General features: G+C 43.4%; 2 protein-coding genes across 3 annotated transcripts; both read left to right on the forward strand.

The window, feature by feature from the left end:
* Window positions 1-858: 858 nt before the first annotated feature.
* Window positions 859-26436, forward strand: LOC138675079 (E3 ubiquitin/ISG15 ligase TRIM25-like). Of its 2 annotated transcripts, XM_069763058.1 has the most exons (2): window positions 859-2100; window positions 26242-26436. In XM_069763058.1, exons 1-2 carry the CDS (start codon window positions 892-894, stop codon window positions 26293-26295), a joined length of 1263 nt encoding a protein of 420 aa, XP_069619159.1. In that variant the 5' UTR covers window positions 859-891; the 3' UTR covers window positions 26296-26436. The 2 variants fall into 2 exon arrangements, with proteins under 2 accessions (XP_069619159.1, XP_069619158.1); XM_069763057.1 differs by lacking the exon at window positions 26242-26436 and having other exon boundaries at window positions 859-3828.
* On the forward strand, window positions 21057-24807 carry LOC138675076 (E3 ubiquitin/ISG15 ligase TRIM25-like). The gene has a single exon (XM_069763050.1). It carries the CDS (start codon window positions 21919-21921, stop codon window positions 23662-23664), a length of 1746 nt encoding a protein of 581 aa, XP_069619151.1. The 5' UTR covers window positions 21057-21918; the 3' UTR covers window positions 23665-24807.
* Window positions 26437-58297: the final 31861 nt, after the last annotated feature.

A 58297-nucleotide genomic window follows, 5' to 3' on the forward strand; every position in this document is an offset into this window, starting at 1 on the left:
CCAGTGAATAATGATAGGACATGAGTAGTAAGTCTTTACCTGGCTTACTACAGTTGGCAAGCCACAGTCCAGGGCACCGGCAACAGGTACATAGGAGTCCAAGCAGCCCGGAAACAAGCGGAAACCTCTTAGCAAGTCAGGTTAGGAGCCTTCCACTCTGTGCTTGCTAAAGTCCCTTGCTGCCTGAAGTATTCCAAACAAGGTCCTAATTCTTTTAGTTCTTTCTCCAGTCCTGGGAGAGGTACCTGTATGGCAGGGAGCTTGAGCCGTACCTTCTGGGGTTTTAACATGGTGACTCCAGGCTCCAGGATGCTGTGCCATAGGTGTAATTTGGGCAATGTCTGTATGATCTTATGCCCTTTGGTTCTGCTAAGTGTCTTGTAGTTTCACTCTAACCTTGGGCTCCCAATACCCGGTCACTGTACACTGACTCCTCAGAGGCTTATTCTCAGCCTCCTTGAGCCCTGAAATCTCTCCTTTGCTTCTTTCCTGTCTGCTACAGACTCCCCATGATCCTCCTCCAAACCAAGATCTTTATACAGGGAAGCTGTCCTAAAATAGGGTTTTGAACTCCCCCTCCTGGCCTGGATTTGGAAGGTGTGTGTGTGATAACCTGCCAAAGGGAATCTCACTTGTCTCCAGGCATAGCACTACCCTCCCCGAGAGGAAGGCAGCACTAATGTAGTACCCGAACTTTTGGGGTGCCACAAGTGCAGCTCAGGTTATTTTCTCAGAGAAAAAGGAAAAAAAAAAATCACAATTCAGCCCAGGCTACAAAAATGATCCTCGTTATCACTGAACTTAGAATAAAACCAGAAGAACACGTTTAGCCGCGCCTTTTCTGGTAAGTATGAATCACACATGTCTTCTTTCTTCATTCTGCTCTGAGCGATGGCGTCTGATGGTCTAAGAAAGGAACTGATCTGCGCTATCTGTAAGGACATTTATACAGATCCCTTAACCCTGAGATGTGGACACAACTTCTGCCGGGTCTGTATTGATGGAGTGCGGGATACAGAGGGCGGGTATGGAGAATATTCCTGTCCTGAATGTAGAGTAAGATTTCACAAGCGGCCTCCACTACAGAAGAACATAACTCTGTGTAATATAGTGAAGAATTTCCTTGCTACCCAGACACATCAGGAGGAGATCACCGGGATCTGCTGCACTTACTGTGTGGACTCTCCGGTACCTGCTGCTAAATCCTGTCTCATGTGTGAAGCTTCTCTATGTGATAAACACCTGAAAGTTCACATAGAAACAGCAACAGATCACGTCCTAACAGAACCCAGCACTTCCCTGAAAAACAGAAAATGCTCCATCCATAGGAAGATCCTGGAATATTACTGTACTGTGGACGGTGCTTGTATCTGTGTGTCCTGCAGTTTGGTTGGAGAACATCGGGGACACCGAGTGGAGATGCTGGATGGGGTCTCTGGGAATAAAAAGGGTATACTGAGACATATTTTACAGAAACTGATCACAAAGAGAATGAAGACTGAAGAAAGAGTCTGCAGTCTGGAGGAACGCAAGAGAAAAGCTCAAGAAAAAGCAGCTGGAGAAGCCGAGAGAGTCACTGTCCTGTGTATATATATCAGGACATGGGTGGACGACCTGGAGAAGAAGATCCTGAGTGATATCAAAAGACAGAAAGAGAAGACGTCACTGTCACTGTCTAATGTGATCCAGAATCTGGAAATAAAGATGGACGAGCTGTCCAGGAAGATGAGACACATTGAGGAGCTGTGTAACATGATGGATCCACTGACTGTCTTACAGGAACCAGACAGCGGTGACTTATGTGATCCTGAGGAGGAAGATGATGAGGACAGATGGGGACATGATGGAAGTGATGAGGACAGAGGAGGAGATGATGGAAGTGTTTGGGGTGCGGAGCTGATCTCACACATATCACACACATTATCTGCTATGATAAGAGATATAAATGTGATCTTCCATGTTCAGGATCCTGCAGACATATTACTGGATGTAAACACGGCTGCTAATAATCTCCTTATATCAGACGACCTGAAAACTGCGACCAGGACACTAATAACGGAGAATCGTCCAGAAACAGCAGAAAGATTCCAGTATTATCAGGTGATGAGCGGGAGGAGATTTACCTCAGGACGACATTACTGGGATGTGGAGAGCAGTGGATCAGGGGGTTGGAGAGTGGGGATGTGTTACCCCAGTATAGACAGGAGGGAGCATCAGTCATCTATTGGAAATAATAACAAGTCCTGGGGTTTATATGGAAGGTTGTGGTGTAATAATCAGTATTCAGTGAGACATGACAGTAATGAGATCCGGTTACCTCACGGGATCTCCAGTGGTAGGTTCAGGGTATGTCTGGATTATGAGGCCGGGCAGTTGTCCTTTTATGAGCTGTGTGACCCCATCAGACACTTACACACCTTCACTGCTGCCTTCTCCGAGCCTCTACATGCTGTGTTATATGTATGTGGTGGTGCTATAAAGATATCAGGGAGGAGCTAAGAGGAATCGTCACCACAGAAGAAATCTACCGAGTGACTAAGATTAGAATATGACTGGTGGAGTAATCAGCCAATAGGGAGCACCAGTGAGAGGGGCGACATCTATGCTTTCATTTCTCCAGAGAACCGACAAGATAATTAGTTTTTATTGTTATTCATTTTTATTTATATATTTTTTTTTGCATTTTTTTACTTTTCTACTCATAATTTCTTTACTTTTCTCTATATATTATGTTTGATCATTTAATGTCCCCATAGAAAGCTATACAACCACAAAATGGTGTTATTGTGCCCTAGTTTTCCACTGGGAGCCCTTTTCTTGCGGTGGATGTTGTTGTCGCCATCTCTAGGGCAACGTGTCTATACGACGCCATACCAGCCCCGCCCTCCTTGTGACGCATCTTCTTGAGGGTAGGTGCGCATGGGGGACGCATCGGGACGCCGTCTGATGCCGCGGTCGGAGATTGAGGTGATGGCGGCGACCTACGTCAGCGCAGTACAGAGCTGCCAGATGTAATTGCAGGTGATGCTGGCGCCCCACATCAGAGGAGCACACAGCTACTAATGCTACTGGAAAGGGATTCCATATACTGTCTGTCCATATATAAAATACAGGCATGGCTCCTCCACGCATACCCTTCATGAGGAAGCCAAAAGGGGAAACGCGCGTCGGGGTGACTGGTGGTAAATATATTATCTTACTTTGATTTACTATCATTTCCTTTCCTTAGTAGCCACATTCATTATTTAAACATAAAAATCATTTCTTGCAACCCATGCATTTATAGATGTGCATTCTCAATAGCACTTATTTATTCTATGCTATAAATAATATATTCTGTTACACCAGCATTTTATTGCATTTTTCATGACGGGCTATTTTCTCCTTTTTTGCATTTTTGGTACATTTGTTTACATTTGCATATCTAAAGCCACTAACACATTACTTATAACAACTAGCACCTTATAGGCTTTTGCACAGCAGATCGAGCTGTTGTATTGTAGATGGAAACTATTTTTTCATTGCTTAGTTTTCCAATGATTTATAGAAATTATGTTTCTTTAGACTTTTACAAGATTCATTATTTACATGTAAGTGACTTTTCCAAGCAGTGGAGTATAGCTACCATCTTTATTTTGTATATATTTATATGTAAAATCTGCTATACATTTCTCCATTGGAGCTAGAGGCTTATTAGCCTATTTTTAATCTGCCACTAATTTTTTATATGTAACTAAGACACCACCTGTTTATTATCTGAATTGTATTTCCTTCTGTCATATGTTTTTAGCATTTTTGTGAGTAATTAATAAACATTTATTATTTATACTTTATTTTGGATGGATTCGGTACACTCTAGAGTTACAGAGGAGAATGGAGTGTTGTCATACTTGGTAAATTATAAAATTTATTATTTTTATTATTATTATTTATTATTATAGCGCCATTTATTCCATGGCGCTCTACATGTGAGGAGGGGTATACATAATAAAAACAAGTACAATAATCTTGAACAATACAAGTCACAACTGGTACAGGAGGAGAGAAGACCCTGCCCGCGAGGGCTCACAATCTACAAGGGATGGGTGAGGATACAGTAGGTGAGGGTAGAGCGGGTTGTGCAGCAATTTGGTCGATCGGTGGTTACTGCAGGTTGTAGGCTTGTCAGAAGAGGTGGGTCTTCAGGTTCTTTTTGAAGGTTTCAATGGTAGGTGAAAGTCTGATATGCTGTAGTAGAGAGTTCCAGAGTAGGAGGGATACGCGAGAGAAATCTTGTATGTGATTGTGGGAAGAGGAGATAAGAGGGGAGTAGAGAAGGAGATCTTGTGAGGATCGGAGGTTGCATGCAGGAAAGTACCGGGAGACGAGGTCACAGATGTATGGAGGAGACAGGTTGTGGATGGCTTTGTACGTCATGGTTAGGGTTTTGTAATGGAGTCTCTGGGTAATGGGGAGCCAGTGAAGGGATTGACAGAGGGGAGAGGCCGGGGAATAGCGGGGGAACAGGTGGATTAGTCGGGCAGCAGAGTTTAGAATAGATTGGAGGGGTGCGAGAGTGTTAGAGGGGAGGCCACAGAGCAGGAGTTAACAGTAGTCGAGGCGGGAGATGATGAAGGCATGGACTAGGGTTTTTGCAGATTCTTGGTTAGGAATGTACGGATCCGTGAAATAGTTTTGAGTTGAAGGCGGCAGGAAGTGGAAATGGCTTGGATATGCGGTTTGAAGGAGAGATCAGTGTCAAGGATTACCCCGAGACAAGCAAGCTTGTGGGTCTGGGGAGTGGGCAGCCGTTTACTTTACTTTTACAGGCACTTTGCAATTTTAACAGTATAATAAGATGAAACAACGTCTATTGACATCTCTGACATGGAAGAGATAATTTGTGGTTGTGTTAGTAGCTAAAAGATACTATACAGACTAGACTAATGTTGGCCGAACCTGTTGGGGAACCGGCCAGGGTTGGCTAACATTCTAATGTGTATGAGAACACCGGCCAACTGATGGCCTGAAGTGTCTATGCTGATCACTGTATGTATAAATGACAATAACTTTATTTTACGGCTTCTTGTGACAACAGAAATTAGAACATCATATTGGGGTTTATTTAGTTTGTTTCTAAGTTTGAGCATTTCTTTACCAATTTTTCTTGTGTTGCTCCATTCTAACATAAGGGTTTTTTTGTTTGGCTTTATTACCTTCAGCTGAATTCAGTCATCTGTATATCATGGTCCAAGTACAGACTGCGATGCCAAACTGGCCGTGAGTCTCCTGCTGAGAACTTGACAGCTTCATGTATGTCCATGAAGATGTTGTGTTTGGGTCAGTAATCTCGCAGCCAGTCCATGTGTCATGATCCATTCTGGAGTTTAGTCCTGTCTGCTCTTTCTCTGGGCAGATCATGTCAAGGGTTAACTTTGCTCTGCCTCATTCTGGGATCAGGTTTGCTATTTAGTTCCCAGGTATCCTAAGGGTGGTGTCAGCTATACTTCTGCCTTCGGCGTGTGAACCTGACTCTGGAAGCCCTTGATTTGTCCTGCTGTCAACCCTGACTTGTCCTGTGTCTGTTATCTCCCTCTGTCTGCCGTTTCCCAGTGTCTGTCTGTTGATCTGCTTGATTCTCCGATTCTGACCTCCTGGCTTGACTTTTGACTCCATTTCGGTTTGTTCCTATTGTACCGTATTTTGCTCATCCTGGTTTACTGATCTCTTGTTACGTCCTGACTATCCATTCTGCCTTAGGCCTCTTTCACACTTCCGTCGGTACGGGTCCGTCGCTACGTGTCAGGCCGATGTACCGACAGACGTGAAATTTGGGGATGACGTGGGCAGCGGATGAAGTTTTTCAATGCATATGCTGCCCATTCTGAAGTCTGGGGAGGAGGGGTGGAGTTTCGTCCGCGCATGCGCGGTTGAAAATGGCGGACGCGACGCACAAAAAAATGTTACATTGAACATTTTTTGTGAAGACGGCCCGCCAAAATACGACGGATGCGATTTGTGGCAATCCGTTGCGATCTATCGATAATACAAGTCTATGGGAAAAAATGCATCCTGCATGCACATTTGCAGGATCCGTTTTTTCCCCAAAACAACAGATTGCCAAAGATGGGAGTGTGAAAGAGGCCTTAATCCTTTTGTACTGTCGTGCTATCTCGTGCTCTGACTCGGCTTTTCTGACCACTCTCTTGCCACTAGGTGGCATCGGTTCTGCTGCTCAATGTGTGCAGTCTCGCTTCCCTATCAAGCTCCCTCTGGTGGAGGTTGTGCTGTACTGCACTGCAGCTGCATGACACAATGCTTTCCAGGGTTGTGGGATGTTGTTTTCATTAGCACCTACTTCTTATGTGACCATAATGTGCCAAGCGGTTACAGGATTTGTTCTCATCTTCTTTTCTTCAGGAGCACACACTCCTGGCTTCCTGCTTTACAGGGGGTGGTATCCTGAAGATTGACAGTTCAGGCCAGCAGCTGAGAATTCCACATTTTGATGTGAGGTGTTTAGTGCTATGGGTAGAAGAATGCACTTAACAGAACTCCGCCTCCTTGAGTTATTAACATTATTGGCGCCTCATTCCCTCTATCAATAGCTGACGTTCAACTGAGTTCAGGAACCATCCAGGGAATCATCGCCTGTGCAGATCAGACCTTTCTTGACTAAAAGGTCAAAAATCACCAACAAAAAAGGGTGAGGCCACAGGAAGTGTAAAATTCCATGCATTTAGTAACCATTTGGTATATTTTTTGTATCATGTACTTAATCATGAGAAAATGCAATGAAGAAAAAAGTCTAAGATTCCTGGGGAGATGCAAAAATGTATTTTACATTACAAGGAGCACAAATGTGAAAAGCTTGGAGCTCAATGTTGTTACTGTAATGGTGGATCCTTTACTAATGTATAATGATGTATAGGAAATATTTATCCCTTGGGACCGGGACTATAATATATAAATCTACAGTAGTATAGTGGCAAGAGCCCTATATATGTGCCTGCCCCTCCATTGTAGAGTCACCATTATATGATCTGTCCTGGTTGTGATACGATGGGGACCATGATGACTGGGTCACTGGTTACGGCCACCGTGGTGACATCCCAGAGCCTCATGTGTGACCGATCTTCACCGATAATCACCTCTGTGATTCCAGTACGAGGCTCGGAAATGTCACCAGCGTCCGCCATGCTGTGAGCAGTTATATTGTGATTGTGTGATTAACCCTTACAGATCAATGATTGATTTATCGTTAATTTGATTAATATGCAATAAAACCCATCAATGAGAAAACGCGGTGTCTGAGGTTCTGATGAACAGTTTAGGGTATGTTCACACGTTCCTGATTTCCATCCTTTTTTTTTCAGGACTGTTTTTTAAAAAACTGCAGCTCTTGGCAGAAAACGCAGGTCCTTTTTTTGGTCCTTTTTTTGTCCTTTTTTGATGCGTTTTTTGATGCGTTTTTTGATCCTTTTTTTATGCAGTTTTCTATGCAGAGACTGTGTGTTTCCTAGGAAGCTTTTTAGGGCTAAAATGGCTGAAAATACCCTAACCCTACCCCTAACCCTAACCCTACCCCTAACCCTACCCCTAACCCTAACCCTACCCCTACCCCTACCCGTAACCCTACCCCTAACCCTAACCCTATTCTAACCTTAGTGAAAAAAAAAAATTCTTAATTTTTTTATTGTCCCTACCAATGGGGGTGACAAAGGGGGGGGTGTCATTTACTATTTTTTTATTTTGATCACTGAGATAGGTTATATCTCAGTGATCAAAATGCACTTTGGAGCGAATCTGCCGGCCGGCAGATTCGGCGGGCGCACTGCGCATGCGCCCGCCATTTTGCAAGATGGCGGCGCCCAGGGAGAAGACGGCCGGACGGACACCGGGAGGCCGGGTAAGTATATGGGGGGGGGGAGATTAGGACACGGGGGGGGGCATCGGAGCACGGGGGGGCATCGGAGCACGGGGGGGGACATCGGAGCACGGGGGAGGGGCATCGGAGCATGGGGGGGTGGGATCGGGGCAGCCACACTCCACCCACGCACTTCCGCCCGCTTCCCCGCACTTCCTGCTGCAGCGGTTCTGCACCACGAACCGCAATAAAACCCGCAGATCTATTTTTGATCTGCGGGTTTTACTGCGGGTTTGACCTCACAATGGAGGTCTATGGGTGCAGAACCGCTGCGGCTCCGAAAAAAGAAGTGACATGGTACTTCTTTTTTCCCGCAGCTATTCAGCGCGGCTTTTTTTTTGAAATTCAGGATCATGTGCACAGTGGTTCCTGTTTTCCATAGGGTACATTGTACTGTACCCTGCATGGAAAACAGCTGCGGAACCGCAGCGGCAAAAACGCTGCGGTTCCGCAGTAAAAAACGCACTGTGTGAACATGGCCTTAGGGTCTGTGTGACGTTTAGTCTTTGTGGAACGTGAAGTTCTGCAACTTTTTGGGACTTTCTGTACTAGTTCTTCACCATTTACCATATATTTCTTTGTTGCCAATAGTTGAATATATTTCCATTTTCTAAAGTTCCTACAGAACAGTCTACAGGACGACAATCCGTGAAGCCCATGGTGACGAGTTGTTATTCTGTGTCCACAAAAGATGCTGATGGATCCCAAAAAATATTTCACAACACTACATGATTTCTGCATCCATACTGCAATGTCCCAAAGTGCGGTGCCCTCCAAAGTATCACAAATAACACTTGTGGTGTTGCCCAATAATATTTTCAACTCTTAACCCCTTTGTGACAATGGACGTACTATTCCATCCATGTGGGGTGGGCCCTACTTCCCAAGGATGGAATAGTATGTCCAGCGCTTATCGCAGCTGACATCCGGCACTATGTGCCAGCAGTGGTCACGGACCGCCCCCGACACATTAACCCCCGACACACCGCGATCAAACATGATCGCGATGTGCCGGCGGTGCAGGGAAGCATCGCGCAGGGAGGGGGCTCCCTGCGGGCTTCCCTGAGACCCCCGCAGCAACGCGATGTGATCGCGTTGCTCCAAGGGTCTCCTACCTCCTTCCTCGATGCAAGCCCCGGATCCAATATGGCCGCGGCATCCGGGTCCTGCAGGGAGGGAGGTGGCTTACCAAGTGCCTGCTCAGAGCAGGCACTTGGTAACGCTGCACTGCTCTAAGACAGATCGGTGATCTGTCAGAGTGCTGTGCAAACTGTCAGATCACCGATCGGTGATGTCTTCCCCTGGGACAAAGTAAAAAAGTTAAAAAGTAAATTTCCAATTGTGTAATAAAAAATAAAAAAAATCCTAAATAATGAAAAAAATATATATATATATTATTCCCATAAATACATTTCTTTATCTAAATAAAAAAAACAAAAACAATAAAAGCACACATATTTAGTATCGCCGCATCCGTAAAGACCCGACCTATAAAACTGGCCCACTAGTTAACCCCTTCAGTAAACACCGTAAGAAAAAAAAAAACGAGGCAAAAAACGCTTTATTATCATACCGCCGAACAAAAAGTGGAATAACACGTGATCAAAAAGCAGGATATAAATAACCATGGTACCGCTGAAAACGTCATCTAGTCCTGCAAAAAACGAGCTGCCACACAGCATCATCAACGAAAAAATAAAAAAGTTATAGTCCTCAGAATAAAGCGATGCAAAAATAATTATTTTTCTATAAAATAGTTTTTATCGTATAAAAGCACCAAAACATAAAAAAATGATATAAATGAGGTATCGCTGTAATCATACTGACCTGAAGAATAAAACTGCTTTATCAATTTTACCAAACGCGGAACGGTATAAACGCCTCCCCCAAAAGAAATTCATGAATAGCTGGTTTTTGGTCATTCTGCCTCACAAAAATCAGAATAAAAAGCGATAAAAAAATGTCACGTGCCCGAAAATGTTACCATTAAAAACGTCAACTTGTCCCGCAAAAAACAAGACCTCACATGACTCTGTGGACTCAAATATGGAAAAATTATAGCTCTTAAAATGTGGTAACGCAAAAAATATTTTTTGCAATAAAAAGCGTCTTTCAGTGTGTGACGGCTGCCAATCATAAAAATCCGCTAAAAAACCCGCTATAAAAGTAAATCAAACCCCCCTTCATCACCCCATTAGTTAGGGAAAAATTAAAAAATTAAAAAAATGTATTTATTTTTATTTTCCCATTAGGGTTAGGGCTAGGGTTAGGGTTAGGGCTAGGGTTAGGGCTAGGGTTAGGGCTAGGGTTAGGGTTAGGACTAGGGCTAGGGTTAGGGTTGGGGCTAGGGTTATGGTTAGGGCTAGGGTTAGGGCTAGGGTTAAGGCTACAGTTAGGGTTAAGGCTACAGTTAGGGTTGGGGCTAAAGTTAGGGTTAGGGTTGAGATTACATTTACGGTTGGGAATAGGGTTGGGATTAGGGTTAGGGGTGTGTCTGGGTTAGAGGTGTGGTTAGGGTTACCATTGGAATTAGGGTTAGGGGTGTGTTTTGATTAGGGTTTCAGTTATAATTGGGGGGTTTCCACTGTTTAGGCACATCAGGGGCTCTCCAAACGTGACATGGCGTCCGATCTCAATTCCAGCCAATTCTGCGTTGAAAAAGTAAAACAGTGCTCCTTCCCTTCCGAGCTCTCAGGAGTTTACCCCAACATATAGGGTATCAGCGTACTCAGGACAAATTGGACAACAACTTTTGGGGTCCAATGTCTCCTGCTACCCTTGGGAAAATACAAAACTGTGGGCTAAAAAATAATTTTTGTGGGAAAAAAAAGATTTTTTATTTTCACGGCTCTGCGTTATAAACTGTAGTGAAACACTTGGGGGCTCAAAGTTCTCACAACACATCTAGATAAGTTCCTTGGGGGGTCTAGTTTCCAATATGGGGTCACTTGTGGGGGGTTTCTACTGTTTAGGTACATTAGGGGCTCTGCAAACGCAATGTGACACCTGCAGACCATTCCATCTAAGTCTGCATTCCAAATGGCGCTCCTTCCCTTCCGAGCCCTCCCATGTGCCCAAACGGTGGTTCCCCCCCACATATGGGGTATCAGCGCACTCAGGACAAATTGGACAACAACTTTTGGGGTCCAATTTCTCCTGTTACCCTTGAGAAAATACAAAACTAGGGGTTAAAAAATAATTTTTGTGGGAAAAAAAAAGATTTTTTATTTTCACGGCTCTGCGTTATAAACTGTAGTGAAACACTTGGGGGCTCAAAGTTCTCACAACACATCTAGATAAGTTCCTTGGGGGGTCTAGTTTCCAATATGGGGTCACTTGTGGGGGGTTTCTACTGTTTAGGTACATCAGGGGCTCTGCAAACGCAATGTGACGCCTGCAGACCATTCCATCTAAGTCTGTATTCCAAATGGCGCTCCTTCCCTTCTGAACCCTCCCATGCGCCCAAACGGTGGTCCCCCCCCACATATAGGGTATCAGCGCACTCAGGACAAATTGCACAACAACTTATGGGGTCCAATTTCTCCTGTTACCCTCGGGAAAATACAAAACTGGGGGCTAAAAAAAAATTTTTGTGGGAAAAAATTTTTGTTTTATTTTTACGGCTCTGCATTATAAACTTTTGTAAAGCTCTTGGTGGGTCAAAGTGCTCACCACACATCTAGATAAGTTCCTTAGGGGGTCTACTTTCCAAAATGGTGTCACTTGTGAGGGATTTCAATGTTTAGGCACATCAGTGGCTCTCCAAACGCAACATGGCGTCCCATCTCAATTCCTGTCAATTTTGCATTGAAAAGTCAAACGGCGCTCCTTCCCTTCCGAGCTCTCCCATGCGCCCAAACAGTGGTTTACCCCCACATATGGGGTATCAGCGTACTCAGGACAAATTGTACAACAACTTTTTGGTTCCAATTTCTTCTCTTACCATTGGGAAAATAAAAAATTGGGGGCGAAAAGATAATTTTTGTGAAAAAAAATGATTTTTTATTTTTACGGTTCTGCATTATAAACTTCTGTGAAGCACTTGGTGGGTCAAAGTGCTCACCCCACCTCTAGATAAGTTCCTTAGGGGGTCTACTTTTCAAAATGGTGTCACTTGTGGGGGGTTTCAATGTTTAGGCACATCAGTGGCTCTCCAAACGCAACATGGCGTCCCATCTCAATTCCTGTCAATTTTGCATTGAAAGGTCAAACGGCGCTCCTTCCCTTCCGAGCTCTCCCATGCGCCCAAACAGTGGTTTACCCCCACATATGGGGTATCAGAGTACTCAGGACAAATTTTGCAACAACTTTTTGATTCCAATTTCTTCTCTTACCATTGGGAAAATAAAAAATTGGGGGCGAAAAGATAATTTTTGTGAAAAAAAAATGATTTTTTATTTTTACGGTTCTGCATTATAAACTTCTGTGAAGCACTTGGTGGGTCAAAGTGCTCACCACACCTCTAGATAAGTTCCTTAGGGGGTCTACTTTCCAAAATGGTGTCACTTGTGGGGGATTTCAATGTTTAGGCACATCAGTGGCTCTCCAAACGCAACATGGCGTCCCATCTCAATTCCAGTTAATTTTGCATTGAAAAGTCAAATGGCGCTCCTTCGCTTCCGAGCTCTGTCATGAGCCCAAACAGTGGTTTACCTCCACTTATGGGATATCTGCGTACTCAGGACAAATTGTACAACAACGTTTGGGGTCCATTTTCTCCTGTAACGCTTTGTAAAATAAAACAAATTGGAGCTGAAGTAAATGTTTAGTGAAAAAAAGTTAAATGTTAATTTTTATTTAAACATTCCAAAAATTCCTGTGAAACACCTGAAGGGTTAATAAACTTCTTGAATGTGGTTTTGAGCACCTTGAGGAGTTCAGTTTTTAGAATGGTGTCACACTTGGGTATTTTCTATCATATAGACCCCTCAAAATGACTTCAAATGAGATGTGGTCCCTAAAATAAAATGGTGTTGTAAAAATGAGAAATTGCTGGTCAACTTTTAATCCTTATAACTCCCTAACAAAAAAAAAATTTTGGTTCCAAAATTATGCTGATGTAAAGTAGACATGTGGGAAATGTTACTTATTAAAGTATTTTGTGTGACACATCTCTGTGATTTAATTGCATAAAAATTCAAAGTTGGAAAATTGCGAAATTTTCAAAATTTTCGCCAACTTTCCGTTTTTTTCACAAATAAACGCAGGTAATATCAAAGAAATTTTATCACTATCATGAAGTACAATATGTCACGAGAAAACAGTGTCAGAATCACCGGGATCCGTTGAAGCGTTCCAGAGTTATAACCTCATAAAGGGACAGTGGTCAGAATTGTAAAAATTGGCCCGGTCCATAACGTGCAAACCACCCTTGGGGGTAAAGGGGTTAAGTAATTTTTTAAAGTAGCTTCTTCCTAATCAGAGCACAAATTGGCGTGGTCTTGCTCTGCGGTGTAAATTATACCTTGCGTGATATTAAAACGTATAAAACCCAATATAACGGTAAAATATCACACTAATATGGTCAATAACTTTTTTATTTTTCTTATTGCATTTTGTTGCTTTTTATGTAACTATGTAAAGATTATGGACTCCTTTTAGATATAAAAAAATAATATTTTTGCACGTGTACATTTCAGTCTTTAATCTTATTTCCTTCAGTCGTTTTCAGGACCCCTGCTGTCCAGTTTGCAGCCTGATAGATGCTTTTGATTTGATTTTTCTCTGGTGGGATTGTCTCTCTCAGTAATACAGGCTGGATGTGAGGTTTGAGTGTATTCAGTGTTTCCCGCACTTACCTTGTATCAGCACATCTCCAGTAGTGTAATTTCTTCTTTTCTATAGCCATTTTCTTTAACTTCCAAAATACTCTCCATCTCCAGTCTCTCCACTGTTAATCTGTGTACAGTTCCCTCCCTCCTGCTATCTCTAACACTGAGAGAAGAGAGGGAGGTGTGGGACAGGACAAGGAGCTCTGATGGATTTCTATTGGTTTTGCAAAATAAGTCAGCTGGATAAAGGACGTACAGACATCTGCAGCAGCACAACAGTATACTTTTTAATGAACATTATTTTAAAAGTTCAATTTAGGGAGGAAATAAACAATAAAACATATCTGAGAAGGTATTTATAGCCTTCAATTATTACCTTAACCCTAGTAAAATCCCCCTCTATAAACCTAACAATGACTCTAGCACTAAACGTAATAAAGGATAGGGTTAGAAAATACAGAAAAATGTACGATAATGTATTTTTTTTCAAAGATCCTTTTTTTACATTTTGAACTTTTCTCCAAACTCGGAAGAAAACATGGGGGTCTTTGAGAAATCACTATTTAGCAGTTTTTTAAAGGTTTGGAAAGTTCCATAACTAAACAGACAGGCAAATACCGGCCGAATGAACAAAATGCTCTATTAACAATCATCATTCTCAGCAGCACATCGTCCTGTATAAAAAGGATATGTTGTGCGGATACCATGATGATCTACGGGTACAGAACAATCATATTAACGATTGTTCTGTGAATATAGAATTGTGGCCCTTCTGTCTAAACAGGCCATTGATGGACCACTGATTGGATTCCGTGTAGTAATCAGTGGTCTTTCTATTGTCTTGTTCAGCCATCATAAATATATCCTCATTCTGCAGCGCAGCTGTGAAAAAATGGCCCTAGAGAAGGCCCAACAATGAGCACCTTGAAAAGAGATTCCAATGAATAGTAACGAAAATGATTAGAGTTGGGAGAATTGACTCGCAAAACTCCGATAAAGATCACCTAGAAGGGAATGGAGGGCAATGAAATGCAGAAATAATGAAAGTAATAAGATCAGTATCCTCGGACTGCTGGGCGAGAACCCTGTAAATCTCGTTACCTCATGACATTCTCAACTCCTACTTTCATTAGTCCGGCTGATACATCGTTATCCATATGGTGTGACGCATAAATGACATCGCGCCAGCCAAAAGCAGAGCCTGGAATCCTGGGAGATATGGAGATTTGCAGGGCTCCCATCTAGCAGTCATAAGTTACTGACCTTATTACTTTAATTATTTCTACTTATCATTGCCTTTGTCCATATAGGCCAGTGTTTCTCAACTCCAGTCCTCCAGACTCACCAACAGCTCAAGTTTTCAGGATTTCCTTAGAATTGCACAGGGGATAATTTCTTCACCTGCTCATGCATTAGTTCCATCACCTGTGCAATTCTAAGGAAATCCTGAACACATGACCTGTCATGCTGGCCTCCCTTGAGGGCCAGGGGCCCAGTACGGCCTTTCTTGACTTTATTTTCTGTTCAATTGACATTTGGAGAGAAAGTCTGTTTGTGAGGGAAGTGAGAATTGTACAGTAGATTATTATAGCAACATTGTGGTATACGGAATATTTTTTATGTTTATTTGGATGGTAAGGAGGAGAAAAAGCTGGAATTCTGCCTTTGTGATTTTTAGGTGATTTTTTTATCTATCTGGTGTAATTGAAGCATTATTTTTATTCTACTGTTTTATTGCATTGGTCGCAAATACTGTATATAAAGCTTTTTAAGAATTACATTCTAGTTTTGCTTAGCACTTGCTTTTGATTGGATATTTGCCTGTCCATGCTACCAAAAGACTAAAGAAAATGTCCACTTCTGAAATGTTTAAAATATTTTGAAATTCAATTTTATAAGACAAATCGTACATTGAGTAAGATTTACTCAGAGAACCGGAATTTTTAAACAAATTGTTGTTGATTATTTTGATTTATTTGCAATAAAAACCACTGATGAGAAAAGATGGAGTCTGAGCATTCTGATGATTGGTCCTGTGAATGATGAGTGGAGATGTCACATTGGGAATCAGGTCTTATGTTTCTCTTGTCTGTTTATACTTACCCTTTTTCAAAATCTTTGCTTGCTCTCTGTCGGTGAAAATATTCACATGTACATTCAAAATGTGGTGCTGGAGAAGCACGTTATCAATACCATGGATGGCAAGAAGAACAACCAAATCAGTTTTGGAACAAATCAAGCCAGACATGTTACTCGAAGAAAGGATCACCAAGCTACGACTTGCCTTCTTTGGACACATCATATGAGAAGAGCAATCACTGGAGAAGGACATCATGATCGGAAGAACGGAAGGAATAAGGTGAAGAGGAGAGAAGCAACCTGATGATTTGATAATATCAAGATAACAGTGGAGAAGACCCTGGTGGACCTATCTAGGCAGCACAAAACCGATCTTCCTACAGAACGCCTATCCATCATGTCGCCATAATAATACATTCTACACATTTATATCTGCACTGACTTAATCCTACTCAGAACCACAGAGTACAAACTGCAGCAAGAAAATGTGATGAAATCAGTTGTCAATTTCTACGTAAACAATTCTTGAAAAATATTTCTAGAAACTCTTCTGAAATGCCATTCATGAGACTAAACTTTTTGAGATTTGTGGGAATCTAAGCCATCAGACTCTCAATTTATAATGATCTTTATTTGTAGAGATCTTTAAAATTCTAATTAGACCCAATGAGAACATCTCTATCTCATTACAGATAGAAATATCACTAATCATTCAGCTTAGGAGTCCATGCCACTTGTGGGCCAGAGAGGAATGAAAGGACCATGACGGTCAAATAAATTAAAGAGGAAATGAGCCCTTCAGAGGCCAGCTTTCTGTAAGGTACAATAATGGGTATACTTGGGAGAATTGATTTGCAGAAATCTGATAATGATAGCCTAGCCTGGCAGGATGGGCAATGATGAGTAGCAATAAGGTCAGTAATCTGTGACTGATGGGTGGGAACCCTGCAACTCTCTTACCTCCTGGCACTCCCAGCTCTACCTTTGATCAACTGGGCTGGCACAAAGTTATTATTGCATTGACATCGTGCCATCCAAAACATAAGCCAGGAATTGCACTAGCTAAGAAGATTCACAGAGTCAAAGGTTACTGACGTTATTATTTAATTTTTTTTTCTACTTATCATTGTCCCTGTCCATCTAGGCTACGTCTATCAAACATTATCTAGAGAGCAAGTCTTTGGATAAGGTGGCATTTACACTGCATGATTATCATTAATGAACCTTCCCTGGAACTCTGCTTTCATGATAATTGCACTGATCACCAGATGAATGAGCAAAATACTCATTGCTCCCAGTGTCTGTCATTGTCTGATGGCTGATCAGTGAGCTCAACAGCTTTGAGAGGCTTGTGCTGTCATCTTAAAGTTGCTATAAATTGGGGGGAACCTGAGGAGCAAAAGTGGACACAATAGGGCCCCTGTGCAAGAAAAGTGTATGGGAGCTTTGGAGTCCAATAGTTCTGCTATGACAGGCGCTCCTTGATGCTTTGGACATGGAGAAGTGACTCCTTACCTCTTGGGCCCCTATGCGGCTGCACCAAGGATATGTCCACCCCTGCTGAGAGGAATAAAGTTGCCCATGGATCACAAAAAATATTTGACAACACTACATGACGGCTGCTTTCAACATTTGAGCTGCAAATTCCTTTAATACGTCTTCCTCCGAAGTATGAAAAGTAGCACTACTGGTGTCACTCCATCACATTTCCAACTCTTCTTCACTTTACCAAAATTGCCCTTAATTCCTGGGTTGCACTTCTTAGTAGGACATATTCAAAGCCAAAAATGTACACCAGACGTCTGGTATTTACACCTGGCGCAAAAATAGAAGTGACAAATAATAATAAAAACATAATTTTTATTTAGAAAAATCACTTTAACATAATTATTTGAAAGTATAAAATTCCAGAATAAAGTGGAAATAATGGAAGGCTGAAGCTCCTATATGTTTATAGGATATTGTAAACACGTTACGAGACCTGCTGAGAGGCAGCACAAAAAGGGTTAATCTTCCCCTCGTAGGCTTGACCATGTGACTCAGCTCTGCAGAAGCTTCTGGAACAAAGGCTCCTAGGAAGTTAGCCAATAACTGCAGATGTAATAGTCACATGAAAGTGGAGGAGCTAAATCCAGTGAGGTAGTTAAGACTTGAAGGTCAGACATTTTATGAGAGGAGCGAGATGAGGAAGCCATTTTATAGGAAGAGGAGTTTCCTTCCCCCGGACTGCCGGGTCTAGAAGGGACTAATAAATTACGAGGAGGACGGCCTTCATATTAGGAAAAGTCCTAGTGCGCCTCTAGGAGGAAAGACGACCTCAGGGCAGAATCTGTCTGCAGGTACATGTCCGCCTTCAGCTGTGAGTGTGAATCTGACACAGAATACATGGCTGCCGGGAGGTACATTATAAAGAGCCATGAGCAGCACCCTCCGCCCTACACCACATGAGGTTACCACAATAGTGGTGTCACGAACGGGATATTTAGTTGTACATATGGAAGACAGAGTTATCGTATACTGTTGATGTTACAGGAAGTAGATTAGAAAATTACCTCAGAAAGTGTCAGTGTTTACTGCTTTAAAGAATGTGTACTGCACCACAGCGGCCGCACTCAGAGACTGCACACAGACCAGTGACTGCTTTATTGGAAGCAGTGATCTGTTTTAATTGCACTACCCTGTGATTTCAACTGTTTTCCAAGTTATTGCATAGATGCCTTGTGTATGAAGCCGGTGCTCTTCAGGGACCAACATCCTAAAGTAGAGATGGGTGAAACCGAACAGTAAAGTTTGGTGACCGTACCAAACACCTACTATTTGGGCATGGACACCGATCATGGACTTCACCAGGAGTCCGTGTAATTGTTCTAGTTCAGCCAACCGAACACCAGGTGTTTGTCATGCTGTCATGTGCATAACCGTGAGGCAAACACTACTTCTGATCTGTGGTAAAATCATTACCGATGGTCAGACAGCCACAGTGCCCATGCTGTCAAATGACAGCGTGAGCCCACAGCTGTGATCATAGGTAAAAAGTTTACTAATACTCCCATCAACCAACGCCTGCTGCTAATAAAAGTGATAGCAGGCGGCGGCTGATGGGAGTATTCATCAGCCAGTGCCTGCGCTCTAAATAAATAATAAAAAAAAACAGGATGGGTTCCCCTGTATTTTTGATAACCAGCCAGGCAAAATTGACAGCTGGGGGCTGCAACCTATAACTAGAGATGAGTGAATATTTCAATGTTCGGTTCAGATTACAGTCGCCCATTTTGGAATATTTGACGATTTATTAGTCAAATATTCACCGACCATATCCGAATGTCATCGGTGTCAATGGGAGGCAAAAACAAACGAATACACAACACCTTCAAACAGGCCCAAAAGCTGCCAAAGCACATCAAATTAGGGGCAGACACCAGGAAAGTGGCCTGCCAGTCTCAGAGGCATACTGCTACAGGCAACACACATGAAGGAGACCCAACCAGGAGTCTACGCATTTACAAAAATTAGTGGCAGACACCAACAAAGTGGCATCTATTTCACAAGATCAGATATAGTATAATAGGGACCGACATGTCTTCCACTACAGCCAACCCAGCAGATGTAGACCCAACTAGGAGTGTTCACATTTCCAACAGTTAGGGGCAGACATCACCAAAGTGGCATCAATTTCACCATAGTAGAAATAGTATAACGGGGAGTAATATCTCTTCCACTACATCCAATTCTGCAGATGGAGAGACCCAATCAGGACTCTCCACATTTCCAAAAATTAGTGGCAGAAACCACCAAAGTGGCTTATATTTGACCAGAGTAGAAATAGTATAATGGGGAACAACATCTCTTCCACTACAGCTAACCCAGCATATGGAGACCCAGTCAGGAGTCTTCAAATGTAAAATAATTAGGGGCAGACACCACCAAACTGGCATCAATTTCACCAGAGTAGAAATAGTATAAAGGTGAGCGACATCTTTTTCACTACAGCCTACCCTGCAGATGGAGAGACCCAATCAGGACTCTCCATATTTCCAAAAAATAATGGCAGAAACCACCAAAGTAGCATTAATATCACAAGGGTAGAAATAGCATAATGGTGAGCAACATCTCTTCCACTACAGCCAACCCAGCAGATGTAGACCCAACCAGGAGTGTTCACATTTCCAACAATTAGTGGTAGACACCACCAAAGTGGCTGGCTTGATGTCTGGTAGACGCCTCTCCATTACAGACCCGTAGGCTTGTTGTCTTATTGAGCCCTCTCTATTACCAACCCCAGGGCTTGATGTCTGATAGACCCCTCTCCATTGCTAACCCCAGGGCTTGATATCTAATGGACAACTCCCCATTACTAAACAAAGGACTTGATGTCTGATAGACACCTTTTCATTACTAACCTCAGGACCTGATGTCAGATAGACACCTCTCCATTACTATCCTCAGGGCTTGATGTCTGATAGAATATTGACCCTAGGGCTTGATGGCTGAAAGATGCCTCTTCATTACTAACTCCAGGGCTTGATGTCTGATAGACCCCTCTCCATTACTGACCCTAGGGGTTGTTGCCAGATGTGATTTCTTACAAATCATATCTAATATCATCCCCAACTACCATTACCTGGATTGCCACTGAACCAGGGCAATCGGGAAGAGTGAAGACGAAGCGCCAGAATCCCCATCACACGTGATTTGCCCAAGACCTGTGTATCTAATTCCATCATGAGCATGCGTGATATGCCACATACCCGTGTATCTAATCCCATCAGGGGCATAGGTGATACACTCCAGATCCGTGTATCTAATTCCATCATGGGCATAGCTTATACACCCAAGAACCATATATCTAACACCATCCTTGACATGTCTGATATGTCCCAGACCTGTGTATCCAAACCCATCATTGGCATGCATGATACGCCCCAGACCGGTATATGTAATCCCATCATGTGTGATACGCCCCATACCCATGTATTTAGATACATGGGCATCATGGGCATGGGTGATACACCCCAGACCTGTGTATCTAATCCCATCATGCGAGATACGCCCCAGACCAGTGTATCTAAACCCATCTTCATGGATATGCCCCAGACCAGTGTAACTAATCATATCATGTGATACAATACACTGACCCCTGTATCTAGATATGCGGAGGGTAACCCACACTGAAATTAGTAGTGCACGTGATACACACCACGTATCTAACCCCAGCTTATGATACAGCGATCTGCAATAACTAACAGAATCAGCACTGGTGTCCGCCCTCGGTGAATCTGTCTACTCGTCAGTATCACTCTTTGCAGTCACCAACAAAATGGCTCCACGCTGTGATCTTAAATTTAACCCTTTCTTATCTTTCTGCAACTACCCAGAAGGGGAGGAGAGGAGTGACGTCACACACAGGTGATCAGACCCCACCCACATTTACTGCAGTCATAATGTGAGCTAATTGTACACTAGGTTTTTATGGCAAATATCAGTAGCTGCTCTCTCTAGTGTTTAATAGTGGAAATACCAAATATATCTTTCAATCGAATTCTTCAAACAGAGGCTGGAGAGACATCTGTCTGAGATGGTGTAGTGAATCCTGCATTGAGCGGGGGGGAGGGGTTGGACATGATGACCACGGAGGTCATAATTTAAAAAAAAAAATTTGTTCCTTCCTTTTATCTGAGCTCAGAATAAGCTGAGATGTAAATGAAAAACTGCTGAATCCACATATATCAACCTACTCGGCTTCTCTTGCTCTACAACCTTGGTGTGGGACTCCCACCAGTCCCGAGAACAGGGCTGTGAAATGCCCCGTGGGAATAGAGCAGTGATCACTCGTGAGACACTATTTTATTCATTCTTTATGCACCGGCAGAAGATAGTCGGACAGTTCGCTTGATTATTTCTAACAGTTTCATATTCAATGGAGTTTCTACAATGCAAACTGTCGATGCTCCTAAACTCTTAGTAATAAAAGCACAAAGGCAAAATAGAGAAATAAGTGCAGCCCAGGTTATTTTCCCAGAGAAAAATGAAAAAAAAAAAATCACACTGCAGCCCTGGCCACAATAATGATCCTTGTTATAACTGAACTTAGAATAAAACCAGAACAAGTTTAGCCCGCCTTTTCTGGTATGAGTCACACATTTCTTCTTTCCGCTCTGAGTGATGGCGTCTGCAGATCTAAGAAAGGAGCTGATCTGCTCTATCTGTAAGGACATTTATACCGATCCCGCAACCCTTAGATGTGGACACAACTTCTGCTGGAATTGTATTGATGGAGTGCAGGATACAGATGGCGGGTATGGAGAATATTCCTGTCCTGACTGTAGAGCAACATTTCACAAGCGGCCGCCACTACAGAAGAACATAACTCTGTGTAATATAGTGAAGAATTTCTTGGCAACCCAACCACATCAGGAGGAGATCACCGGGATCTGCTGCACTTACTGTGTGGACTCTCCGGTACCTGCTGCTAAATCCTGTCTGATGTGTGAGGCTTCTCTATGTGATAAACACCTGAAAGTTCACATAGAAACAGCAACAGATCACGTCCTAACAGAACCCAGCACTTCCCTGAAAAACAGAAAATGCTCCATCCATATGAAGATCCTGGAATATTACTGTATTGAGGACGCTGCTTGTATCTGTGTGTCCTGCAGTTTGGTTGGAGAACATCGGGGACACCGGGTGGAGATGCTGGAGGAGGCCTCTGAGAAAAAGAAAGAGAAACTGAGAAATGTTCTACAGAAACTGATCACAAAGAGAATGAAGACCGAAGAAAGAGTCCGGAGTCTGGAGGAGCGCAGGAGAAAAGCTCAAGAAAAAGCATCTGGAGAAGCCGAGAGAGTCACTGCCCTGTTTATATACATCAGGACACAGGTGGACAACCTGGAGAAGAAGGTCCTGAGTGACATCTCCAGGCGGGAAGAGAAGATGTCACTGTCACTGTCTGATGTGATACAGAAGCTGGAAATAAAGAAGGTCGAGCTGTCCAGGAAGATGAGGCACATTGAGGAGCTGTGTAGCATGACGGATCCACTGACTGTCTTACAGGAACCAGACACCGGTGACTTGTGTGATCCTGAGGAGGAGGGAGGTGAGGACACAGGAGGACATGATGGAGGTGATGAGGACACAGGGGGACATGATGGAGGTGATGAGGACACAGGAGGACATGATGGAGGTGATCGGGGTGCGGAGCTGATCTCACACATATCACACACATTATTTGCTATGATAAGAGATATAAATGTGACCTTCCAAGTTCAGGATCCTGCAGACATATTACTGGATGTAAACACGGCCGCTAATAATGTCCTTATATCAGACGACCTGAAAACTGAAACCTGGACACTAATAACAGAGAATCGTCCAGAAACAGTAGAGAGATTCCAGTATAATCAGGTGATGAGCGGGAGGAGATTTACCTCAGGACGACATTACTGGGATGTGGAGATCAGTAGATCTGTATTGTGGATGGTGGGAATGTGTTACCCCAGTATAGACAGAAGGGGGCGTCAGTCACAGATTGGAAATAATAACAAGTCCTGGGGTTTATATGAAGGGCTGTGGTGTAATAACAATCAGTATTCAGTGAGACATGACAGTAAAGTGATCCCGTTACCTCACGAGATCTCCAGTAATAGAGTCAGAATATATCTGGATTATGAGGCCGGGCAGTTGTCCTTTTATGAGCTGTGTGACCCCATCAGACACTTACACACCTTCACTGCCGCCTTCTCCGAGCCCCTTCATGCTGCGTTATATGTATGTAATGGTTCTATAAAGATATCAGGGAGGAGCTTAAAGGAACCGTCATCACAGAAGAAATCTACCCAGCGACTGAGATTAAAAGATGAGTGGTGGAGCAATCAGCCAATGGGGAGCACCAGTGAGTGGGGCAATCTCTAGGCTTTCTTTTCTTCAGAGAACCAACAAGAGAATTCTTCTTTTTTGTTTTTATTTTTATTTGTATTTTATATACAGTATATATTTTTTTGTTGCTTTTCTACTCATAATTCTTTACTTCTCTCTCTATATTCTAGCATGTTTGGTCATTTAATGCCCCCATAGAAAGCTATATCTGATAGTCAATACAATTTCTGCAACAAATACATGATCATAGATTATTGGAGTCTGTCTTTCAACCACAAAATGGTATTATTATGCCTTAGTTTTCTATTGGGTGCACACGGGGGACACATCGGGACGCCATCTGACACCGCACTCAGAGATTCAGGTGACGGCGGCCTACGTCAGCGCAGTACAGAGCTGCCAGATGTAATTGCAGGGTGATGCTGGCACCCCACATCAGAGGAGCACACAGCTACTAAAACTACTGGAAAGGGATTCCACATATATAAAAAACAGGCATGGCTCCTCCACTCACACCCTTCCTGAGGAAACCAAAAGGCAAAACGCGCGTCGGGGTGACTGGTGGTATATTATCTTACTTTGATTTACTATCTTATTTCCTTTCCTTACCAGCCAAATTCATTATTTAAACATAAAAATCATTTCTTGCAACCTATGCATTTATATATGTGCATTCTCCATAGCACTTATTTATTCTATGCTATAAATAAAATATTCTACTTCACCAGCATTTTATTGCATTTTTCATGACGGGCTATTTTCACCCTTTTTTGCATATTTAAAGCCACTAACACGTTACACCTAACAACTAGCACCTTATAGGATTTTGCACAGCAGATCGAGCTGTTGTATTGTAGATGGATACTATTTTCTCATGGCTTGGATTTACAATGATTTATAGAAATTGTGTTTCTTTAGACTTTTATAAGATAATTATTTACATACATGTGTCTTTTCCAAGCAGTGGAATATAGCTGCCATCTTTATTTTGTATATATTTATATGTAATCTATAAATTTCTCCATTGGAGCCAGAGGCTTATTAACCTATTTTTTAATCTGCCATTATTTTTTTATATGCAACTAAGATTCCACCTGTTTATTATCTGAATTGTATTTCTTTGTTTTATGTGTTTTTAGCATTTTTTTTAATTAATAAAGATTTGTTGTTTATACTTTATTTTTGGATGAATTTTGTACACTATAGAGTTACAGAAGGGAATGGAGTGTTATCGTACTTGGTAAATTGTAAAGTTTATTATTTTTACAGGCACTTGGCAATTTTAACAGTATAATAAGATGAAACAACATTTATTGACATCTCTGAAATGGAAGAGATGATTTGTGGATGTGTTAGTGGCTAAAAGCTCCCATACAAATTAGACTAAACTTGTCCGAAACTGTTGGGGAACTGGCCAGGTTTGGCTGACATTCTAATGTGTATGGGAGCACCGGCCGATGGATGGTCTGGAGTGCTATTGATCAGTCATTGATCTCCCTGAGTTCTGACTTTAGTCTGCTGTGTGATTCCTATAAGTGTGTCCTACAAGTGTGAAGAACCCCTTAATGACAGCCAATACGTCTTTTAACTGACCTGAGATATAAGAGACTAGCATCCACATACAGGTGACAAACCAGCAGCTGTCGGCTGTACACTATAGCTGACAACTTGCTGCATCAACCATGGTCAGTGTTGTCACCGTCCATATCTGTTTAACCCCATAGATGCTCCTGTCAATAGTGACTACATCATATAAATGGTTAACAGAATGTGGGGGCTTCATCTTTATCCCAATTAGTGCCCTCAGATCATGATTGTGTGGTCCTGATGTTTGCGGTGGCAATTCATGACCAAATAGCGGCCTTAGAGTCTACCGGCTACAGTGACCTGTTCAGAAGTTAGAGACATTTAGATGGTAAAAAAATGCACATTTTCATTTCTGTCATGCCACTTTGCATTAATTTCTGAAAATCACCTGAAGGGTTAATAAACTACCTGACTGCAGTTTTCAATATGTCAGGGGGTGCTGTTTATAAAATGGTATCACGTTTGGGGTTTTCCCAATATATGGGACCCCTAAAGGCACTTCAAACATGGATAGGTCCCTAAAAAAATAATTTTGTAAATTTTCTTGAAAAAATGAAAAATTACTGCTACATTTTGAAACCTCCTAAAAAGCTAACAAAATAAAACAACATTTTATAAATGGTGCTGATGTAAAGCAGACATGTGGGAAATGTTATTTATTAATGGTTTGCTGTGGTATGACCATCTGGATTAAAGGGATAATCATTCAAAGTTTGAAAATTGTTAATTTTTTAAAATTTTTCTCAAATTTCTGATATTTTTTTATAAATGAACACAGAACATATCAACCTAAATTTACCATTATCATAAAGTATAATGTGTCACAAAAAAACAGTCGCAAAATCACTGGGATTTGTTGAAGCGTTCCAGAGTTATTACCACATAAAGTGACACTGGTCAGATTTCAAAAATTTGGCTCAGTCACTAAAGGGTTAATTTAGAATTAAAACCTGAAGGATGTATAAAGACTGTGCCCTGCTATCTGTCACCATCGCACTCTATCCAGCATGTCTATTCTTCCTACAGGTATGTTCATGCACCCAGCTCTCCAGCCTGCTGTCCTGCCTTGTCTGTCTATGAAGTGCACATAGTACATCACCCAAGTTTCCGCAGACTTTCCTCTGCTCCTAGCATTCTCATGGTATGTTCATGCACCCAGCTCTCCAGCCTGCTCTCCTGCCTTGTCTGTCTAAGAAGTGCACATAGTTCATCCAACTTTCCACACAGACTTTCCTCTGCTCCTAGCATTCTCATGGCATGTTCATGCACTCAGCCTGAAGTCCTGCCTTGTCTGTCTATGAAGTGCACATAGTACATCACCCAACTTTCCACACAGACGTCCCTCTGCTCCTAGCATTCTCATTGTATCCCTTTCAGCTAACCCCAGCTTAACCTGTCTTATTTATTACCTTGGTTACTTAGGCTTGATTGTATGCATCTGGTCCACCCTTAATTCTCTGACCAAGATGAGCAGAGACCTCTCCTCTCTGCTTCACACCTGAATGCACTTAGTTCTACATATATTGCATAGTACAAGTCTGCAATGACTTTAGTGTGCTGTGTGATTCCTCTAAGTGTGTCCTAGAAGTGTGAAGATTAATTTAGAATTCAAACCAGAATTGAACCAGAAGGGAACTGAAGGTAACTGGCCAGTCACTGTAAACAATGTTTCTGTTTGTTTTCACTTTCACCCCTATAATTCTTCACATTCTGCAAACTCCCCTAATCCCTACTCCTAGTAAAGAACTGTTCATCTCTTCCTCAATCCTCCCTATTAATCTCACCTCCTCCTCAGAACTGTTCCTTAACATACAATCCTTTGTCTCCAAGCACAGACATCCTCCTCATGCCCTCTCCTGCTCTCACCTGCTAACACTTTCTCTGCTCCTTCTCACTGCTGGCGACATCTCTCCAAATCCTGGTCCTCCTCACCACATCCCCACAGTCAGTTCTACCTCCCATACACGCTCTATCACAAATTTCCGTAACTTCTCTAACCTTATACCCATTTGCCCAGCCCCCACTTCCCCAGTCCCACTAACAGGAGCTCTGTGGAACGCTCGCTCTGTCTGCAACAAGCTTTCCTACATCCACAATCTTTTTGTTACTACCAAACTTTCCTTCCTCGCCATCACCGAAACCTGGCTCACCCCTTCTGACACAGCCTCTCCTGCTGCACTTTCCTATGGTGGCTTCCACCTTTCTCACACACCCCGCCCTAGCAGCAAGCATGGCGGAGGAGTTGGTTTTCTCCTGTCAGATAACTGCTTCTTCACCCCAATCCCACTGCCACCCTCTGTTACCCTCCCTTCCTTTGAGGTGCACTCTGTGCGCATCTATGCCCCCACCAACCTCCAACTGGCTGTCATTTACCGCCCCCCAGGGCCAGCCACCACCTTCTTTGACCACTTCACCACCTGGCTACTTCATTTCCCCACTATCATCATGGGCAACTTCAACATCCCCATTGACACTTCCCTCTCAGCTGCCACTTCTATCTCTCACTTCCTCCTTCGGCCTCACTCAATGGTCTTCTGCAGCCACTCACAAAGATGGTCACACATTGGACCTCATCTTCACCCGCCTCTGCTCCCTATCTAACCTCTGTAACTCACCTCTTCCTCTTTCTGACCACAATCTACTCACATTCTCTTCCCTCTCCACTCCTTGTCTACAATCCCCACCCCACAAACTCGCACACCCTCGCAGAAATCTTAAACACCTTGATCTACATTCACTCTCTGAATCCCTCCTCCCTCTCACAGACATAAGTTCCCTACGGAGCGGATGACGCTGCCGCTCTATATAACACCCCAATAGCTGCAGCTTTGGAATCTCTTGCCCCTCTCACACATACCAAAGCTCGCAAAATCAACAGACAGCCCTGGCACACCAGCCTGACCAAAGAACTGAGGCGAGCTTCCAGGGCTGCAGAGCGGAGAAGGAAAAGATCCCACTCCAACGAGCACTTTGTCGCATTCAAACAGCCCCTCACTACTTTCAAGACCACACTTGCCACAGCTAAACAAACCTACTTCTCATCTCTCATATCCTCCCTGTCTCACAACCCTAAACAGTTATTCAACACCTTCAACTCTCTCCTCCGTCCCCCAGCACCTCCTCCCTTCCCACTCATCTCAGCTGAAGACTTTGCCTCATTTTTCAAGCAGAAGATTGAGAACATCAGAGACAGTTTTAGTCGACAACCCCCAGAGCCCTTCTTCCCAACTACCCAGCCCTCCACCTCCAAAACCAACTTCTCCACTGTTATAGAAGATCGATTCTCCGCTCTACTCTCAAGATCGCATCTCACCACCTGTGCACTTGAACCGATCCCTTCCCATTTCACCCCAAACCTCGCCACAGTCTTCATCCCAACTCTAACCCATCTCTTCAACCTATCACTAACAACTGGTATTTTCCCCTCAAGCTTTAAACATGCCTCAATCACACCTATCCTCAAAAAGCCCTCTCTTGACCCATCCTCTGTATCTAGCTATCGCCCTATATCACTTCTCCCCTATGCCTCAAAACTACTGGAACAACATGTCCATTTTGAACTGTACTCCCATCTATCTTCCTGCTCCCTTTTCAACTGCTTACAATCAGGCTTCCGGTCACACCACTCCACTGAAACTGCCCTAACTAAGGTCACCAATGACCTATTAACCACCAAGAGCAAGCAACACTACTCTATCCTCCTCCTCCTGGACCTGTCCTCTGCCTTTGACACAGTGGACCATTCCCTATTACTACAGACCCTCTCATCCCTTGGCATCACAGACTTGGCCCTATCCTGGATCTCGTCATACCTAACTGACCGAACATTCAGTGTCACACACCACCTCCTCACCTTGCCCCCTATCGGAGTCCCGCAAGGTTCAGTTCTAGGGCCCCTGCTCTTCTCCATTTACACTTTTGGCCTGGGACAGCTCATAGAATCTCACGGTTTTCAGTATCATCTCTATGCTGATGACACACAGATCTATATTTCTGGACCAGATATCACAACCCTACTAACCAGAATCCCTCAATGTTTATCCGCTATTTCATCCTCCTTCTCCGCTAGATTTCTAAAAACTTAACATGGACAAAACAGAATTCATTGTCTTTTCCCCATCTTACACGACCCCCCCAGCGAACCTATCCATTACAGCAACTGGCTGCCCACTCTCCCCAGTCTCACAAGCTCGCTGCCTCAGGGTAATCCTTGACACTGATCTCTCCTTCAAACCGCATATCCAAGCCCTTTCCACTTCCTGCCGCCTTCAACTCAAAAATATTTCACGGATCCGTACATTCTTAAACCAAGAATCTGCAAAAACCCTAGTCCATGCCCTCATCATCTCCCGCCTCGACTACTGTAACCTCCTGCTCTGTGGCCTCACCTTGAACACTCTCGCACCCCTCCAATCTATTCTAAATTCAGCTGCCCGACTAATCCACCTGTCCCCCCGCTATTCCCCGGCCTCTCCCCTCTGTCAATCCCTTCACTGGCTCCCCATTACCCAGAGACTCCAGTACAAAAGCCTAACCATGACATACAAAGCCATCCACAACCTGTCTCCTCCATACATCTGTGACCTCGTCTCCCGGTACTTTCCTGCACGCAACCTCTGATCCTCACAAGATCTCCTTCTCTACTCCCCTCTTATCTCCTCTTCCCACAATCACATACAAGATTTCTCTCGCACACCACCCCTACTCTGGAACTCTCTACCACAACATATCAGACTCTCACCTACCATCGAAACCTTCAAATAGAACCTGAAGACCCACCTCTTCCGACAAGCCTACAACCTGCAGTAACCACCGATCAACCAAACCACTGCACGACCAGCTCTATCCTTACCTACTGTATCCTCACCCATCCCTTGTAGATTGTGAGCTCTCGCGGGCAGGGTCCTCTCTCCTCCTGTACCAGTTGTGACTTGTATTGTTCAAGATTATTGTACCTGTTTTTTTTATGTATACCCTTCCTCACATGTAAAGCACCATGGAATAAATGGCGCTATAATAATAAATAATAATAATAATAGTCAAGCCATCGAGCCAACATGTCAGTCGGTGGCTTTCTCGTAGAGAACACAGGAGCCGAATGAGCTTTCCTATATTTGGTAGAGGCGGCTGAGATGGCTGTCAGCCAAACGATTGGTCAAAGCATTGTTCGGCTGACAGCCATCAAATGTGTTTCAGGCTGTAATTTTCATTCTATCATTAATTCTTAGACCTCCTGATATGCACTTTATCTTGTTTTAGACCTTTATCCAGTGGTTGTGTCCCTCCCAGTAATACAGGCTGATTGTGAGGTCAGTGTGTCTAAAATGCTGCTGTCTTCTCCAGATCATATAAATCAGCACAGCTTCATTCCTGGAATGATTTCCCCTTCTATACAAAACCTATACCAGATACAAATTATTTTACATCCCATGATAGATCACTATTTCCTTGTGATGAGAGCCTCTTATGTCATGAAGTGTTTGACTTTTACCTACCGGAAGTTTTCAGTGTCTTCTCTCCTCTCTCTACACACTGATACTTTTTCTGGGTTATATACTCTGCGCGTTTCTCACACGCTTTACACTTTGATTCCATAGATCCTGTGTGATCTGCACTTCTTGAAAATCTGTTTTTTTTCCATCCCCCACCACCTATACCCTCTGTTCGGCCACGTACAATCTCCTCTCCGCACCTACTGCAATCTCTAACACTGAGAGGAGGTAGGAGAAGAGCAGAGAACAAAGTGCTGTCATCCAAGTCTTAAGCTACGTGAAAGCATCAGACTTTACTGCAGAAAGCAATTCTAATGAAGAATTTTTGGTAAATATTTGTTTGTGCTAAATATAATGTGAGGCTTAATTTTAATAATTTTGGGTGGAAGTTGGTTAAAAATTTAATTCTATTGTTTGCATGTCTATGCCGATCACTGCATGTATAAATGACAATAACTTTATTTTACGGCATCTTGTGATTACAGAAATTAGAACATTATATTGGGGTTTTTCAGTTTGTTTCTAATTTTTCAAATTTTTTTACCAATTTTTCTTGTGTTTCTCCAATCTAACATAAGGTTTTTGTTGTTTGGCTTTATTACCTTCAGCTGAATTCAGTCATCTGTATATCATGGTCCAAGTACGGACTGCTATGCGGAACTGGCCAGGGGTCTCCTGCCAAGAACTTGACAGCTTCATGTATGTTTGGGTCAGGAAACTCGCAGCCAGTCCATGTTTTCCAGGGTTGTCGAATATTGTTTTCATTAAAGCCTACTGCTTATGTGACCACGTTGTACCAAGTGGTTACAGGATTTGTTCTCATCTTCTTTTCTTCAGGATCACACACTCCCGACTTCCTGCTTGAAAAAAGTTGGTATTCTGAAGATTGACAGTTCAGGCCAGCAGCTGAGAATTCCACGTTTTCATGTAAGTGAGGTGTTAAGTGCTATGGGTAGCAGAATGCACTTAACAGAACTCCGCCTTCTTGAGTTATTAACATTATTGGCGCCTCCTTCCCTCTATTTATCGATAGCTGACGTACAACTGAATTCAGGAACCATCCAGGGAATCACCGCCTGTACAGATCAGGCTTTTCTTGACTAAAAGGTCAAAAATCACCAACGAAAAAGGGTGAGGGCACGGGGAAATGTAAAATTTCATGAATTAAGTAACTATTTGGAATATTTTTTTGTATCATGTACTTAATCAAGAGAAAGTGCAATGAAGAAATGTCATGCAGCTGCAGTGCAATACAGTGCAACTAACACCCAGGGGAGTTTAATAGGGATGCGAGACTGCACACACTGAGCAGCTGAACAGATGCCACCTAGTGGCAAGAGAGTAGTCAGAAAAAGCTGAGTCAGGACACAAGATAACACATTGGTACAAAAAGGATTAAACAGAAAGGATAGTCAGGACATAGCAGGAGATCAGCAAACCAGAGCGAGCAAAATACGGTACAATAGGGACAAATCAAGACAGAGTCAATAACCAAGCCAGGAGATCAGCATCAGAGAATCAATCAGAACAGACAAACGCAGGGAAAGGGCAGACAGAGGGGGATTAAAGACACAGGACAAGTCAGGGTTTTAACAGCAGGACAAACCAAGGGTTTCTAGAGTCAGGTTCACAGGCCGAAGACAGAACTATAACTGACACTGCCAGCAAGATTCATGGGAGCTAAATAGCAAACTCGAACCCAGAATGAGGCAGAGCAAAGTTAACCCTTGATATGATCCGTCCAAAAAGGGCAGACACTAATAAACCCTGAAACGGATCATGACAAGATGAAAGTCTAAGATTCCTGGGGAGATGCAAAAATGTATTTTACATTACAGGGAGCACGAATGTGAAAAGCTTGGAGCTCAATGTTGTTACTAATGATGGATCCTTTACTAATGTATAATGACGTGCAGGAACTATTTATCCCTTGGGGCCGGGTCTATAATCTATAAGCCTACAGTAGTATAGTGGCAAGAGCCCTATATATGTGACTGCCTCTCCATTGTAGAGTCACCATTATATAATCAGTCCCAGTTGTGATACGATGGGGACCATGATTACTGGGTCACTGGTTACCGCCACCATGGTGACATCCCAGAGCCTCATGTGTGACCGATCTTCACCGATAATCACCTCTGTGATTCCAGTACGAGGTTTGCAAATGTCACCAGCGTCCGCCATGTTGTGAACAGTTATATTGTGATTGTGTGATTAACCCTTACAGATCAATGATTGATTTATCGATAATTTGATTAATATGCAATAAAACCCATCAATGAGAAAACGCGGTGTCTGAGGTTCTGATGAGCGGTTTAGGGCCTGTGTAACGTTTAGTCTTTGTGGAACGAGAAATTCTGCAACTTTTTGAGACTTTCTGTATTAATTCTTCACCATTTTCCATATATTTCCTTGTTACCAGTAGCTGAGTATATTTTTATTTTCTAAAGTTCCTACAGAACAGTCTACAGGACAACAATCTGTGAATCCCATGGTGATGAGTTGTGATTCTGTGTCCACACAAAGATGCTGATGGATCCTAAAAAATATTTCACAACACTACATGATTTCTGCATTTATACTGCAACTTCTGAAAGTGCGGCGTCCTCCAAAGTATCACAAGTATCACTTGTGGTGTTGCTCCATAATATTTTCAACTTTTAAGTACCGTATATACTTGAGTATAAGCCGACCCGAGTATAAGCCGACCCCCCTAATTTTGCCACAAAAAACTGGGAAAACTTATTGTCTCGAGTATAAGCCTAGGGTGGAAAATGCAGCAGCTACTGGTAAATTTAAAAAATAAAAATAGATGCTCCATACCGTTCATTATTGCCCCATAGATGCTCCATATAAAGCTGTGCCATATAGAATGTTCTGCACCGTTCATTATGGCCCATAGATGCTCCATATAAAGCTGTGCCATATAGAATGTTCTGCACCGTTCATTATGGCCCCATAGGTGCTCCATATATAATGCTGTGCCCCATATAGAATGCTCTGCACCGTTCATTATGGCCCCATAGATGCTCCATATAAAGCTGTGCCATATAGAATGCTCTGCACCGTTCATTATGGCCCATAGATGCTCCATATAAAGCTGTGCCATATAGAATGTTCTGCACCGTTCATTATTGCCCCATAGATGCTCCATATATAATGCTGTGCCCCATATATATTGCTCTGCACCGTTGATTATGGCCCCATAGTTGCTCCATATAATGCTGTGCCATATAGAATGCTGCTGCTGGTGCTGCAATAAAAAAAAAAATCACATACTCACCTCTCTTTGCTCAGGACGCCGGCGCTTTCAATATTTACCTGCTCCTCGTGCGGCTCCGTCTCCAGCACTGACGCTCAGCAGAGGGCGCGCACTGACTACGTCACAGCGCCCTCTAACCTGAGCGTCACTGCTAGAGGACGCTGCAGACGGAGCCGCACCGGAGCGGGGAGCAGGTAAATATCGCGCAGTGCTGCGCTCCCCTTACCTGCTCCGGCGCGGTCCCTGCTTCCGCGACGCTGCAGCTTCTTCCTGTAATTGAGCGGTCACAGTTACCGATCATTTACAGCAATGAATATGCGGCTCCTCCCCTATGGGAGGTGGAGCCGCCTATGCATTTCTGTAATGAGCGGTGCCATGTGACCACTCAGTACAGGGAGAATCTGCAGCGCTGGGGAAGTCAGGGACTGCAGGGACCGCGCCGCAGCAGGTAAGTATAACTACACAGCCCCCGCTCCCCCTCACCTGCCGACCCCTGGGTATATGACTCGAGTATAAGCCGAGAAGGGGACTTTCAGCCCAAAAATATGGGCTGAAAATCTCGGCTTATACTCGAGTATATATGGTAACTTTTTTTTTAGCAGCTTCCTAATCAGAGCACAAATTGGTGTAGTCTTGCTCTGCGGTGTAAATTATACCTTGCATGATAAAGGATATGTCATGCTGATACCATGGTGATCTACGGGTACAAAACAATCATATTATCGATTGTTCTGTGAGTATAGAATTGCACCATGTCTGGGGACCCTTGCGCTGTCTGGGGCCCCATGTGCTGTCTCTGCTCTCCTTTGCACTGCCTGGGGCCCCTGTGTGCTGCTTGGGGCCCCTGTGCACTGACTGGGGCCCCATTATTAAGTGTATCACTCAGTGGTTCTCAAAAGCGTGAAAAATCTGATGTACAGCAGCTGGGGTATATTCTGGCCCTGGAAGGGTATAATCTGGCCTAGGCCAATTTATACCCCAGCCTGGGGACCCTGTGTGCTGCCTGAGTCCCTGTGCGTTGCTTTGGGCCCCGTGTGCTGCCTAGGGTCCCTGTGTGCTGCCTGGGACTCCATTCGCTGTCTCTGCCCCTGTGTGCTGCCTGGGGCCCCGTGAGCTGCCTAGACCCCTGTGCACTGCCTGGGCCCCTGTATGCTGCCTGGGGTCCCGTTAGCTGTCTCTGTCCCCGTGTGCTGCCTGGGGTCCTGTGCGTTGCCTGTGGCCCCAGTGTGCTGCCTGGGGCCCCGTGTGCTGCTTGGTACCCCGTTGGCTGTCTCTGCCTCCCTTTGTGCTGCCTGAGGCCCCCACGTGCTGCCTGGGGCCCCGTTATTGAGTATATCACTCAATGGTTCTCAAAAGCCTGAAAAATCTGATCTACAGCAGCTGGGCTATATTCTGACCTGGAGGGGTATAATCTTGCCTACGCCACTTTAACTCCGGGTATATTCTGGGTGGGGGGGTTAATCTGGCCTATTACATCGGCACAAAAATAGAAGTGACAAATAATAAAAGTATAATTTTTATTTAGAAAAATCAATTGAATAATGGAAATAATGGAAGGCTGAAGCTCCTATACAGTGGGGCAAAAAAGTATTTAGTCAGTCAGCAATAGTGCAAGTTCCACCACTTAAAAAGATGAGAGGCGTCTGTAATTTACATCATACGTAGACCTCAACTATGGGAGACAAACTGAGAAAAAAAAATCCAGAAAATCACATTGTCTGTTTTTTTAACATTTTATTTGCATATTATGGTGGAAAATAAGTATTTGGTCAGAAACAAACAATCCAGATTTCTGGCTCTCACAGACCTGTAACTTCTTCTTTAAGAGTCTCCTCTTTCCTCCACTCATTACCTGTAGTAATGGCACCTGTTTAAACTTGTTATCAGTATAAAAAGACACCTGTGCACACCCTCAAACAGTCTGACTCCAAACTCCACTATGGTGAAGACCAAAGAGCTGTCAAAGGACACCAGAAACAAAATTGTAGCCCTGCACCAGGCTGGGAAGACTGAATCTGCAATAGCCAACCAGCTTGGAGTGAAGAAATCAACAGTGGGAGCAATAATTAGAAAATGGAAGACATACAAGACCACTGATAATCTCCCTCGATCTGGGGCTCCACGCAAAATCCCACCCCGTGGGGTCAGAATGATCACAAGAACGGTGAGCAAAAATCCCAGAACCACGCGGGGGGACCTAGTGAATGAACTGCAGAGAGCTGGGACCAATGTAACAAGGCCTACCATAAGTAACACACTACGCCACCATGGACTCAGATCCTGTAGTGACAGACGTGTCCCACTGCTTAAGCCAGTACATGTCCGGGCCCGTCTGAAGTTTGCTAGAGAGCATTTGGATGATCCAGAGGAGTTTTGGGAGAATGTGCTATGGTCTGATGAAACCAAACTGGAACTGTTTGGTAGAAACACAACTTGTCGTGTTTGGAGGAAAAAGAATACTGAGTTGCATCCATCAAACACCATACCTACTGTAAAGCATGGTGGTGGAAACATCATGCTTTGGGGCTGTTTCTCTGCAAAGGGGCCAGGACGACTGATCCGGGTACATGAAAGAATGAATGGGGCCATGTATCGTGGGATTTTGAGTGCAAACCTCCTTCCATCAGCAAGGGCATTGAAGATGAAACGTGGCTGGGTCTTTCAACATGACAATGATCCAAAGCACACCGCCAGGGCAACGAAGGAGTGGCTTCGTAAGAAGCATTTCAAGGTCCTGGAGTGGCCTAGCCAGTCTCCAGATCTCAACCCTATAGAAAACCTTTGGAGGGAGTTGAAAGTCCGTGTTGCCAAGCGAAAAGCCAAAAACATCACTGCTCTAAAGGAGATCTGCATGGAGGAATGGGCCAACATACCAACAACAGTGTGTGGCAACCTTGTGAAGACTTACAGAAAACGATTGACCTCTGTCATTGCCAACAAAGGATATATTACAAAGTATTGAGATGAAATTTTGTTTCTGACCAAATACTTATTTTCCACCATAATATGCAAATAAATTGTTAAAAAAACAGACAATGTGATTTTCTGGATTTTTTTTCTCAGTTTGTCTCCCATAGTTGAGGTCTACCTATGATGTAAATTACAGACGCCTCTCATCTTTTTAAGTGGTGGAACTTGCACTATTGCTGACTGACTAAATACTTTTTTGCCCCACTGTATGTTGGTAGTAGCGCATGTATACGATAGCAGGATAGTAATAAGGGGCCATTTCCAGGGGACACCGGACATAGAGCGCATCCCATACAAATGCTGTGTAAACTGTATATTGTAAACACGTTGTGAGACCTGCTGGGAGGCAGCACAGAAAGGGTTAATCTTCTCCTCATAGACTTCATCATGTGACCCAGCTCTGCAGAAGGTTCTGGAACAAAAGCTCCCAGGCTGTGAGCCAATGACCGCAGCTGTAAGAGTCACATGAGAGTGGGAGGAGCTAATTCCTGTGAGGTAGTTAAGACTTGAAGGTCAGACATTTTGTGAGAGGAGCGAGATGAGGAAGCCATTTTGTAGGAAGAGGAGCTTCCTCCCCCGGACTAGAAGGGACTAATAAAATACAGGGAGGACGGCCTTCATATTAGGACAAGTCTTAGTGCGCCTCCTGAGGAAAGACGACCTCAGGGCAGAATCATTGCTTAGAGCTGAGGGAGAACAAGATCTGCCTGTCCGCAGGTACAAGTCCGTCTTCAGCTGTGAGTGAGAACCTGACACTAATTCTACCGTTCGTCTATAATTACTCGCCCGTTATCATCAGTAACGAGACCGTTCTGTTAGAGTTCATACGGCTTCTTCATGATTGGGGAATACACAAACTACTATCACCACCATCATCCTCTGCTGTGCGATCCTGATATTGTGGAACTTTGTGTGAGTGTAATTTGTGAGGTGAAGAGGCTCATGGTGACAGAAAGCATGGCCGCCGGGATACATTATAAAGAGCCAGGAGTGTCACCCTCCGCCCTACACCACATGAGGTTACCACAATAGTGGCGTCACGAGCGGGATATTACCTCCGTACATTATATACACTGAAGATTGAGTTATCATATACTGTGGATGTTGAAGGAAGTTGATGAGAAAATTACCTCAGAAAGTGTCAGTGTTTACTGCTTTAAAGAACGTGTCCTGCACTCAGAGACTGCACACAGACCAGTGGCTGCTTTATTGGAAGCAGTGATCTGTTTTAACCCCTTAATGACCGCCGATACGTCTTAAAACTGACCTGAGATATAAGAGACTAGCCTCCCCATACAGGAGACAATCCCGCAGCTGTCGGCTGTCCACTATAGCTGACAACCTGCTGCAGTCACGATCAGTGTTTGCGCCATCCATATCTGTTTAACCCCTTAGATGCTGCTGTTAATAATGACTATTTATATATATTATCGTCTAAGGGATACTTCCGTCTGTCTATCTGTTTGTCTCTCTGTCACGGAAATCCCGCGTCGTTGATTGGTCGCAGCCGGCAGCGACGGGCACAGTCTGGCCGCAAATTCGCCCCTTTCTACTCTCTGTGAGTGCCCCCTCCATACTCCCCTCCAGTCAACCCTCACACAGGGTTAATGGCTGCATTACACCGTGTTATTCCGCGGTGTAACGCAGTCCGTTAAAGCTGCCATTAACCCTTTGTGACCAACTTTTTACTATTGATGCTGCCTATGCAGCATCAATAGTAAAAAGATCTAATGTTAAAAATAATTTAAAAAAATTAAAAATCATTATATTCTCACCTTCTGGCGCCTTTCCCGCTCCTAGCGACGCTCCGGGCCATGCATTGTGGTCTTGGGAGATGATGACATAGCGGTCTCGCGAGACCGCTACGTTATCATCTTGCGAGACCGCAATGCATTTTTTGGGACCGGAGCGTCGCGAGGAGCATCGCTTAACGCCTCGCCTGGATCCGGGGGCCGCCAGAAGGTGAGTATATAACTATTTTTTATTTTAATTCTTTTTTTTAACAGAGATATGGTGCCCACATTGCTATATACTACGTGAGCTGTTATATATTATGTGGGCTGTGCTATATACTACATGGGCTATGCTATATACTACATCACTGTGCTATATACTACGTGGTCTATGTTATATACTGCGTGAGCTGTGTTATATACTGCGTCTCTGTGCTATATACTACGTGGGCTGTTCAATATGTGAGCTGTGCTATATACTACGTGGCTGTGCTATATACTGCCTGGGCTGTGTTATACACTGCGTGAGCTGTGCTATATACTATGTGGGCTGTTATACACTGCGTGGTCTGTGTTATATACTACGTGCGATATGCTATATACTATGTGGGCTGTGTTATATACTGCGTGGACTGTGCTATATACTACATGGGCTGTGTTATACTACGTGGGCCGTGCTATATACTGCATGGGCTGTGCTATATACTACGTGGGCTGTGCTATACACTACGTGGGCTGTGCTGTATACTACATGCCTGTGCTATATACTACGTGCCTGTGCTATATGCTACGTGGCTGTGTTATATGCTATGTGGCTGTGCTATATGCTACGTGGGCTGTGCTATATGCTATGTTGGCTGTGTTATATACTACGTGGCCTGTGCTATATACTACGTGGCCAGTGCTATATGCTAAATGGCCTGTGCTATATGCTACGTGGGCTGTGTTATATGCTACTTGGCTGTGGTATATTTCTCTGCTGTATCTGTGCATCATGAATCGTGGTATGTGTTAAAGAGGGGGGCCCACTCAGACTCTTTCGCCCGGGGCCCTCAAAAACCTGGAGCCGGCCCTGGCTTCATTGATTGATCAAACCCGGCCGGCCGCAAACAATCAGTGACAGGCGCAGTCCGGACGCAAATTGGCACAGAATTTGAACCACGCTTTGCTAATTGGTCACGCCCGGATGGCCGATTCCTGTGTATAAATTACATTATTCTGAAAACTTCATAAATAAACTACATACATATTCTAGAATCGGGCCACCATCTAGTATCATATAAATGCTCAAAACAGTGTGGCTTCTCCCTCGTTATCCCCATCGGCACACTGACATCATGATTGTGTGGTCCTCATGTTTGTCAAGGCAGTTCACGGCAAAATAGCGGTCTTAGAGTCTGCCGGCTACACTGACCTGTTAAAAAGTCAGTGACTTTTAGGTGGTAAAAATCAACTTTTTCATTCCTATCATGCCACTTTGTATCAGTTCCTTAAAAGCACCTGAAGGGTTAATAAACCACCTGACAGCAGTTTTCAGTATGTCAGGGGGTGTTGCTTTTAAAATGGTATCAGTTTTGGGGTTTTCCAATATATAGGACCCCTAAACTCACTTCAAACCTGGATAAGCCCCTAAAAAATATAATTTTGTAAATTTCCTTGAAAAAATGAAAAATTACTGCTACATTTTTAAACCTCTTAAAATGCTAACAAAATAAAATAACATTTTACAAATGGTGCTGATGTAAAGCAAACATGTGGGAAATGTTATTTATTAATGTTTTGCTATGGTATGACTATCTGAATTAAAGAAATAATCATTCAAAGTTTGAAAATTGCTAATTTTTTAACATTTTTGTCAAATTTCTGATTTTTTTTTATAAATAAACACAAAACATATTAACCTAAATTTACCATTACCATAAAGTATAATGTGTCACGAAAAAAACAATCCCAAAATCACTGGAATTTGTTGAAGCATTGCAGAGTTATTACCACATAAAGTGACACTGCTCAGATTTTTAAAATTTGGCTCCGTCACTGAGGGGTTAATTGCAATACCCTGTGATTTGAACTGTGTTTTCCAAGTTATTGCATAGATGCTGTGTGTGTGAAGCCGGTGCTCTTCAGGGACCAACAACAGGACCGGAAGTAAAGATGGGCGAACCAGAACAGTAAAGTTTGGCGTCCATACAGAACACCTACTGTTCAGGTACGGACACTGATCATAGACTTCACCAGGAGTCCGTCTTACTGTTCTGGCTCGGACCCCAAACACTGGGTGTTTGTCGTGCTGTCGTGTGCATGACAGCGTGGCAAACACTGCTTCTGATCAGCGGTAAAATCACCACAGACGGTCAGACAACCGCAATTCCCACGATGTCAAATGAGCCCGCAGCTATGATCAGAAGTATAAAGTTTACTACTGCTCCCATCAGCCAACGCCTGCTGCCGCTAATAGAAGTGAGAACAGGCATCGGCTGATGGGAGTATTCAGCAACCGCCAGCGCTGTAAATAAATAATTTAAGAAATAACAGGGTGGGTTCCCCTGTATTTTTCATAACCAGCCAGGCAAAGCTGACAGCTGGGGGCTGCAACCTATAACTAGAGATGAGTGAATATTTCAATGTTCGGGTTGGATTACGATTGCCGATTTTGGAATATTCGATGATTAGTCAAATATTTGCTGAACATATCTGAAATGTCCTTGGGGTCAATGGGAGGCAAAAAAAAAAACGCATAAACAACACCTTCAAACGGGCCCAAAAGCTGCCAAAGCACATCAAATTAGGGGCAGACACCAGGAACATGGCCTCAATTCAACCACAGCACAAATTGTAGCATGGCACTGCAGCACTCAGCCAGGCATGAGGTATTAGTGTCTGGGACAGCATTCACATCGTTGAATTGAACTTTAAATTAAGACGATGCTGGTGAGGCATCAGTTTAGACCTCCTGTGTTGGGAGCCTTGATACCACACGCAACAGCTCAACCAGCTTTTATGCTCAGCCACACTCAGGTGGCACAAAGATCAGTTTCATAGATTATTATTGTCAGAAAAATATAAGGATAGTAACACGGGTAGTAGACTCAAAGGCAGTGGAGGCCTGCCAGTCTCGGTGGCCTACTGCTACAGGCAACACAGACGAAGGAGACCCAACTAGGAGACTTCAAATTTGAAATAATTAGGGGCAGACAACACACATGTGGCAACAATTTCACTAGAGTAGAAATAGTATAAAGGTGAGCGACATCTCTTCCACTACAGCCAACCGAGCAGGTGTAGATCCAACCAGTAGTGTTCACATTTCTAGCAATTAGTGAGTGGTAGACACCACCAAAGTGGCTTGATGTCTGATAGACTCCTCTCCATTACTGACACCAGGGCTTGATGTCTGATGGACCCCTCTCCACTACTGACCCCAAGGCTTGATGTCTGGTAGACCCTTCTCCATTACTATCCCCAGGGCTTGATGTCTGATAATCATCTCTCCATTACTGACCCCAGGGCTTGATGTCTGATAGACCCCTCTCCATTACTGACCCCAGGGCTTGATGTCTGATGTTCCCCTCTCCACTACTGACCCCAGGGTTTGATGTCTGGTGGACGCTTCTCCATTACTATCCCCAGGGCTTGATGTCTGATAAACATCTCTCCATTACTAGTGTGAATAGGTGCATACCAGGAGCAGCTACCTCCATACATGAATATACAAAAAAGGTTGCACTCTATTGTGCAAAAGCATGTCTGATATGAAATATATGAATTCTGAATAGCAAAATGGCTTTTGAACATTAGGAAAATATTTAAGAGACGCTTTGCACAGAATTTGATATAATCAAATAGTGTGAGCCCATCAACCAGTCGTCAAGGTGGTCTCATAACTGATGGGTCCCTGACCCCCCTGTCCAAATGTGAACACTTACCAAAGGCCAATATCTGTATGCCTGGGTGAATGTGGATACCTCTGTTCAGCAAAGCCTACATATGAGTTAGCCGGGACCAAGTGTGATGAGATGCAATTAAAAACCACATGGTGATGGGAGGAGTGCGCAGTCAGTAAGCTAACATAGAAATGACAAAAAAAAAAAAAAAAAAAAAGACTCGCACATCCAAACTAGTGTGAATAGGTGCATACCAGGAGCAGCTACCTCCATACATGAATATACAAAAAAGGTTGCACTCTATTGTGCAAAAGCATGTCTGATATGAAATATATGAATTCTGAATAGCAAAATGGCTTTTGAACATTAGGAAAATATTTAAGAGACGCTTTGCACAGAATTTGATATAATCAAATAGTGTGAGCCCATCAACCAGTCGTCAAGGTGGTCTCATAACTGATGGGTCCCTGACCCCCCTGTCCAAATGTGAACACTTACCAAAGGCCAATATCTGTATGCCTGGGTGAATGTGGATACCTCTGTTCAGCAAAGCCTACATATGAGTTAGCCGGGACCAAGTGTGATGAGATGCAATTAAAAACCACATGGTGATGGGAGGAGTGCGCAGTCAGTAAGCTAACATAGAAATGACAAAAAAAAAAAAAAAGACTCGCACATCCAAACTAGTGTGAATAGGTGCATACCAGGAGCAGCTACCTCCATACATGAATATACAAAAAAGGTTGCACTCTATTGTGCAAAAGCATGTCTGATATGAAATATATGAATTCTGAATAGCAAAATGGCTTTTGAACATTAGGAAAATATTTAAGAGACGCTTTGCACAGAATTTGATATAATCAAATAGTGTGAGCCCATCAACCAGTCGTCAAGGTGGTCTCATAACTGATGGGTCCCTGACCCCCCTGTCCAAATGTGAACACTTACCAAAGGCCAATATCTGTATGCCTGGGTGAATGTGGATACCTCTGTTCAGCAAAGCCTACATATGAGTTAGCCGGGACCAAGTGTGATGAGATGCAATTAAAAACCACATGGTGATGGGAGGAGTGCGCAGTCAGTAAGCTAACATAGAAATGACAAAAAAAAAAAAAAAAAAAAAAAAGACTCGCACATCCAAACTAGTGTGAATAGGTGCATACCAGGAGCAGCTACCTCCATACATGAATATACAAAAAAGGTTGCACTCTATTGTGCAAAAGCATGTCTGATATGAAATATATGAATTCTGAATAGCAAAATGGCTTTTGAACATTAGGAAAATATTTAAGAGACGCTTTGCACAGAATTTGATATAATCAAATAGTGTGAGCCCATCAACCAGTCGTCAAGGTGGTCTCATAACTGATGGGTCCCTGACCCCCCTGTCCAAATGTGAACACTTACCAAAGGCCAATATCTGTATGCCTGGGTGAATGTGGATACCTCTGTTCAGCAAAGCCTACATATGAGTTAGCCGGGACCAAGTGTGATGAGATGCAATTAAAAACCACATGGTGATGGGAGGAGTGCGCAGTCAGTAAGCTAACATAGAAATGACAAAAAAAAAAAAAAAGACTCGCACATCCAAACTAGTGTGAATAGGTGCATACCAGGAGCAGCTACCTCCATACATGAATATACAAAAAAGGTTGCACTCTATTGTGCAAAAGCATGTCTGATATGAAATATATGAATTCTGAATAGCAAAATGGCTTTTGAACATTAGGAAAATATTTAAGAGACGCTTTGCACAGAATTTGATATAATCAAATAGTGTGAGCCCATCAACCAGTCGTCAAGGTGGTCTCATAACTGATGGGTCCCTGACCCCCCTGTCCAAATGTGAACACTTACCAAAGGCCAATATCTGTATGCCTGGGTGAATGTGGATACCTCTGTTCAGCAAAGCCTACATATGAGTTAGCCGGGACCAAGTGTGATGAGATGCAATTAAAAACCACATGGTGATGGGAGGAGTGCGCAGTCAGTAAGCTAACATAGAAATGACAAAAAAAAAAAAAAAAAAAAAGACTCGCACATCCAAACTAGTGTGAATAGGTGCATACCAGGAGCAGCTACCTCCATACATGAATATACAAAAAAGGTTGCACTCTATTGTGCAAAAGCATGTCTGATATGAAATATATGAATTCTGAATAGCAAAATGGCTTTTGAACATTAGGAAAATATTTAAGAGACGCTTTGCACAGAATTTGATATAATCAAATAGTGTGAGCCCATCAACCAGTCGTCAAGGTGGTCTCATAACTGATGGGTCCCTGACCCCCCTGTCCAAATGTGAACACTTACCAAAGGCCAATATCTGTATGCCTGGGTGAATGTGGATACCTCTGTTCAGCAAAGCCTACATATGAGTTAGCCGGGACCAAGTGTGATGAGATGCAATTAAAAACCACATGGTGATGGGAGGAGTGCGCAGTCAGTAAGCTAACATAGAAATGACAAAAAAAAAAAAAAAAAAAAAGACTCGCACATCCAAACTAGTGTGAATAGGTGCATACCAGGAGCAGCTACCTCCATACATGAATATACAAAAAAGGTTGCACTCTATTGTGCAAAAGCATGTCTGATATGAAATATATGAATTCTGAATAGCAAAATGGCTTTTGAACATTAGGAAAATATTTAAGAGACGCTTTGCACAGAATTTGATATAATCAAATAGTGTGAGCCCATCAACCAGTCGTCAAGGTGGTCTCATAACTGATGGGTCCCTGACCCCCCTGTCCAAATGTGAACACTTACCAAAGGCCAATATCTGTATGCCTGGGTGAATGTGGATACCTCTGTTCAGCAAAGCCTACATATGAGTTAGCCGGGACCAAGTGTGATGAGATGCAATTAAAAACCACATGGTGATGGGAGGAGTGCGCAGTCAGTAAGCTAACATAGAAATGACAAAAAAAAAAAAAAAAAAAAAAAGACTCGCACATCCAAACTAGTGTGAATAGGTGCATACCAGGAGCAGCTACCTCCATACATGAATATACAAAAAAGGTTGCACTCTATTGTGCAAAAGCATGTCTGATATGAAATATATGAATTCTGAATAGCAAAATGGCTTTTGAACATTAGGAAAATATTTAAGAGACGCTTTGCACAGAATTTGATATAATCAAATAGTGTGAGCCCATCAACCAGTCGTCAAGGTGGTCTCATAACTGATGGGTCCCTGACCCCCCTGTCCAAATGTGAACACTTACCAAAGGCCAATATCTGTATGCCTGGGTGAATGTGGATACCTCTGTTCAGCAAAGCCTACATATGAGTTAGCCGGGACCAAGTGTGATGAGATGCAATTAAAAACCACATGGTGATGGGAGGAGTGCGCAGTCAGTAAGCTAACATAGAAATGACAAAAAAAAAAAAAAAAAAAAAGACTCGCACATCCAAACTAGTGTGAATAGGTGCATACCAGGAGCAGCTACCTCCATACATGAATATACAAAAAAGGTTGCACTCTATTGTGCAAAAGCATGTCTGATATGAAATATATGAATTCTGAATAGCAAAATGGCTTTTGAACATTAGGAAAATATTTAAGAGACGCTTTGCACAGAATTTGATATAATCAAATAGTGTGAGCCCATCAACCAGTCGTCAAGGTGGTCTCATAACTGATGGGTCCCTGACCCCCCTGTCCAAATGTGAACACTTACCAAAGGCCAATATCTGTATGCCTGGGTGAATGTGGATACCTCTGTTCAGCAAAGCCTACATATGAGTTAGCCGGGACCAAGTGTGATGAGATGCAATTAAAAACCACATGGTGATGGGAGGAGTGCGCAGTCAGTAAGCTAACATAGAAATGACAAAAAAAAAAAAAAAAAAAAAGACTCGCACATCCAAACTAGTGTGAATAGGTGCATACCAGGAGCAGCTACCTCCATACATGAATATACAAAAAAGGTTGCACTCTATTGTGCAAAAGCATGTCTGATATGAAATATATGAATTCTGAATAGCAAAATGGCTTTTGAACATTAGGAAAATATTTAAGAGACGCTTTGCACAGAATTTGATATAATCAAATAGTGTGAGCCCATCAACCAGTCGTCAAGGTGGTCTCATAACTGATGGGTCCCTGACCCCCCTGTCCAAATGTGAACACTTACCAAAGGCCAATATCTGTATGCCTGGGTGAATGTGGATACCTCTGTTCAGCAAAGCCTACATATGAGTTAGCCGGGACCAAGTGTGATGAGATGCAATTAAAAACCACATGGTGATGGGAGGAGTGCGCAGTCAGTAAGCTAACATAGAAATGACAAAAAAAAAAAAAAAAAAAAAGACTCGCACATCCAAACTAGTGTGAATAGGTGCATACCAGGAGCAGCTACCTCCATACATGAATATACAAAAAAGGTTGCACTCTACTGTGCAAAAGCATGTCTGATATGAAATATATGAATTCTGAATAGCAAAATGGCTTTTGAACATTAGGAAAATATTTAAGAGACGCTTTGCACAGAATTTGATATAATCAAATAGTGTGAGCCCATCAACCAGTCGTCAAGGTGGTCTCATAACTGATGGGTCCCTGACCCCCCTGTCCAAATGTGAACACTTACCAAAGGCCAATATCTGTATGCCTGGGTGAATGTGGATACCTCTGTTCAGCAAAGCCTACATATGAGTTAGCCGGGACCAAGTGTGATGAGATGCAATTAAAAACCACATGGTGATGGGAGGAGTGCGCAGTCAGTAAGCTAACATAGAAATGACAAAAAAAAAAAAAAAAAAAAAGACTCGCACATCCAAACTAGTGTGAATAGGTGCATACCAGGAGCAGCTACCTCCATACATGAATATACAAAAAAGGTTGCACTCTATTGTGCAAAAGCATGTCTGATATGAAATATATGAATTCTGAATAGCAAAATGGCTTTTGAACATTAGGAAAATATTTAAGAGACGCTTTGCACAGAATTTGATATAATCAAATAGTGTGAGCCCATCAACCAGTCGTCAAGGTGGTCTCATAACTGATGGGTCCCTGACCCCCCTGTCCAAATGTGAACACTTACCAAAGGCCAATATCTGTATGCCTGGGTGAATGTGGATACCTCTGTTCAGCAAAGCCTACATATGAGTTAGCCGGGACCAAGTGTGATGAGATGCAATTAAAAACCACATGGTGATGGGAGGAGTGCGCAGTCAGTAAGCTAACATAGAAATGACAAAAAAAAAAAAAAAAAAAGACTCGCACATCCAAACTAGTGTGAATAGGTGCATACCAGGAGCAGCTACCTCCATACATGAATATACAAAAAAGGTTGCACTCTATTGTGCAAAAGCATGTCTGATATGAAATATATGAATTCTGAATAGCAAAATGGCTTTTGAACATTAGGAAAATATTTAAGAGACGCTTTGCACAGAATTTGATATAATCAAATAGTGTGAGCCCATCAACCAGTCGTCAAGGTGGTCTCATAACTGATGGGTCCCTGACCCCCCTGTCCAAATGTGAACACTTACCAAAGGCCAATATCTGTATGCCTGGGTGAATGTGGATACCTCTGTTCAGCAAAGCCTACATATGAGTTAGCCGGGACCAAGTGTGATGAGATGCAATTAAAAACCACATGGTGATGGGAGGAGTGCGCAGTCAGTAAGCTAACATAGAAATGACAAAAAAAAAAAAAAAAAAAGACTCGCACATCCAAACTAGTGTGAATAGGTGCATACCAGGAGCAGCTACCTCCATACATGAATATACAAAAAAGGTTGCACTCTATTGTGCAAAAGCATGTCTGATATGAAATATATGAATTCTGAATAGCAAAATGGCTTTTGAACATTAGGAAAATATTTAAGAGACGCTTTGCACAGAATTTGATATAATCAAATAGTGTGAGCCCATCAACCAGTCGTCAAGGTGGTCTCATAACTGATGGGTCCCTGACCCCCCTGTCCAAATGTGAACACTTACCAAAGGCCAATATCTGTATGCCTGGGTGAATGTGGATACCTCTGTTCAGCAAAGCCTACATATGAGTTAGCCGGGACCAAGTGTGATGAGATGCAATTAAAAACCACATGGTGATGGGAGGAGTGCGCAGTCAGTAAGCTAACATAGAAATGACAAAAAAAAAAAAAAAAAAAAAGACTCGCACATCCAAACTAGTGTGAATAGGTGCATACCAGGAGCACTCCTCCCATCACCATGTGGTTTTTAATTGCATCTCATCACACTTGGTCCCGGCTAACTCATATGTAGGCTTTGCTGAACAGAGGTATCCACATTCACCCAGGCATACAGATATTGGCCTTTGGTAAGTGTTCACATTTGGACAGGGGGGTCAGGGACCCATCAGTTATGAGACCACCTTGACGACTGGTTGATGGGCTCACACTATTTGATTATATCAAATTCTGTGCAAAGCGTCTCTTAAATATTTTCCTAATGTTCAAAAGCCATTTTGCTATTCAGAATTCATATATTTCATATCAGACATGCTTTTGCACAATAGAGTGCAACCTTTTTTGTATATTCATGTATGGAGGTAGCTGCTCCTGGTATGCACCTATTCACACTAGTTTGGATGTGCGAGTCTTTTTTTTTTTTTTTTTTTTTTGTCATTTCTATGTTAGCTTACTGACTGCGCACTCCTCCCATCACCATGTGGTTTTTAATTGCATCTCATCACACTTGGTCCCGGCTAACTCATATGTAGGCTTTGCTGAACAGAGGTATCCACATTCACCCAGGCATACAGATATTGGCCTTTGGTAAGTGTTCACATTTGGACAGGGGGGTCAGGGACCCATCAGTTATGAGACCACCTTGACGACTGGTTGATGGGCTCACACTATTTGATTATATCAAATTCTGTGCAAAGCGTCTCTTAAATATTTTCCTAATGTTCAAAAGCCATTTTGCTATTCAGAATTCATATATTTCATATCAGACATGCTTTTGCACAATAGAGTGCAACCTTTTTTGTATATTCATGTATGGAGGTAGCTGCTCCTGGTATGCACCTATTCACACTAGTTTGGATGTGCGAGTCTTTTTTTTTTTTTTTTTTGTCATTTCTATGTTAGCTTACTGACTGCGCACTCCTCCCATCACCATGTGGTTTTTAATTGCATCTCATCACACTTGGTCCCGGCTAACTCATATGTAGGCTTTGCTGAACAGAGGTATCCACATTCACCCAGGCATACAGATATTGGCCTTTGGTAAGTGTTCACATTTGGACAGGGGGGTCAGGGACCCATCAGTTATGAGACCACCTTGACGACTGGTTGATGGGCTCACACTATTTGATTATATCAAATTCTGTGCAAAGCGTCTCTTAAATATTTTCCTAATGTTCAAAAGCCATTTTGCTATTCAGAATTCATATATTTCATATCAGACATGCTTTTGCACAATAGAGTGCAACCTTTTTTGTATATTCATGTATGGAGGTAGCTGCTCCTGGTATGCACCTATTCACACTAGTTTGGATGTGCGAGTCTTTTTTTTTTTTTTTTTTTTGTCATTTCTATGTTAGCTTACTGACTGCGCACTCCTCCCATCACCATGTGGTTTTTAATTGCATCTCATCACACTTGGTCCCGGCTAACTCATATGTAGGCTTTGCTGAACAGAGGTATCCACATTCACCCAGGCATACAGATATTGGCCTTTGGTAAGTGTTCACATTTGGACAGGGGGGTCAGGGACCCATCAGTTATGAGACCACCTTGACGACTGGTTGATGGGCTCACACTATTTGATTATATCAAATTCTGTGCAAAGCGTCTCTTAAATATTTTCCTAATGTTCAAAAGCCATTTTGCTATTCAGAATTCATATATTTCATATCAGACATGCTTTTGCACAATAGAGTGCAACCTTTTTTGTATATTCATGTATGGAGGTAGCTGCTCCTGGTATGCACCTATTCACACTAGTTTGGATGTGCGAGTCTTTTTTTTTTTTTTTTTTTTTTGTCATTTCTATGTTAGCTTACTGACTGCGCACTCCTCCCATCACCATGTGGTTTTTAATTGCATCTCATCACACTTGGTCCCGGCTAACTCATATGTAGGCTTTGCTGAACAGAGGTATCCACATTCACCCAGGCATACAGATATTGGCCTTTGGTAAGTGTTCACATTTGGACAGGGGGGTCAGGGACCCATCAGTTATGAGACCACCTTGACGACTGGTTGATGGGCTCACACTATTTGATTATATCAAATTCTGTGCAAAGCGTCTCTTAAATATTTTCCTAATGTTCAAAAGCCATTTTGCTATTCAGAATTCATATATTTCATATCAGACATGCTTTTGCACAATAGAGTGCAACCTTTTTTGTATATTCATGTATGGAGGTAGCTGCTCCTGGTATGCACCTATTCACACTAGTTTGGATGTGCGAGTCTTTTTTTTTTTTTTTTTTTTTTGTCATTTCTATGTTAGCTTACTGACTGCGCACTCCTCCCATCACCATGTGGTTTTTAATTGCATCTCATCACACTTGGTCCCGGCTAACTCATATGTAGGCTTTGCTGAACAGAGGTATCCACATTCACCCAGGCATACAGATATTGGCCTTTGGTAAGTGTTCACATTTGGACAGGGGGGTCAGGGACCCATCAGTTATGAGACCACCTTGACGACTGGTTGATGGGCTCACACTATTTGATTATATCAAATTCTGTGCAAAGCGTCTCTTAAATATTTTCCTAATGTTCAAAAGCCATTTTGCTATTCAGAATTCATATATTTCATATCAGACATGCTTTTGCACAATAGAGTGCAACCTTTTTTGTATATTCATGTATGGAGGTAGCTGCTCCTGGTATGCACCTATTCACACTAGTTTGGATGTGCGAGTCTTTTTTTTTTTTTTTTTTTTGTCATTTCTATGTTAGCTTACTGACTGCGCACTCCTCCCATCACCATGTGGTTTTTAATTGCATCTCATCACACTTGGTCCCGGCTAACTCATATGTAGGCTTTGCTGAACAGAGGTATCCACATTCACCCAGGCATACAGATATTGGCCTTTGGTAAGTGTTCACATTTGGACAGGGGGGTCAGGGACCCATCAGTTATGAGACCACCTTGACGACTGGTTGATGGGCTCACACTATTTGATTATATCAAATTCTGTGCAAAGCGTCTCTTAAATATTTTCCTAATGTTCAAAAGCCATTTTGCTATTCAGAATTCATATATTTCATATCAGACATGCTTTTGCACAATAGAGTGCAACCTTTTTTGTATATCTCTCCATTACTGACCCCAGGGCTTGATATCTGATTGAGACCTCTCTATTACTAACCCCAGGGCTTGATGTCTGATAGACCCCTCTCCATTACTAACCCAAGAGCTTGATGTCTAATAGACACCTCCCCATTACTAACCAAAGGACTTGTTGTCTGATAGACACCTCTTCATTACTAATCTCAGGGCTTGATGTCTGATTGACCCCTCTCCATTACTTTCCCCAGGGCTTGATGTCTGATAGACCCCTTTCCAAAACTGACCCCAGGGCTTGATGTCTGACAGACGCCTCTCCATTACTAACTCCAGGGCTTGATGTCTGATAAACGCCTCTCCATTACTAACACCAGAAGTGATGTCTGATAGACCTCTCTACATTACTGACCCCAGGGCTTATTGTCTGATAGACCCCTCTCCATTACTGACCCCAAAGCTTGATGTCTGTCGGATGCCTCTACATTACTGATCCCAGGGTTTGATGTCTGATAGACCCCTCTTCATTACTAACCCCAGGCCTTGATGTCTGAAAGACTCCTCTCCATTACTGACCCCAGAGGTTGATGCCACATGTTATTTTTGACAAATCATATCTGATATCATCCCCAACAACCATTACCCCGATTGCCACCGCACCAGGACAATCGGGAAGAGTGAAGAAGCGCCAGAATCCCCATCACACGTGATTCACCCAAGAACCATGTATCTAATTCCATCATGAGCATACGTGATACGCCACAGACCCGTGTATCTAATCCCATCAGGGGCATAGGTGATACACTCCAGATCCATGTATCTAATTCCATCGTAGGCATAGGTTATACATCCAAGACCCATATATCTAACCCCATCATTGGCATGTGTGATACACCCCAGACCTGTGTATTCAAACCCATCATTGGCATGCATGATACGCCCCACACCTGTATATGTAATCCCATTGCAGCGCCCCAGGGTCCTGGTCGTTGCAGTAATGTCATTTTCCTCTAGGGGAGAGTGATGTTACGTTTGGAGGCAAAGAAGGACAACTGCATCCAGGTATCACAAACATGCAACACATTTCACACTCCAGGCCACCAGGGGGAGCTCTGCTCCTATTTATTAGGTCACTCTCCACATTGGTAAAACTGGTTGCCTGTAGGGAAAGCTAGTTAGTTCCTGACAGAGCTTCAGACAGGAGGTCTGTTAGTTGGTCCCTGGCAGGGGTGGGATCCTGTCAGCAATCGAGGAAGAAGGACATGGAGCTGTGCATGCCCTGAGAGCTGCAGCTCCTGGGAAAGAGACACAGAAGGAGAACTGTATTGCAGAAAGGGTGAAGGAAGTCATAGCAGAGGAGTGGATACCAGAAGGGGATCAGCCCTACACAGGCTGTCTCCTTCTGAGGCGCAGGATCCCGGTAGCCGGAACACTGAGGGAGCAACAACCCTTTATGCCTTGCTCCTGAGACCGGCAGGACAGCTAATTTCATGTTACCTGTCCGCCCTACACCCAGGAGGCAAGGTGGCACCCCTTAGAGGCTAGGGCATGATAGAGTCCCTATAAACCACCTCAAGCCACCGGTCATACGGGTTTGTCCTATCCTATCCGGGGACAGAGAGAGAGAGAGACATAACATCTACAAAATCTGTGAGGACCTTATGACAAGCTTTGCAGTAAGGGACTACAACACCACTGTGCTAGAGGAAGGCTATTGATTTCCACCTGGACAAGGGGACTCTGGATTTGCCTCCAAACTGGCCGGATTCTGCCTGCCCTGTGATCTGGTGCCCTGGACTGTGGATGCTGAAGTCTTTAGTAAAGGTAAAGAGACTGCAACTTTGTGTCCTCGTTCTTCTCTGCGCCTGTCACCATTGTTGTGAATTCTGTGGCAGAGCTCCCTCCTGTGGTCACAAGTGGTACTTCGGCTGATTCTCTCTGGGAGCTTCCGTTTGTGGAGGAAAGTGGTACTGCGGCTTCTGAGTTTCCTCCCTCAGGTGATCTGGTGAGGTCGTTAGGTGCTTCTCTACTTAACTCCACCTAATGCTTTGATCCATGCTTCCTGTCAATGTTCCAGTGTTGGACTTGTTTTTCCCTGGATCATTCCTGTGGCCTGCTGCTCTGCATAGCTAAGTTCTTCTTTGCTATTTGTTTGCTATTTTTTCTGTCCAGCTTGTCTAATTGTTTTGCTGGAAGCTCTGGGACGCAAAGGGTGTACCTCCGTCCGTGCCGTTAGTTCGGTATGGAGGGTCTTTTTGCCCCCTTTGCGTGGTTTTCTTTAGGGTTTTGTGTAGATCGCAAAGTTATCTTTCCTATCCTCGCTCTGTTAAGAAAGTCGGGCCTCAGTTTGCTGAATCTATTTCATCCCTACGTTTGTCTTTACATCTTAACTCACAGTCATTATATGTGGGGGGCTGCCTTTTCCTTTGGGGTATTTCTCTGAGGCAAGGTAGGCTTATTTTCTATCTTCAGGCTAGTTAGTTTCTCAGGCTGTGCCGAGTTGCATAGGCAGAGTTAGGCGCAATCCACGGCTGCCTCTAGTGTTGTTTGGAGAGGATTAGGGATTGCGGTCTGCAGAGTTCCCACGTCTCAGAGCTCGTTCTATTATTTTGGGTTATTGTCAGATCACTGTATGTGCTCTGACCGCTATGTCCATTGTGATACTGAATTGCCTATCACAACAGTACAGGAAGCCAAAAGTGCTAATGATTCTCAATAGAGGGAAAAAAGAAGTTCTGAGACCATTTTTTTTCCTTTGCATTGTGTTTTGCCTTTTTTTTCCCCTAGACATTTGGGTGGTTCAGGACACAGGTGTAGCAATGGACATTAAAGGTCTGTCTTTATGTGTGGATCAGCTCACGGCAAGAGTTCAAAATATTCAAGATTTTGTGGTTCAGAATTCTTTGTTAGAACCGAGAATTCCTATTCCAGATTTGTTTTTTGGAGATAGAACTAAATTTCTGAGTTTCAAAAATAATTGTAAACTATTTCTGGCTTTGAAACCTCGCTCCTCTGGTGACCCAGTTCAACAGGTTAGGATCGTCATTTCTTTTTTGCGTGGTGACACTCAGGACTGGGCATTTTCTCTTGCGTCAGGAGATCCTGCATTAAGTAATATCGATGCGTTTTTCCTGGCGCTTGGATTGCTGTACGATGAGCCTAATTCAGTGGATCAGGCAGAAAAAAATTTGCTGGCTCTTTGTCAGGCTCAGGATGAGATAGAGGTATATTGCCAGAAATTTAGAAAGTGGTCCGTGCTCACTCAATGGAATGAATCTGCGCTGGCAGCTATATTCAGAAAGGGTCTCTCTGAAGCCCTTAAGGATGTAATGGTGGGATTTCCTATGCCTGCTGGTTTGAATGAGTCTATGTCTTTGGCCATTCAGATCGGTCGACGCTTGCGTGAGCGTAAATCTGTGCACCATTTGGCGGTATTAACTGAGATTAAACCTGAGCCTATGCAGTGCTATAGGACTATGACCAGAGTTGAACGGCAAGAACACAGACGTCTTAATGGGCTGTGTTTCTACTGTGGTGATTCCACTCATGCTATCTCTGATTGTCCTAAGCGCACTAAGCGGTTCGCTAGGTCTGCCACCATTGGTACAGTACAGTCAAAATTTCTTCTGTCCGTTACCTTGATCTGCTCTTTGTCATCGTATTCTGTCATGGCGTTTGTGGATTCAGGCGCTGCCCTGAATTTGATGGACTTGGAATATGCTAAGCGTTGTGGGTTTTTCTTGGAGCCCTTGCAGTGTCCTATTCCATTGAGAGGAATTGATGCTACGCCTTTGGCCAAGAATAAGCCTCAATACTGGACCCAGCTGACCATGTGCATGGCTCCTGCGCATCGGGAGGATATTCGCTTTCTGGTGTTGCATAATCTGCATGATGTGGTCGTGTTGGGGTTGCCATGGCTACAAGCCCATAATCCAGTATTGGATTGGAAAATTGGAAATCCATGTCGGTGTCCAGCTGGGGTTGTCAGGGGGTACATGGTGATGTTCCATTTCTGTCAATTTCGTCATCCACCCCTTCTGAGGTTCCAGAGTTCTTGTCTGATTACCGGGATGTATTTGATGAGCCCAAGTCCGAGGCCCTACCTCCGCATAGGGATTGTGATTGTGCTATCAATTTGATTCCTGGTAGTAAATTCCCAAAAGGTCGACTGTTTAATTTATCCGTGCCTGAGCACACCGCTATGCGCAGTTATGTGAAGGAATCCCTGGAGAAGGGGCATATTCGCCCGTCATCGTCGCCATTAGGAGCAGGGTTCTTTTTTTTAGCCAAGAAGGATGGTTCGCTGAGACCTTGTATTGATTACCACCTTCTTAATAAGATCACTGTTAAACTTCTGTACCCCTTGCTATTGTTATCTGATTTGTTTGCTCGGATTAAGGGGGCTAGTTGGTTCACCAAGATAGATCTTCGTGGTGCGTATTATCTGGTGCGAATCAGGCGAGGCGATGAATGGAAAACTGCATTTAATACGCCCGAGGGTCATTTTGAGTATCTAGTGATGCCATTCGGACTTGCCAATGCTCCATCAGTGTTTCAGTCCTTTATGCATGATATCTTCCGAGAGTACCTGGATAAATTCCTGATTGTGTACTTGGATGACATTTTGATCTTCTCGGATGATTGGGAGTCTCATGTGAAGCAGGTCAGAACGGTTTTTCAGGTCCTGCGTGCTAATTCTTTGTTTGTGAAGGGATCAAAGTGTCTCTTTGGTGTGCAGAAGGTTTCATTTTTGGGGTTCATCTTTTCCCCTTCTACTATCGAGATGGATCCTGTTAAGGTCCAAGCCATCCATGATTGGACTCAGCCGACATCTCTGAAAAGTCTGCAAAAGTTCCTGGGCTTTGCTAATTTTTATCGTCGCTTCATCTGCAATTTTTCTAGTATTGCCAAACCATTGACCGATTTGACCAAGAAGGGTGCTGATTTGGTCAATTGGTCTTCTGCTGCTGTGGAAGCTTTTCAAGAGTTGAAGCGTCGTTTTTCTTCTGCCCCTGTGTTGTGTCAACCAGATGTTTCTCTTCCGTTCCAGGTCGAGGTTGATGCTTCTGAGATTGGAGCAGGGGCTGTTTTGTCGCAGAGAGGTTCTGATTGCTCAGTGATGAAACCATGCGCTTTTTTTTCCAGGAAGTTTTCGCCTGCTGAGCGAAATTATGATGTGGGCAACCGAGAGTTGCTGGCCATGAAGTGGGCATTCGAGGAGTGGCGTCATTGGCTTGAAGGAGCTAAGCATCGCGTGGTGGTATTGACTGATCATAAGAACTTGACTTATCTCGAGTCTGCTAAGCGTTTGAATCCTAGACAGGCTCGTTGGTCGCTGTTTTTTGCCCGTTTTGACTTTGTGATTTCGTACCTTCCGGGCTCTAAAAATGTGAAGGCGGATGCTCTGTCTAGGAGTTTTTTGTGCCCGACTCTCCGGGTTTGTCTGAGCCGGCGGGTATCCTCAAGGAAGGAGTAATTGTGTCTGCCATCTCCCCTGATTTGCGGCGGGTGCTGCAAAAATTTCAGGCTAATAAACCTGATCGTTGTCCAGCGGAGAAACTGTTTGTCCCTGATAGGTAGATGAATAAAGTTATCTCTGAGGTTCATTGTTCGGTGTTGGCTGGCCATCCTGGAATCTTTGGTACCAGAGAGTTAGTGGCTAGATCCTTTTGGTGGCCATCTCTGTCGCGGGATGTGCGTACTTTTGTACAGTCCTGTGGGATTTGTGCTCGGGCTAAGCCCTGCTGTTCTCGTGCCAGTGGGTTGCTTTTGCCCTTGCCGGTCCTGAAGAGGCCTTGGACACATATCTCTATGGATTTTATTTCGGATCTTCCCGTTTCTCAAAAGATGTCAGTCATTTGGGTGGTCTGTGATCGCTTTTCTAAGATGGTCCATTTGGTACCCTTGTCTAAATTGCCTTCCTCCTCTGATTTGGTGCCATTGTTCTTCCAGCATGTGGTTCGTTTGCATGGCATTCCAGAGAATATCGTTTCTGACAGAGGTTCCCAGTTTGTTTCGAGGTTTTGGCGAGCTTTTTGTGGTAGGATGGGCATTGACTTGTCTTTTTCCTCGGCTTTCCATCCTCAGACTAATGGTCAGACCGAACGAACCAATCAGACCTTGGAAACCTATCTGAGATGCTTTGTTTCTGCCGATCAGGATGACTGGGTGTCCTTTTTGCCTTTGGCTGAGTTCGCCCTTAATAATCGGGCCAGCTCGGCTACCTTGGTTTCGCCATTTTTCTGCAATTCTGGGTTCCATCCTCGTTTCTCTTCAGGACAGGTTGAGTCTTCGGACTGTCCTGGTGTGGACACTGTGGTGGACAGGTTGCAGCAGATTTGGACTCATGTAGTGGACAATTTGACCTTGTCCCAGGAGAAGGCTCAACGTTTCGCTAATCGCAGACGCCGTGTGGGTCCCCGACTTCGTGTTGGGGATCTGGTTTGGTTATCTTCTCGTCATATTCCTATGAAGGTTTCCTCTCCTAAGTTTAAACCTCGTTTCATTGGTCCGTA

This window comes from Ranitomeya imitator, chromosome 4, assembly GCF_032444005.1.
Source record: "Ranitomeya imitator isolate aRanImi1 chromosome 4, aRanImi1.pri, whole genome shotgun sequence".
NCBI classification, from domain to species: domain Eukaryota; kingdom Metazoa; phylum Chordata; class Amphibia; order Anura; family Dendrobatidae; genus Ranitomeya; species Ranitomeya imitator.

Coding starts and splice junctions, on each gene's coding strand:
- LOC138675079 (XM_069763057.1), top strand. CDS start 892: ATGGCGTCTGATGGTCTAAGAAAGGAACTGATCTGCGCTATCTGTAAG.
- LOC138675076 (XM_069763050.1), top strand. CDS start 21,919: ATGGCGTCTGCAGATCTAAGAAAGGAGCTGATCTGCTCTATCTGTAAG.